Raw genomic sequence first — 61160 nt, 5'->3', positions numbered from 1 at the left:
GGTGAATAGTGACCCGCCAGCGCCAGCCCGCGCACGCCCGCTCGCACGATCGCGCACAACCGCGCGCCTGCCCGCGAGCACCGCGCACCCCCGCGCACGCCCGCGCGCCCAGCCCGCGCACGCCTGCAAGCCATCGCGCCTGCCCGCGCCCCGTGCACGCCGCGCGCCTCCCGTGCATTCCAGCCGCACTCCCCGTGCACCTAGCTCCCCGAACGTGCATCCTTTGCACCCGAGCATCCTTCCAAGCGTTCAACCGAGTCACCCGACTCTCGAACACTTTCCCGACTCTTTCCTCGTATCCCGAGGCTAGGTAAATCACTCTTGACTTAGAGGAGTTAGGGTTTTTTATATTTTGCATGGCTATGGAGTATTATGGTATTTTATGCATACTTAACTTGCAAGACTTAACTTTTATGCAATTTTATGTTATATTATGCATGTGTATTACCTTTATAACTTGCTAGCATGTCGGAAAAAGGTTTGGATTGTTGTTTGGAAGACCATCCCGACCCGGAAATGGCAAGTGAGCTCACGGCCAAGTCTCTAAATGGGATGGCCGAGACTTGAGTTTTTTCGGGTTAAGATTGGTCTCCTTAGCCCGATCCAAGTTATTTCCGAGTTGATTTTGTTGTTCTTGCATGCATGAAGCCGGTATTATTATTTTATCGATTCCTTAAATAACATGTTTGTGAATGTTTGCATGTTTAAATGAGTTAATCAAATCATGGTAATACCGGCTTTGTCAAAAACGTGTTTTTCATTCATGTTTGTGTTGAGCATGCGAAAAATGATTAAACCAAGACAGGAAATGCTTTGTGATTTGAATCGAGCCATGAGAGTATTCGGCCATCTTTGACAAGGTGAAGCCGAGGGCTTCTTGGCCCTTTTGGATCAAGAATGATTTCCTTATTTCGAGTTTATTCATTTCTCGGATTGTATGAAATCATACTTTCGATATTTCCACGATTCCCATGTTAAAACATCGATTACATGTCCTTTTCAAAACAAAACTGCATGGATTCGAGTATCGTTGACTCATTCGGGTCCATTCGGTTATGAGGGTAGTTTCGGTCATTGGACCAAATATCTCGATCCTTACGGATTCGTGTTGGTCGTCAAATCACGAATCGTTTTCACAATTAAAGTATTCGGCAATAACCTTAAGCATTAATTCCACGAACGGGTTAATTCATTCAATTTAAACAATTTTGCACGAATTGGACATTAATTTGTAACTCGCGTCGACGAATTACAAAACGGTGTAATGCCCTTTTCAAAACCCTCATACTTCCAAATCCTTATTGTGTTGTTCTCCTTTTCTGAAAACAAATTTTCAAATCAAGGGCAAGAACATCATTTCGTGATTCGCCGACATCCTAGCGCAGCAGTTTAAGATGTCAGTTGGGTATTCTGTATCAAAATACAGTTATCGGACTAATCATTTCACTCGACTTAACCAAATCCTAGAAAATGGTTAGGCGGAACTCTAGGTTCCAAATCTAGAGTCAAAATACAAGTTTGGATCAATTCAGTGGTATTTCAGTGTCACAACCACCGAATCACTATAAAAGCAATCCACACACATGATATTCGATTCTCTTTTCCAAATTTCCAATAAAAGCAGAATACTAAAACATTGGCACGTGTTTGATTGCTTAGCATATGGCATTTGCTTGCAAAAACACTTTTGGATTAATAAACTTGTTAATCCACGTACATTCGGTAAATACAAAACATTTGTCTGTTATTAACATGTTGCGTGTTATCTTTCCGCACTTGTTTGCCATACGGGTCGAGCTTGATCCCTAGGCCGAGTGAATAATATAGGGTTCAACACCCTAATCATCGAGCACAGGGTTCAACGCCCTAATCAACACTCACAGGGTCCAACGCCCTATTCATGAGAGCGTCCATTGAATTTCAGTTCTTCGGTCTTTTTCCCTAAACTCACGGTGAGTTAGAGTGGAATAATAACCGAACGCGAGTCGACTGGAATTCGGCCATTTGTAATTTGTATTATTGTTTTCGAGAAGCATGTAAGGACTTTTATTTTGTACATTCTTTTCTGTAAGAATTCCAGTCGGATGAGCGAACGGTCCGAGAGTCGAACTAATCGAATCGGTTTAATGCTTGCCCAAAGGAAAGTAAGCCCAAGAACTCGCGGTTTTGGTTCACGCAGGGATTCAACCTCCATGGTTAGATGAACTGTAACGCAAGATTGTGAACCAACTCCCTGACATAAGGGTTTAATTCTCCTTCTCAACCGACCTCGTTTAGTTCAAGAATTTTCGGTGTCAAAACGTGCAAGCCGAGTGCAGCTTAATTCATGCGGTAAATCATAAAACATGCAAGCCTAGCAAACCGAGTACCGAAAGGGCGTGCGGGATATAGGCCCGCACGTAACATGAACCCCCGAACACGGATTTTCCGGTTCCGCACAGACCAATGCCTTAACAATCACTAGGTGTTCCATACCCCTAGACCCGGGTAACTTATCCGCCCTCGACCTACGGGTCGTAAAATGATAAGTGGCACTCCTTCTCTCACGCGTGTCCGTCACGCGTCCCCACGGGAAGGTGGACACTCCCAAGCCGCGCGATCCAAAAGCGCGCAATGCGGGCCCCGACGAGAGTCCACATTCGGGTCGTACAGCTTGGCGACTCCACTGGGGACTACTTAGTGGGTTCAGGCTCGATCCGTTTGCTTTGGTTGCATGTTTATTTATTGCTTTCGCACATTTTATTTTTCGCACATTTACTTTCCTGCACTTGCATTGCATCATTCTAGCGGAATTCTAGTACAAATGCCTGAAATCCCACGGGCACCAATTTAGGAATCTAGGTTAGACAGGGTTCGAAGTAGGGGTACGGCGCGCGGTTCGACTGTCGCTTAGGCCTTGAAAAGAATCTCGCTCGATTTCAAGGAATTGATCCCCTTGAATCGGGAGCCCCCATCCCTAGTTAGTGGTTTTCCCAGTAGAACACTGAAACCATGCATAAACAGGGACCGTCATGCTGGACCAAAACAAACCTCATGCCGTCAACCGACCCAAAGTCCGGTCTTTGAGTCGGCCCCTAGTTTTCTTTTAGGCGGGCCTTTTGTTGTTTTTCTACAATGAGCGATGTACATTGTAATAGATACAGATATACTTTACTTTTCTGCACTGCATGCATGTTTTCAAAACAACCTAGGACATTACATCAGTTTGTTTATAAACATTAAACCAACATCTCTCCATTAGGTAAGGATGGATCGCTCGCATCCCTGTCTTAGGCTCGATGTCATCATCATGCCATCTGCGGACATTACTCGCCTTTGGAACACATTCCGCCCAGTTGACCGTGCATTCCTCCGGCTCATCATAGGAGACTTGCCATTACTCGCTGATTCCCCCATTGACTGGACCCTACTCAGAACTGCTATTAGTTTTTGGGACACTCAGCGGGCCGTATTCAGTTTTCAGGGGTCAGAGCTAGCTCCCACAGTAGAGGAGTACGCGGCACTCATTCAGCGACCCATGCCGACCCTCGACATCGTGGTGCCCAACCAGTTCGCCACGATACAGAGTAGACTCGCCATCCTCTTAGATCTCCGCGACGAAGAAATTCTTCTTGAGCTTCAGCATGGACGGGAGCATAGCGTTAGGACCGCATGGCTCATAGCCTTCATACATGTTCGTTCTCTCAATGCCAGGGGAGAATCGTACCAGCGTGACGCCTGTCACGGGTTCCTCTTGCTCATCTTTGGGACCATCTTATTCCCCCACTCGTCGAACCTCATAGACGGGGCACTTGCCCAAGTCATCCTCCAAGTGGTAGGAGGCCGTAGTTATGTAGAAGCCGTCTTGGCTGAGACCATTCGGTCTCTTGACTATGTACGAGAGGTTCGACGTGGTAGAATGAGAGGAGCTCCGCATCTTCTTCAGATTTGGCTCCTCGCACACATCAGGCCGTTCTGCTCATCACATCCCTTTTCCTACATCACTGACGAGCGTTCGCTCATCGCTCGCCTACTTCAAGTGTTTCGGCCCTCCGATCGCGACTACACCGATTGGATCCAGTTCTTCAAGAGACTCACCCCGGCACAGTTTTTGTGGGCTGCTCGCTGGAATCCCGGTGGACCCATGACCATTGGATGCCCTTCAGTCATAGGACTTCCTCTGATCAGTCACTTAGGGAGCACACTTGTTTTCCCAGCCCGAGTCATCAGACAACTTGGCGGCTTACAGGATATTCCTAGAGAGGCAGATCGCACTCCACACCGCTTCATGTGGACGGATATTATAACTTTACTTCCAGATAGGGTTCTGCGGATTAGAGAAGTTCAACGTTTATGGAACACGCGCACCGTTCAAGAGCTCTATTTCCCGGAGCACCCTACCGACGACGAACGAGCTTTCTCAGCTACCGTAGCATATGTAGCGCAATTCCATCCGCAGGGACTCACACCCGTTCGTCGACGACATTTGCCGCGGATTCCTCACGCACCGCATGCAGACATTCCAGACGCGGAGAGCTCAGTCCAAGGAGTCATGCGCACAGAATTGCAGTCCATCAGAGAAGAGCGAGATCGACTCCGTTGTGAGCTTGTGGATATTCGCGCAGAACTCACTGATCACAGAGAGCTTCAGAGCGAGTTGGCTCAGATTCGCGCACGCATAGCGAACCAAGACAGGGAGATAGCGCGTTTGAGCGCTATGCTGGACCGAGCGCGGGCAAAAGCTCGCAAGGTCTTTCATCCTTAGGTTTAGTTTGTTAACGCTTTTGCCCCGCACCGGACCCACGCAGCGTTCACTCAGCTACGGGTTGTAATAGTTGGCGGTTTAATGTTTATGTTTCCTTTTCAAACAGACTGTCTTTATAAATTATAGAATATGAATCAAACTGATGTAATGGCATTAGTATTTTCAAACTTATGCACCTCATGCATTCATATACTGTCATTTATATTTTGAAGATAGTCAAAGCACTATAAGTACACTCATACACTTACGCATACAGGTACTAACAACTGGCGTCCCATCGATATCCGACTCGTGCACGAGTAAGGATGGCAGAAGACCAACAACCCGCCATTCATGAACAGGATACTCCGCCAACGCCGATACATTCTCAAACACCACTGACGCAAGTTACATCACCTGTAATGCTCACGGACATATCTACAGCGCATTCAGGCGTCCCTATCGGACATCTCCACCAACAGTACAGACGGCGTCCAACCTTGTGGAGTCCGCACGTTTTACTGCGTTAGAAGGAATGGTGAACCACTTGGCGGCCAACATGGCCACCAACATGACTGAGCTCATGGCCATGCTCAGGAATCAGAATCAGGCCTCATCGAGCTTTACTCCGCCTCTAGAGCATAGACCAATTGTCGATCCAAATCCAATGGTCACTCCAACCTTTGTTTCGGAGGCTGAAGACGCATCTTTCTCAGCAATGGCGTTTGCACCAACGGTCCATCCGATCAATGATCCTTTACCCGCCACCACCTGCTCCAACAGCAGTTTCGTTGCCACCAGCAGCTTTCTTATCCACGGACTCTACTATGCATGCGCTGCCACCGCTAACCGTGTCAATGCATCCTCCAATCTATACTGTGCCACCACCGACAGTTCCTCCGGTCACGATCGCACAGGCTCCTGTTTCCACTGCAGACCAATTTCCTTTCCAAACTCCACAAACCCAAATAAGCTTTTCTTACCCTGCTCCACCGCCCCTAAACATTCCTCCCACTGAACCGGGCACGCCTACTCAGGCTTGCCCCTCCAGCTCTACCGACAAACGTTCCTTCCGAAGCGGAGAATGAATAGGAGAGGAGAATAAAGAGAATGGAGGAAACCATTCGAGCCCTCCAAGTAGGCAACCCCCGTTTCGATTTCAGTGACAGTGACTGGAATCTTTTCCAGGCATGTGGCTGCCCCCTAAGATCAAAATTCCAGAGTTCAAAAGATATGACGGGACCAGAGACCCTCGGCATCATCTCCGTCATTATCAAAGCAAAATGCTCTCATACTGGGATTATGAGGAATTCGTCATTCAGACTTTCCAAGATAGTCTTATGGGATCGGCGCTAGATTGGTTTATGACCCTGAAAGCCGGCGATGTCCTTACATGGATAGATCTTTCTCAGAAGTTCCTCGACCAGTATCGATTTTGTGCGGAAACACCTCCTACCCTTCTCGATCTCAGCATGACAGAGATGAAGGAGGGTCAAGCTTTTGAAGCATACGCAACGGAATGGAGAGGAAGAGCAGCAAAGCACATTCCTCCAATCACTGAGCGACAACAAGTTCAGCTGTTCCACTCCACACTTAGAAACGCATATTACTCACATCTCCTGGCTCATACTTCCTCCTTCTCGGACTTGATCGAGGCAGGAAAGAAGCTTGACATGGGTGTTAAGTTAGGAAGAATCGAAGGCCCATCAAAGAAGAAGGATGGAGAGACGTCAAAGAAGCAGACTGCTGGAACCTCCAGGAGAAGCAAAGACATGACTATTGGCGCCGTCAACTCCGGATATCAGGCTTCACAGCCGATTTCGGTGGACTATACTCCTGCATTACAGACTCCCCAGGCATATGCACATCCCGTGCATTATGTGCAGCCCTACCAAACATCGCAGGCTTATTTCCCAACCCCGCCAACTGTTATCCAGTCGCAACTTCCGCAACAGCATATTCCTGCTCAGGCTCAACAAGGTAGACCCCCGGCTTCGAGATCTCCTCAGCCGGTTCAACGTGCTCCAGCCCCCAGAACTTATCAGGACAAAGCTGCACAACCGCGTCCACGCAAGCAGTACACCACTTTACCAGCCTCTCTCTCTCACATATTCAGGTAGCTTCTTGCAGGCAACAAGATCAGAACAGAAGCGCCTGGTCCCAACTTTGACCCCGCAGTGCAGAATCAGAACTTACACTGTGAATTCCATCGGGGTGCTCCTGGTCATACCCTCGACAATTGCTGGACACTCCAGAATAAAATTCAGGAGTTGATCGACACAAGGCAAATCTCCTTTAATGAGGTGAAGCCACCGAATGTCCGCGCAAACCCCCTCCCCGATCATGGATCAGGTTCAGGACCTTCTATCAACATGATCAGCATCGCTTCTATCGAAGAGGAAGAAGACGCGCAGAAGACCTCAATTCCCTTTATCGTCAATTATGCTCCGACAAATGATGCATTTACATCTGACGTCCCATTCGTTATCGAAGTTCTTGCGAAGGAGCCATACCAAGACCGTCGAGTTCCCTAGGATTATGGGAATAAGGTTGCCAACATGGAGCATGAGATGAGTGCGATGGGCATCACGCGCTCAGGACGAGTTTATCAGGGTCTAGAGTCTACAGACAAAGGGAAAGCCCCTGTTATTACATCCTCAGCCTTTTCAGAAGCTGTGCCAGTCTTTACAAAGAAGGTCACCGATCAAGAAGCGGAAGCTTTCATGAAAGTGATCAAGGCAAGTGAGTACAAAGTGGTGGAGCAAATGGGCAAGTCACCCGCCCATATCTCGCTCCTCGCGTTGCTTTTGAGCTCCGAGCCGCATCGGAATGCTTTGTTGAAAGTCCTCACCGCGGCACAAGTCCCAAAAGACACGGCACCGGATAATATCGAGCAGACTGTTAGTTCAATCTTCTCGAATCAGATATCCTTTGCAGATGATGAGCTTCCATCCGAAGGTCAGGAACACTTACGGGCATTGCACATAGTCCGTAAGTGCAACAATCACATTGTTGGTCGAGTCATGATCGACAATGGCTCTGCTCTCAACGTTTGCCCCGTCTCCACACTGAAACAGATGAACGTGGACATGAGCCGCATCCGTGCAAGCAAGACCACTGTTTGAGCCTTTGATGGCTCTAGGAGAGAAGTGAATGGAGAAATCGATCTCCTGATCGATGTGGGTCCTTGCTCATTCACTGTCACCTTTCAGATCCTCGAGATACCCAATGCTTTCAGTCTCTTGCTCGGGAGACCATGGATTCACGCCGCCGGCGCTGTTCCTTCGTTGCTGCACCAGAAACTGAAGTTCTTCGTCGAAGGTAAGCTTATCACTGTCAACGGTGAGGAAGATTACGCAGTCTACAAGGAGACAGCCGTTCCTTACATCAGCATTGGAGAAGATCAGAATCTTCCCTTTCACTCTTTCGACACGATTTCCGTAATCCGAGACTACGGAAAAGTCGGTCCATCACGAACCGATCGTATGATTGGAAAGGTTCTGTTGAAGAACGATTACGTCCCCGGAACTGGACTTGGGGCACGTGCACAGGGAATCCTTCGACTGATTGAAATGGAGGAATACCGCAATAGGAGGGGACTTGGCTTTCGCCCCTCCTGTCATGAGATCGTGCAGTCTCGCCGTGGAAAGCATCTACACCGCCTTGCTGTACATACGAAATGCTCTTCAGGGGCATTCCGGTTCCACCACTCTCACAGTTTTTTGCAGCACCACCGCAGATCATGGGAGGCACCTCCGATAGCCCAATCACTGAAACAGATGACTTCTCTTCGGATGCAGTTGAAGCGTTTTTGGCTTTGCCAGCCATATATGCCGTCACTGAGGAGACATCTTCCAGGGTTCATATCCGCCCTGTACGGGAGGATGAGGAGCTTACCAATTGGACTTCAGTTCCGTTCTACTCGGCCGTAGTTGCCGATGTGTAAGACGGTCTTTATATATAATGCTACCTGTGTGTCGGCAACGCCATGAGCCACACAACAGAAGAGGGGTTTTTGTTATGGCTTGTTAATAAAATCCCTACATGCTTTTTGAATTTTTGTGTCTAGATTCTCTCTCTCGTGCTTACTTCTAGCATCTTTAATTTCTAAAACAATTCGCTTTCGTGTCCAGGCTCCAATCGAATCCAAATCACCGATGCAACGATTCGAATTCGTCCGAAACACACCTCAGAAAGTCCCTACCCATATACTTCAGGGAAGAACTTGACGAGGACGGTCGCGGGCCCGAGATAGAAGAGAGTTTGCATCGTCTTGAAAACCATCAACTCACTTCGATCGAGCCAACCGAAGAGATCAACATAGGCACCACAGAAGAGCAACGCACCCTAAGGATCAAGACGGGTCTCGACCCCGCACAGAGAGCCTGGATGATCGATTTCTTATCAGAGTATCAAGAGGTCTTCGCTTGGTCTTATACCGATATGCCAGGTTTGGACCCCTCGATTGTAAAGCATTTCCTCCCACTCGACACTGAAAGATTTCTGCCCAAACGTCAACACTTACGATGTCAACGAGCTGATCTTCTTCTCCGCATTAAAGAGGAGGTCGTCAAACAGGTAGATGCGGGATTCTTAGAGGTATGCAATTACTCTGAATGGGTAGCTAACGTGGTGCCAGTGGAAAAGAAGAATGGGAAGGTCAAAGTCTGCATCGACTACCGAGACCTTAACAAGGCTAGTCCTAAGGATAACTTCCCGTTGCCCCATATCGACGTCTTGGTGGACAATACAGCACGCCACACACAATTCTCCTTCATGGACGGTTTCTCTAGATACAATCAGATTCAGATGGCCGAGGAGGATAAGATCAAAACGACGTTCATCACGATGTGGGGTACGTTTTGTTACAAGGTCATGCCTTTTGGTCTCAAAAACGCCGGGGCAACCTATCAGCGGGCAATGGTCACTCTATTTCATGACATGATGCATAAAGAGATAGAGGTTTACGTCGATGACATGATTGCAAAGTCCAAAGCAGGTGAAGATCATCTTGTCAACCTCAGGCGGCTATTCGATCGTCTCAAGAAGTACAAGCTCCGACTCAACCCAACGAAATGCACTTTCGGCGTCAAGTCAGGAAAATTGCTAGGGTTTGTAGTCAGCGAAAAGGGCATCGAGGTTGATCCCGACAAAGTCAAGGCGATCATGGAACTGCCCCCTCCATCGACAGTGCGCGAAGTAAGGAGTTTCCTAGGACGGCTGAATTACATCGCACGTTTTATTGCAAATTTAACGGACAAGTGCCAACCACTCTTCCGTTTGCTTCGCAAAAATGCAGCGGTTGAATGGGATGACGAGTGTCAGAAAGCTTTTGATACAGTCAAGGCATACCTAGTTCAGCCACCGATGTTGGTTCCACCTTCACCGGATCGTCCTCTCATTCTGTACCTGACAGTACGCCGACAATCCATCGGATGCATGTTAGGGCAAAAGGACGATTCCTCTCATGCAGAGCGAGCAATTTATTATTTAAGCAAAAAGTTCACTGAAGGGGAGTCCAACGACCCTGAGATAGAGAAGATGTGTTGCGCACTCGTTTGGGTCATGCAAAGGCTCCGGCAATACACTCTCTACCATACTATTTGCCTGCTGTTAAAGACAGATCCTTTGAAGTATCTACTCAGCAGTCCGTCCTCCATGAGGAACATAGCAAAATGGCGTTGCCAACTGACGGAGTATGACATCGAATACGTATCACGCACGTCAATGAAGGGCCAAGCAATTGCAGATCATCTAGCGGAGTTTCCGATCGAGGACGACACACCAATCAACCCTAACTTTCCAGATGAAAGGATCCTCCAAGTGAGTGATGAGGAAGAGACTCTAGGATGGAAGATGTACTTTGACGGTGCAGTCAATTCCACTGGGTCTGGTATCGGCGCGGTGCTGATATCCCCTGAGGGGCGTCATTTCCTTGTTGCAGCGAAGATTGATTTCCCTTGCACCAACAACATAGCCGAATATGAAGCTTGTATCCTCGGTTTGCAGGCAGCAATCTACCTCAAAGTCAAGGAGTTAAAAGTGTTTGGCGATTCTATGCTCACAATCTTCCAGACACTTAAACAATGGAAGACGAAAGATCCAAAGTTGGTGCCATATCATGAGTACCTCGAAGAGTTGACAGAGAACTTCGAAGATATCTCATTTACGTACACCCCACGCATGAAGAACCAGTTCGCAGATGCACTTGCAACGCTCGCATCCATGGCGAGCATTACGAAGGAGAATCTCATAGAACCTCTCGAGTTTGAGATTGCTCAGGGCCCTGCCCATTGCGATGTAATTGATGCTGTTGACGGCAAACCGTGGTACGCAGACATCAAGCACTTGCTGCAAACAGGTCAATTCCCAGCGTTCACCGATCGTCATGACCGGAGGACTCTACGCCGCATTGCGGCACACTTTTTCCCAAGTGGCGAGACTCTCTACCGCCGTTCATTCGATGCTACACTACTTCGGTGTGTCGACGAGAATGAGGCACAACGCCTCATGGAAGAAGTGCACGAAGGAAATTGCGGACCTCATATGAACGGACTCATGCTAGCAAAGAAGCTCATGCGACTCGGGTACTTCTGGTCTACCATGGAGACCGATTGCTTCAAGCATGTCAGACACAGTCACTTGTGTCAAGTCTACGAGAATCAGATCAGAGCACCACCCAACGAGCTCCATCCAATAGCTGCTCCGTGGCCATTTTCAATGTGGGGCATGGACGTGATTGGTCCAGTCAACCCTAAAGCATCCAATGGACATTTGTTCATACTGGTAGCTATCGATTACTTCACCAAGTGGATCGAAGCTATCACCCTTGCGTCAGTCACTGCAAAGGTCGTGGCTCGCTTCCTCAAACGCGACATCATTGCGCGATACGGGGTCCCTGCGACTCTCATCACCGACAATGCCAAGAACCTGAATAATAAGCTCATTGACGAGCTCTGTGCACAGTTCAGAATCCAACATCGTAATTCCTCTCCATATCGTCCACAAATGAATGGTGCGGTAGAGGCAGCGAATAAGAATATAAAGAAAATCATCGAAAAAATGACGGTGAATTACAAGAACTGGCGTGAGATGCTCCCGTTTGCACTCTTGGCATATCGGACTTCTATTCGCTCATCCACCGGGGCAACCCCGTATTCTTTGGTCTACGGCATGGAAGCGGTTCTTCCAATCGAAGTGGAGATTCCCTCCATGAGGGTTCTTGCCGAGTCCAAACTCGAGGAAGCAGAATGGGCGAAGCAACGCTATGAACAGCTTAATCTCATCGACGAGAAGCGGCTAATTGCACTTTGCCACGGTCAATGCTATCAGCAAAGAATGGCTCGAACATTCAACAAAAAAGTTCGTCCTCGCGAGTTCAGCCCCAGCGACCTCGTCTTGCGAAAAGTTTTACACATCGCCCCAGATTCCAGGGGCAAGTTCGCTTACAAGTACGACGGTCCATTCATCGTTAAAGAAGTCTTTGACGGAGGGGCAATCATTCTCAACGATATGGACGGAAACGAGAACGCTCTTCCAGTCAATACTGATGCTCTTAAGAAATACTATCCGTGATGGTGTTTCTCTTATCCCACTGCGGGTGTTTTCTCAAATGCACATTACATTTTATCTTTCTTTGCATGTACAGTTCCCAACACTTTTAATTTCGTTAACTCATGTACTCCCATCTTCTGCTCTTTCCCTTTTCTTTGAATTTTTCCTGAGAGAAAAAGAATGGATTTCCCGCTAGGTTGAAAACCTCTTTGAGGCGGCTTAGGCAAAAATTAGGGAATGAGAGGCACGGTTTAAAATCCCGCAAAGGGGAACCGTGGCAAAAGGAGAGCATGAATCAAAATCCTCGCTAGGCTGAAAACCCGAAAAGGGCGGTCTAGGCAAAAGTTAGAGGAATCGAGAGGTGCGATCAGACCCAATACGGGTGATCGTAGCAAAAGGTGAGATCTAAATGAGAGAAATGTCAAACAAAATACCCCGTTAGGTCGTCACGCATCTTGCGACCTAGGCAAAAATTAGGGGACCTTCGGCAGCTTGACCACGAAATGACAGCTACACTCAGCATGAGGCGGCAACAAATAGTGGTTTGACAGTCTTCGATGCAAGCAAACTCTCTTTTACTCTCAGAGCATGAGACACGTTTCGACATACAGTCGAATCTTTGTATCCTTGATTTGGAGGATCCCAAAGAATCCCCCTATACCCTTATGCAAATTCTACAGGTCATGCCTTTTCTATAAAAAGCCTTTCTTGTCAAATCACAAGTCTAGCGGGATACGACCACCCCTTTAAATGGTCATCAAGTTCAAATCCCCAAAGCATTATTATTCAGATTTCTTTCCACATCTTTATTATGGCTGTAGAGTAGAACTGACAACTACTGTTAGCTCCCATGGTTCTATATGCAGGAACGAAGATGTGAACCTCGGAAGAAGTCTTTCTTTGATGAATGCATGTCTGCCTTATGCCAAGGACCACAGCCAAAATCCAAGGAGAAGTCTTCAGGATAATACTCCGTGCATTCAATCGCATCACAATCAGTTGGCAAACAATGAAATATTCTGCCACTACATCGATTGCAACACGGACAAGCTCAGTGACGGAGGAAGCACAATGATTCCTTCTACACCTCACGCAACTCCCTAGCGTTTGCATTTACTTTCTGCAATGCATCCCATGCAATTTACTTTTCTGCATTTCGGGTACGTCCCGACTACTTTCTTGCACTTCGGGTACGTCCCGACTACTTTCCTGCACTTCGGGTACGTCCCGACTACTTTCCTGCATTTCGGGTACGTCCCGACTACTTTTCTGCACCATGCAAACCGTCGGGCAACACGCCCCGCACCCCGTAAGTCCATTGGGTAGGCGCCTTTGAACCATGTTGTTCATTCGGTATGCGCCCCATGCATATTGCAAACCTTTCGGGTACGTCCCGACTACTTTCCTGCATTTCGGGTACGTCCCGACTACATTCTTGCATTTCGGGTACGTCCCGACTACTTTCCCGCATTTCGGGTACGTCCCGACTACTTTTCTGCATTTCGGGTACGTCCCGACTACTTTTCTGTTTAGGGGTCCATCCCCTCAGGTTCATCCTGACTTTTACATTTCTGCATCAGGTATAACATCCCCACATATCCAAAGTAAGAGGGAGAAGACTGTTATCGGAAATTCCATGTCAATCATTGCTATCAAATCGGGGTGCTTCTGAAGTCTTTGGCTGCATCATCTACTCGAGCATGCAGTCAAAGAGGGGCAAGCTGTCAGCACCCCATTTTGGCTCACCTTTCCCAAACGACAATATCAGCAATGATCCAAGCCACAACCTGAGCAGAATACAGAAAAACGACTTAACAGAGCAGAAAATCATTATTCATCCTCAAGTCGGCAAAATCGGGCAAATGACACATGCATATGACAGAAGGACTCCAGGGGTTACCAAAGGGTAATAGAGTGACTAGCGAGCTCAGCAATATCCAAAACCAGCATGTTTAGTATATCACACGGACAGTTCTATTTTCCGATAGTTCGCTCAATCATCGGAAGATAGCCAATATTGGACTCCAAAAATCCACTCCAATGCCAAACAGATGAAAAGTGTCCCCAAAGGCATTTTGCAAATCATCTGCTCTATACAGAACAACTTTCTGTATACAGACAACTTTTCAGTGGAAGTCCAAAAATGCCGGTTTTTCGGAGAAAAGTTAATTCCAAATATCAGATGCGGCCATGCCCCTCAATCATACAGAGCACGAGCAATGCTTCATATTGTCTTTTAGAAGCCATACAGACACTCTGAATGACTTCCGAACGACAAAACGGGCATACCCTTTTTCGGAAGAGCGTAACCGGAGACTGGTCTGATGGAATTACGACAAACGAAGTTCACACTACATTGCCCTGAAAACTCCAGCGGACATTCGCAATTGGGCAAAACAGACAGCAAAACCCTTCATGGTTTCCCGAGTAACCTCCGAGGGGCACAAAAGGCCATTTTCAGTGAAAATCCATATCCGGAGGTCCTCTTTGGGGAAACTTGACGCTGGATGCTTACCTTACACAATGCTAGCCTTCTCAAGGCTCAATGTGGAATTGTCGGAATGAATCACACAACTCATCTAGACCCCTCGAGCAGTGCTTTAAGGGTCTCGGATGCACTTTTCATATCCTTAGAGGCCCAATCTTAGCAAACAGAGATCGCAGTAATCTCCGGATCGCCCAAGAAAACTCTGAAAGCAATCTGAGAAATCCAGTTTCGGCCTCCTAGGACATCTCCGACTCCATATTTGTATTTACCGGCTTAAGGGACAAGGGCCCACGTAATTTGACAATTTATGTCAAAATGACCGACGTGGGATGCACATACAAGATATGCTGTCAGAAGTGGGTAAACTCGCTCTGAATGCATAAAAGGAGCAAAACCGGCTTCCAAGCCTCATACAGACATTTGGCAATTTCTCACGGAAAATGCCAACCTCGGACTCATTAAATCCATTTCCTCGCGTATATCGATAATTCGACATTCAATTCAAACCACGAACTTCGAATGCGCGATCAATCGAGACCCGAGCTTTTTCCCGGTTTCTCCTCTTTGGTCGTGGGACCCACGAGCTACTCAAGATGAGTCACCCTTTACTCTAGAAGCTTCTTCTTCTTCTTTAATGCAAGAAGCCAACTTGCACTCTTGCTTGAAAATATCCAAGAGTTTGAAGACAACACTCAAGCCTCCATCAATGCTCATCAATGCTCATCAATGTCTTATCTCTTCTTCATTAATGCAATGGAAGAGGATGAGGCTTGATATTTTCTAAGCATGGGGATTAAGAGCACTTGCTTTTGCTAATTGTGTCATTAGCTTTGCCTATAAATGGCCCAAAAGTGATTAAGATAATCACTTCTCCTCTTACACACTCTCTCCAACCTTTCTCTTTCAAGAAATCCTCTCAAACTCCATAGCCAAGAACACTCAAGAACTAGAAAACTTCAGCACTTAGAAGGAAGAGAAAAGAAAACCGAAAAGATCAAAAGAGAGCCTTGAGTTCTTAAGTCGGAAGCCGATGTTCATCATCCCGACTTAAGCTCAAAATTTCTCAAACTTCATATCCCACTCATTTTTGACCCATGGAGTTCATTGGTGAAATTGGTTTTTCCATTTGAAGTCTTTAAATTATTGTTTCAGGTCAAATAGTGCATTTCGGGTGAAATTGCTACTCTCGGGTGAATAGTGACCCGCCAGCGCCAGCCGCGCGCACGCCCGCGCATGCCCGCGCGCACGTGCACCCCCGCGCACACCAGCGCCCAGCGCATGCCCGCGCACCCCGCGCGCACGCCTGCACGCCTGCGCGCTTGCCCGCGCCCTGTGCACGCCGCGCGCCTCCCGTGCATTCCAGCCGCACTCCCCGTGCACCTAGCTCCCCGAACGTGCATCTTTTGCACCCGAGCATCCTTCCAAGCGTTCATCCGAGTCACCCGACTCTCGAACACTTTCTCGACTCTTTCCTCGTATCCCGAGGCTAGGTAAATCACTCTTGACTTAGAGGAGTTAGGGCTTTTTATATTTTTGCATGGCTATGGAGTATTATGGTATTTTATGCATACTTAACTTGCAAGACTTAACTTTTATGCAATTTTATGTTATATTATGCATGTGTATTACCTTATAACTTGCTAGCATGTCGGAAAAAGGTTTGGATTGTTGTTTGGAAGACCATCCCGACCCGGAAATGGCAAGTGAGCTCACGGCCAAGTCTCTAAATGGGATGGCCGAGACTTGAGTTGCTCTTTTCGGGTTAAGATTGGTCTACTTAGCCTGATCCAAGTTATTTTCCGAGTTTATTTTGTTATTCTTGCATGCATGAAGCCGGTATTATTTTATCAATTCCTTAAATAACATGTTTGTGAATGTTTGCATGTTTAAATGAGTTAATCAAATCATGGTAATATCGGCTTTTGTCAAAAACGTGTTTTTCATCATGTTTGATGTTTGAGCATGCGAAAAATGATTAAACCAAGACAAGGAAATTCTTTGTGATTTGAATTGAGCCATGAGAGTATTCGATCATCTTTGACAAGGTGAAGCCGAGGGCTTCTTGGCCCTTTTTGGATCAAGAATGATTTCCTTATTTCGAGTTTAATTATTTCTCGGATTGTATGAAATCATACTTTCGATATTTTCACGATTCCCATGTTAAAATATCGATTACATGTCTTTTCAAAACAAAACATGCATGGATTCGGGTATCGTTGACTCATTTGGGTCCATTCGGTTATGAGGGTAGTTTCGGTCATTGGACCAAATATCCTCGATCCTTACGGATTCGTGTTGGTCGTCGAATCACGAATCGTTTTCACAATTAAAGTATTCGGCAATAACCTTAAGCATTAATTCCACAAACGGGTTAATCGGGACGTTCACACGGTTAATTCATTCAATTTAAACAACTTTGCACGAATTGGACATTAATTTGTAACTCGCATCGACGAATTACAAAACGGTGTTAATGCCCTTTTCAAAACCCTCATACTTCCAAATCCTTATTGTGTTGTTCTCCTTTTCTGAAAACAAATTTTCAAATCAAGGGCAAGAACATCATTTTGTGATTCACCGACATCCTAGCGCAGTTTAAGATGTCAGTTGGGTATTCTGTATCAAAATACAGTTATCGGACTAATCATTTCACTCGACTTAACCAAATCCTAGAAAATGGTTAGGCGGAACTCTAGGTTCCAAATCTAGAGTCAAAATAAAAGTTTGGATCAATTCAGTGGTAATTCAGTGTCACAACACCGAATCACTATAAAAATAATCCACACACATGATATTCGATTCTCTTTTCCAAATTTCCAACAAAAGTAGAATACTAAAACATTGGCACGTGTTTGATTGCTTAGCATATGGCATTTGCTTGCAAAAACACTTTTGGATTAATAAACTTGTTAATCCACGTACATTCGGTAAATACAAAATACCTTGTCTGTTATTAACATGTTGCGTGTTATCTTTCCGCACTTGTTTGCCATACGGGTCGAGCTTGATCCCTAGGCCGAATAATATTAGGGTTCAACACCCTAATCATCGAGCACAGGGTTCAACGCCCTAATCAACACTCACAGGGTCCAACGCCCTATTCAATGAGAGCGTCCATTGAATTTCAGTTCTTCGGTCTTTTTCCCTAAACTCACGGTGAGTTAGAGTGGAATAATAACCGAACGCGAGTCGACTGGAATTCGGCCATTTGTAATTTGTATTTATTGTTTTCGAGAAGCATTGTAAGGACTTTTATTTTGTACATTCTTTTCTGTAAGAATTCCAGTCGGTGAGCGAACGGTCCGAGAGTCGAACTAATCGAATCGGTTTAATGCTTGCCCAAAGGAAAGTAAGCCCAAGAACTCGCAGTTTTGGTTCACGCAGGGATTCAACCTTCATGGTTAGATGAACTGTAACGCAAGATTGTGAACCAACTCCCCGACATAAGGGTTTAATTCTCTCTCGGCTTCTCAACCGACCTCGTTTAGTTCACCGAATTTTCGGTGTCAAAACGTGCAAGCCGAGTACAGCTTAATTCATGCGGTAAATCATAAAACATGCAAGCCTAGCAAACCAGAGTACCGAAAGGGCGTGCGGGATATAGGCCCGCACGTAACATGAACCCCAGAACACGGATTTTCCGGTTCCGCACAGACCAATGCCTTAACAATCACTAGGTGTTCCATACCCCTAGACCCGGGTAACTTATCCGCCCTCGACCTACGGGTCGTAAAATGATAAGTGGCGACTCCTTCTCTCACGCGTGTCCGTCACGAGTCCCCACGGGAAGGTGGACACTCCCAAGCCGCGCGATCCAAAAGAGCGCAATGCGGGCCCCGACGAGAGTCCACATTCGAGTCCGTACAGCGTGTATGTGAATGAGATTTTCTCGAAGTTCTCCGCTAACTCCTCAAGATACTCGTGATATGGCACTAGTTTTGCGTCATTCGTCTTCCATTGCCCCAGTGTCTAGAAGATTGTAAGCATAGAATTTCGAACACTTCCAGCTCCTTCACCTTGAAGTCGATTGCCGCTTGCAGGCCAAGGATGCATGCCTCGTATTCGGCCACGTTGTTGGTGCAGGGAAATTTGACTTTTGCTGCAATCGGATAATAGCGTCCGTCGGGGGATATCAGCACTGCACCAATGCCAGAACCGGTGGAATTCACTGCGCCGTAGAAATACATCTTCCATGCGAATTTGTTCTCCTCACTATCCACTTGGAGAATCCCTTCGTCCGGAAAATTAGAGTTGATTGGCGTATCGTCTTCGATTGGGAACTCCGCTAAGTGATCTGCAATTGCCTACCCTTTAACTAATGTGCGGGGCACATATTCAATGTCGTACTCCGTCAGCTGACATCGCCACTTTGAAATGTTCTTCATGGAAGATGGACTATCGAGCAAGTACTTCAGGGGATCCGCCTTTGACAATAAGCGAATAGTGTGGTAGAGCGTGTATTGTCGAAGTCTCTGCATAACCCATACTAGCGCGCAACATATCTTCTCAATCTCCAAGTAGTTAGTCTCCCCTTCGGTAAACTTCTTGCTCAAATAATAAATGGCGTGTTCTGCGCGCGTGGACTCGTCTTCCTGCCCTAACATGCATCCTAGGGATTGCCGGCGCACTGTCAAGTAAAGGATCAGCGGACGATCTAGTGTCAGCGGAACTAGCACTGGTGGCTGAGCCAAATATGCCTTGATAGTATCGAAGGCCTTCTGACATTCTTCGTCCTACTCAATTGCCGCATTTTTACGAAGTAGACGAAAGAGTGGTTGACATTTGTCTGTCGGGTTTGCGATAAATCTTGCAATGTAGTTCAGCCGTCCCAAGAAACCTCGTACTTCGCGGGTCGTCGATGGCGGACGTAGCTCCCTGATTGCCTTTACCTTGTCCGGATCGACCTCAATGCCTCGCTCACTGACCACAAATCCTAACAGTTTCCCTGACTTAGCGCCAAATGTGCACTTCGTCGGGTTGAGTCTGAGCTTGTTCTTCGTGAGGCGGTCAAAAAGGCCCTTTAAATTAACCAGGTGGTCCTCTCCATCTTTGGATTTGGCAATCATGTCGTCAACGTAGACCTCGATCTCTTTGTGCATCATGTCGTGGAATAGCATGACCATCGCCTTCTGATATGTTGCCTCGGCGTTTTTGAGGCCGAAAGGCATGACTTGGTAACAGAAAGTGCCCCACATTGTGATGAACGTCGTCTTGATCTTGTCCTCTTCGGCCATCCGAATCTGGTTGTACCCGGAGAAGCCATCCATGAAGGAGAACAACGTGTGGCATGCTGTGTTGTCGACTAAGACGTCAATGTGAGGCAGGGGAAAGTTATCTTTGGGGCTGGCTTTGTTGAGGTCTCGGTAGTCGACGCAGACTCTAACTCTTCCATCCTTCTTCTCCACGGGCACAATATTTGCTACCCACTCAGAATAATTGCAAACCTCCAGGAACCCTGCGTTGATCTGTTTGATAATCTCCTCTTTGATGCGGAGGAGAAGGCCGACACGTTGCCGCCGTAAGTGCTGTCGCTTGGGTGGAAACCTCTCTGTATCAAGCGGTAGAAAGTGCTTGACTATCGATGGATCTAAGCCCGGCATGTCAGCGTAGGACCAAGCAAAGACCTCTTGGTAGTCCGTTAGAAATTCGATCATCCTGGCTCGTTGTGTAGGGTCGAGACCCGTCCCAATCTTTAGGATGCGAGGTTCTTCTTCGGTACCCACATTGATCTCCTCTGTCGGCTCCACGGAAGTGAGTTGGCGGTTCTCAAGGCGGCGCAAACTCTCTTCTATCTCGGGCACTCGACCATCCTCGTCGAGTCCTTCCCCGAAGTATATGGGTCGGGACTCTTCAAGGAGTTCCTCGGATGGGTTCGAATCGACGCGTCGAAGACTCAGATTCGAGTGGAGCCTGGCGATTTAAATAAATTGTCTTAGAAAATTTAAAGTGCTGCGAATAAGTGAGAGAGAAAGAAAGAAGACGCGAGAATTCTGAAAAATGCATGTAGGGATTTTATTAATGATGAAGGCGCAATGCCATAACAAGAATCCCTCTTCCGTCATGTGGCTTATGGCTATGCCGACACGTGGGAATATCAAAACATAGATGGCCTTACACATCGGCGATTACAGCCGAGTAACGCGGGACTGAGGTCCAGCTGTTCAGTTCCTCATTTTCCTGCGCGAAGCGGATGTAAGCCCCTGTAGTAGTCTCCTCGATGACGGCGCATATGTTTGGCAGGTCAACAGGCTCGCTGTCTGAATCCGAAGAGAGACCGTCAAGAGTACCTCCGACGATGTGTGGAGGCCCAGGAAAAAAGTAGGAGAGCGGCTGAACCGGGATGCCCCTGTTGATCTTCCCATAGCGTGCGGCGAGACGGTGAAGGTGCTTGCCCCTGCGGGCCTCAATAATCTCGTGACAGGAAGGGCGAAAACCAAGTCCCCTCCTGTTATTGTATTCTTCAACCTCGATGGGGCGGTTGATCCATTGCCCATGTGCTCCAAGCCCGGAACCCGGGATGTAATTGTGGCGCAGCAAAATCTTCCCTACCATGTGGTCAACGCGGGTTGGACCGATCTCTCCGTAGTCTCGAATGACGGAGATTGTTTCAAATGAATGGAAGGGGAGGTTTTGATCGTCCCCGATACTGATGTAGGGGACAGCCGTCTCCTTGTAAATGGCGTAGTCCTCCTCGCCCTTGACCGTGATAAGTCGATCTTCTGTGATGAATTTGATCCTTTGGTGTAGGGACGAAGGAACGGCGCCAGCCGCATGGATTCACGGTCTCCCGAGCAACAAGCTGAAAGAATTCAGAATGTCTAGGGCTTGGAACTTAACAGCGAATGAGCAGGGACCCACCTCGATCACCAAGTCGATCCCTCCATTTACTTCCCTCCGCGAGCCATCGAAGGCTCGAACCGCAGTCTTGCTCGGACGGATGCGGTTAAAGTCCACGTTCATCTGCTTCAGCGTGGAAACCGGGCAAACATTGAGTGCCAAGCCATTGTCGATCATGACCCGACCGATAACAAAGTTATTGCACTTGCATACAATGTGTAGTGCCCGCGAATGTGCCCACCCTTCTGAGGGAAGTTCATTATCTGAGAATGAAATGTTGCTGGAGAAGATCGAACTGATAGTCTTTTCAATCCGCTCTGGAACCCTCTTTTTGGGGATCTGCGCTGCCGTCAAGACCCTTAAAAGGGCTTCTCGGTGTGCCTCCGAGTTTAGGAGGAGAGCGAGTAGCGAAATATGGGCCGGAGACTTGGCCATTTGCTCTACCACCTTATACTCGCTCGCCTTAATTATTTTCATGAAGGCCTCAGCTTCTCCTTCAGTCACCTTCTTCTGGGGGATAGACGAGGCTTCCGGGGCGACTCCGAGCACTGCAAAGGCTTTCCCTTTGTTGGCGGCCTTCGGATTTTCGTAGACTCGACCCGAGCGCGTCACGCCCATGACGCTAAATTAACGCTCGAGGTTCCCAACACTTCCTTCGTAGGTCCCCGGGACCTTGCTATCTTGATATGACTCTCGTGCGAGGACTTCTATCACGAATGGGGCGGGCGTGGCATCGAACCCTGCGTACCCTACACCAGTTTCTGCAGGAACATATTCGATCACGAACGGGGCCGGTGCCTCCTATCCGGTCTCGTACTCCCCTATAGCGTAAACGCCGATCATGTTAATGCTGGGTCCCGAGCTTGACCCGTGATCGGGAAGAGGATTTGAATGCACGTTCGGGGGTTTGACGGCGTTGAACGTGAGTTGCTTATCATCAATCATCTGTTGGATCCTCTCCCGTAGCTTCCAACAATTGTCGGTGGTGTGACCGGGTGCGCTCTGATGGTACTCGCAGTGCCGACTCTGATCCTGGATGGTTGGGTCGAAATCAGGGTTAGGTGCTATTGATCGGATCTTGTTACCCATGAGGAGTTGCCGGTATATGTGGGAGAGTGGAGCCGGCAGAGGTGTGAACTGTTTACGCCGCGTTTGTGTTGCAATGCCCTGTTGGTCCTGCGGAGCCGGAGCCCGTTGCACCGGCTAAGGAGTTCTCGAAGCCGGGGGCCTACTTTGTTGAATCAGAGGAGGAGCAGGGGCATAATTATGGGCGTATTACTGCGGGACCTGCGACGGAAAGGAAGCCGACGGGGCGGAATAGTAAGCTTGCTGTGCCGGGGGTTGTTGTTGATAATGCATCGAAGGTGGGGCATACGCTTGAGTGGCCGGTGGTGCGGGCGTGTAGCTTATGGAATATTGCTGGGGGGCCTGGCGCCCTGAGTTGACAGCGTTGACGGACGTGTCTTTCCCTCTCCTGTTTCCCGCTGTCCCAGTGGCGGCCCTCTTCGAGGACTCTCCTTCCTTTTTCTCGGCCGGACCTTCTATCTTGCCGAGCTTAATGCCGATGTCGACCTTTTTTCCGGCGTCGATAAGGTTGGAGAATGAAGACGTGTGAGCCAACAAGTGCAAGTAGTAGGCCCCTTTAAGAGTGGAGTGGAATAATTGGATCTGCTGTGCCTCACTGATCCGAGGGACGTGCTTCGCCGCTCTAGCCCGCCACTTCACTGCATAGGCCTCGAAGCCCTGGTCATCGGTCATCTCCATCGTGTTTAGCTCCAGTAGGGTCGGGGGCGTCTCCGCACAGTACCTGTACTAGTCGATGAATTTTCTTGAGAGGTCTGCCCACGTAGGGGTATCCGCAGCTTTCAATGACATGTACCAATCCAGAGCCGCTCCTGCCAAACTATCCTGGAACGTATGGATGACGAACTCTTCGTAGTCCCAGTACTGCAACATTTTTCCCCGGTAGTGACGGAGATGGTGACGAGGGTCGGTCGTGCCGTAGTACCTCTAGAATTCAGGCACCTTAATCTTTGGGGGTAGCTGCATACTTGGGAAAAGACTCCAATCGCCGTTGCCGGCATCGAGGCGGGAGCCGCTTGATTGTAGGGCTCGGATATTCTCTTCCAACTTCTTCAATCTCTGTTCCAGTTCAGTCCTCGTTTCCGGGAGAAAATTTGTGGGTAGAGCTCTAGGGGCCTCGTGGTTCGGCGTGCCCGGTTCAGAGTAGGCTATATTTATGGGAGGTGGAGCTTGGTAAGAAAGGCCGATATGGGGTTGTGGAGCTTGGTACGGGGGAGGTTCAGCAGTGTGAGCAGGAGCCTGGGCAGTTGTAGGTAAAAATATGATCGGTGGTGGGATAGCGGAAGCCGGAGCTGGGACCGACGCAGAGACCGGAACCGGGACTGACGTGGAGATCGGTGGAGGTACGAGCATAGGTGGTTCCAACATTGTCGCTAAAGCAGGTGGCGCTGGAAGATTGTTAACCGGATGGGCCGCCGGCGCGTTCACTATCGTTGGGGCAGACGTATCTCCATTGTCAAGAATCAAGGTCGGCTGGGCCCATGGGCTTGGATCGACCGCTGGCCCGTACCCAGGAGGTGGGGTGAAGCTCGAAGAAGCACGATTTGGGCCTTTGAGCAGGGCCATGAGCTCGGCTATATTGGTAGCCATGGTGGCAGCCAGTTGGTTGACCGTGCTCTCAAGTACTGCAATACGTGCACGATCATCAGCTGCAGAAGATGGCTGCCCTCCAGAATATGCCGGGTGTGGGCCCGAGGATGCAGGTGGTGGAAGATGAGTCGGGGAAGCTCCCCGATGTGCTGGTGGCACGCCTGCAGGAGACACGTGTGGTGGTGGCGCATGCATAGTCGGTGCTTGAGAGTGAATTGGGGTGATAGGCGTATCCTCCTCGAAGACAGCTAATTGATTTTCCTCTGCCATTCTTTGCTGGAAACGAGTGGGATATCGATGAGGTGCCGCCAATTGTTAACACCTGGATTCCATAAGTGCGTGAGTAAAGGTTCTCTTTAAAATGGGTAAAACACTTAATAAAAGAGGGAATGCATGAAATGCATGAATTTAAAAACTAATACTGTCATTTGCATTGACTCCGAATGATCCAAAATATAATGCAAATTTTAAAAGAAATAGTCCTAATCGATCTTCCACCGCCCGGGGAGCAAGCGACCCTCACTATGGAAAGCCCTAGTTCGAGGGCCCGGCGGAGGTGTCTATCCTAGGGTGTATATGGACCCCGCGAGCCCTTTTCCTGGACCTCTCCAAAGCGGCATTCGCTCGCACCAATTCCTGATTGCGCCTCTGTAACTCGGCACGGGTCTGGGCGAGCTCTCTTTGTAGTTGGCGCTGATCAACAAGCTGCTCGTCCTTCTCAGCAACTTCCAGACGAAGACGATCTCTTTCTGCTCTGAGATGAGTGAGTTCGGCTTGGATGGCCATATACGGAGTGGGAGTTGTGACGGGTGACCCGCCATCTTCAACTCGCGGAGAGTTGACGAGATCCTCGTGTGCTGCTGGACCCCATCGGTAGAAGCGAATGACGTATTCCTCTGTAGCTTGGAAATCCCGCTCATCAAGGGTTGGATGCTCGGGGAAGTATGGACGCTCGGTAATCACAGTTCGCCACGCATCCAGGACCTGTTTGACGTTACTTTGGCGATCTGCGGGTGTCTGATCCTCCCGCCAAGTATGTTCAAATCTAGTTCGCGTCGTATCCTCGGGGACCGTTTGTAAGCCACTGAGCTGCCTCACTACTCGCGCCGGAAAATAAGTGGTGGACCCCACATGACTCATGAGTGGGACTCCATAAAAATCAGGACACCTAAGGGCCATGGGTCCGGGTGGCATCCACGCGGCACGCCACTTGAAGCCCCTAGGTGCTATTTCACGAAAAATTTTGATCCACTCAGAGACCTTGCGTTCTTCCACACGCAGGAGGGGTAGCAATCGAGAAATAATTGACTCCGGACCATTAAAATACATAATCGAGCGCATCAGACGCAGAGGGTTTGCGTGACTTTGGAGCCAAATTTGTAAAAGCACAGGGGATCCTCTTATCCTTCTGTCGCATGTTCTCAAGACACGGTCGAGGGACCGGATGGTCTCAGCCACAAGGGCTACCTCATAACCACGCCTTCCGACCACTTGGATGACAACGCTGGCCAAGGCCGCATCGATGAGACTATGCGAGCGAGGGAATAAGACGGTCTCAAAAATTAGCAATAGAACAGCATGACATAAATCTTTTCGAAGAAAATCCCCCTGGACCCTATGAGCTCGGGACTCAACAAAAAAGAGGAGTTTCTCGATTGCAATCTCCGTGCTGCCGGAGTATGCGAGTTCAGCATTCAAACGAGTCGTCGGAACCCTGAGTAGGCGTGAGACTAGGGTTGATCGGGCGGTGTGGAAATTGGGTTCTACAATGCCGGGGACAACTGCGGTTCGACCGATGAGTGTTCGGTACTCCTCGATGGTTGGCGTGAGCTCAGTACCCTGTATGTCGAAGACGGTGTGACTTGGGTTCCAGAATGCGACGGCGGCTGCGAGGAAATTCCAATCAACGTACCGGGTAGCCAGCAAAGGGATATCCCCTACGAACGCAGAGATGTAACGGCAGTCGACTGGGCGTAATGCTCTCCATATACGAGTGATCTCCTCGAGCGGTGGTGTGACTCTGTCGAGGCGCGAGCAGGAGATCGGGCGTGACATCCCTTACCAAGATGAAAGGAAAATCGACTTAAGACTAGTCAATACAAATGACACCTAATTTTGAAATTGGATGATGCATGCATGTAGAAAATAAAAATGCCCACGGCTTAATAAATAGTATACATCGCACATTTCTCTCAAGAACAGAAAAGATTCAAATTGGCGCGTAGGCCGACTCAAGGACTGTTGTTGAAGTTGGGTTGGAGGATGGTGCGGAGCTCCTACAGAATGCATGGTTTTGGTACTACAGGGACCGTGCTATGTAAGGATGGGGGCTCCCGACTTAAGGGTGTCAATTCCTTGAAATCGAGCTGGGATTTTTGGGGGCCTAATCGACGGTCCAACCGTGCGACGTACCCTTACTCGGAACCCCTGTCTAACCTGTGTTTCCTAAAATCGGTCGTGGGACGCGACCCGTAGGTACCTGAAGCTACAATGATATGCAATGTGCATGCGGGAAATAAAGGTGCGTAAAGTAAATAAGCGAGAAATTGCGAAAAGCGATAAATAAACAAGCAAACAAAGTAAGCAGGAACCAGCCCGAACCCTCTAAGTGTCCCCAGTGGAGTCGCCAAGCTGTGCGCACCCGAATTTCGTCTCGTCGGGGCACGCATGCGCGCTCCTATGCAACGCGGCTTGGGAGTGTTCACCTTCCAGGGGACGCGCGACGGACGCACGTGAGAAGGAGTCGCCACTTGCCATTTTACGACCCGAAGGTCGAGGGCCGGCAAGTTACCCGGGTCTAGGGGTACGGGGTACACCTAAGATACTAAGGCAATGGTCTGTACGGAACCGAAAATTCCGAATTCGGGGGTTCTATTACGTGTGGGCCTATATCCCACACGCCCTTTCGGAACTCTAGCTTGTCTAGGCTTGCCATTTTAATTTAATTACCGCTTTATTAAGTTTCGCTCATCTTATGCCTTTTGACACCGTAAATTCAAAGAAACACTCTGACCATCCACTCTCCGACTGGGATTTTACATGAATATATGCATAATATAAAACCTGACATTGTTCTCTCAAATAAATAAAAGACAAGCTACAATAACTAAATCCCGGTCGGTTCGCATTCGGCCATAATTTCACTCATGCTCACCGTATAGTTTTTGGAAAAGACCGAAAATTAAATTAAATGCGCACTCGGTGTATGGGGGTATTAGACCCCGTGATCGACGGTTATGGGCGTTGGACCCAGTGTGAATCGAGTCCTAAGGGATCAGGCTCGATCCGCATAACAATCAAGTGCCAAAAGATGTAACAAGTAAGCTCAAATAAACAATCAATGGGGTTTTGTTATCACCGAATTTACGTGAATTAACTAATTACTAACCGAAGTATCTTGACATACAAATCCTACCTTAAACAAACAAAAGGGATGATGAATAAGGTATGTGGCATTCGACATTATTTTAACGGACTCGACAGACATGATGTTTGAAGTCAAGTCTCGAATGTGTGGGTTGTTTTTAAATTATTTTATATCGTGACAATATAATTTTTACAGATTAAGAGTATTTTCACCTAAAACCCAAAAGACATAACCTTCTATTTGACTATTGCCCATATTTGATTTAAGCCGAATTTGAAATTTATCCATTTTCCCATGTTTTAACCCGTTCTAAACACAAACCTATACTAGAATGACGGCAGGATAAGAACCGGTAATCATGCCCTTGAATCGGTAAATATGTGTATGCATGAAAATCAAGATTACGTTATACGTATCTCAGTGCTTTTGAAATTGTGAATTTTGAAAAGGGCCTGATTAACAGTTCTTGAACTGTCGATGCGATTACAGGTTATTAAATCGGTTCGTGCAATTCATTTAAAAGTGTCAAGTGATTTAATTTAATCAAATTTAACGTCCCGATTATCCCGTATGTAGAATTTTTGGGTTAATTAGAAATTTGCCGATTGCTTTAGTCTACGGATTTCGAGCCGTCGAGATAGCCATTAATTGACCGCCCGATAAACTTTAATTTCCGACATGGTCACATATAATTACAAAAATAAAATATTTAAATGGGGCACATACATTGTCGGTGGGTGATCCAAGTAGGAAAGGGTCGGATATTTTAGAAAATGTCCATGGGACTGAATTGAACGATTTTAAAAGAGCAGGGACTGATTTGAAAATTCTAAAAAAAAAATTGGGGACTGATATGAAAATTCTAAAAGATTGGGGACTGATTTGAAAATTCTAAAAAATGGGGACTGTGTAAAAATTTACTAAAAGTGTCCTAGGGCTTATTTGAAATGAATTTGACAATCGGGACTGATCTGAAAAATAAAAAATGGCCCCAGGACTAAACTGAAACAACTTGAAAAGTTCCTAGGGATTCTTGAAAAATTCTGGGAATTCCAGGGCTGATTGGAAAATAATAAAATGACTGGGACTTTACTGAAAAGAATTTTTGAAATTCGGGGCAGATCTGAAAAGGGTGAAAAATGGTCCCAGGACTAAACTGAAACAAATTGAAAAGTTCTTTGGGATTCTTGGAAAAATTCTGAAAAATTCAAGGACTGGTTGGAAAATAGTAAAATGACCGGTACTTGATTAAAAATAATTTTGAAATTCGGGGTAGATTTTAAAAAAATAAAATACGTCCTCTGGACTGAAATGTGACAAAATAGAAAGTTCATAAAATCGAATTCGGGACAAATTCGATCACCCACGCGACCCGAGAACACTCATTTCACATTATATCCATCAAGCAAGCAATAATATTCAGAAAAGGAGCCCTAATCATGCCACTAAGTCGATAATTTACCTAGTTCAGAAAGTTGAGGGGCTTCTCTGTAAAAATAAAAAAAAATCGCCATATGAAATCGGGTCGGACCGGACCGCCCGAAGGAGAAACCGCCCGGAAGAGCGCTGGGCCGGACTGGGCGCGTTGGGCCTGCAAAGAAAGAATTGGGCCGAGGCCCGTTAACTGAAAGGGCGACCGGGATCGGGAGGAGCGGCGGCGACGGCGCCGCGGGCGGCGGTTCTCGCCCCTGGACGCTGCGGTGAGGGCCGAAATGGACGCCGGTGACGGTTTTGGACACCGCCGACGTTTCGCCGAAGTCGATCTGGGCCTCACCGGAGTTAAAACGGTCGGGATCGGGGAGAATTTTGGGTTTTTCCGGCGAGGGTTTCCGAATGCAATCGATCTTCAAATCTGCCCAATCGAGAGCCAATTTCTCATTTCTTTTTTCTGGGTTCTGTTCCTCCCCATCCGAATTTCATTTCTGTTTATTTAATTGCAATTTCTTCCCCGTTTCCGTTGAGATTTCAGCCGATTTGGAGAAAATCGCGGAAAACCGCGATTTGGGGGCAGTTCCGGGCCGGCGGGGATCTCGGGCAGTCGGCGAGCGCTGCCCGGCCTGCCCGATTTTTTTTTTTTTTTAAATTAGGGCCGGCGGGTCCCGGGCAGCCGGTCAACGCTGCCTGGCCTTGCCCGAATCTTTTCTTCTTCTTTTTTTTTTATACATATATAATTTAATTTAATTAAAATTAATTTTAAATTTTTTTTTAAGAAAAGGTGATAAATTGGGAAATGACAATTTTGCCCCCCTCGGAGCCGATGGACCGAAATTAGGTGCTGACATGGGCTGATTGCAGATATCCGAAAGGTCATGTTACCTTTGTACCTATTAATTAGGATGATTTCTATAAGATATATCATGCCCATAGTCCCCCTAGCCACATCATAGACCATGTCCTTATCCTTATTCAATTCATTTTCCTCGTTCCCGACCTCGTAAGGATGTTGATGTTTGATTCTGGCCGTTTCAGATGATCTGGCTCCATAAAAATTCAGGTTCAATAGCAGTCGATCTGGAGGATCTCTTGCTAGGATCAATCTCACCATGATAAGTCCAATAACAATAATCTGACTTGAATCCCTTTCAGTACAAATGCATCATTACTTCATTGGGTACTAACAAGGCTATACACTTGCAATTACGACATGGACATCTGATTTTGCCCTCCTCTTGATAATATTTTCGCTCCATAGCATGAGCAATGAATGTATCTACTCCATCGAAGAACTCTTGCCTAATGTCTCGTCGATTAAGATTATTCCTATTATACATCCATTCTCTATGTAGAGGGATATTCATCTAGGAACATAATGAAAACATATTTATATATGAATGTATAAAAACTAAAAAGTTTATTAATCAATAGCAATAAATATATAGCAAATATCAACTCAATCGGGATTACATATAATAAGGAATTGTAATTCTCCTTATTACTCTACAACAGTCAACAAGCAAAACCAAACATAATGGGAACACTTCACCCTTTCCCCAAAGCCCATCCTCCTTCTCCACATTTCTATCATGGCGACTAAGCTATGGTCATGTATAATCAATTCGACCTAAACATGAATCAATATTCTTAAACAACAAGTACGTGAAGCATATGAATAAGTATACTTCTTTTGATCATAATGCAACACACCTCTGATGAGTTCAACGACGATCAACGATGAGGAAAATCCACTTGTCACCTATAATTGAAACAATAAATCATAGATCACAAATAGTTAGAATTGATGGGCTAAAAATATAGTTGGAATTTCGAGCAAAAAGAAAAAAACTAATTATGTTTTTTTCCCTCAAAATTTCGATTATAAATACTGATATATATTGAAAATTAAATTTATATATTCACATATATATATATATATATATGAATACTTTCATTTATTCTAAATTATTTTATTAAATATATATTTAAAACTTTTAATACATAATAAGCAAATGTATTCAGAAAATATATTTATTTTTTACATGCAACAGAGTAGGGGCCGGAAGGGAATTAAGGTATGCACATCAGCTGGTGGCACACGCGCGCGAAGGTGGTCGCCGGGGGGCTGCTGGGGGCGTCAAGCTGCTGCTGCCTGCCCCATTATGGTGGCAGATCTGTCACTGGGCTGGCCGACTTGGGGAGGCAAGGGGCAGGTCGGAACTGCCTCTGCTTGCACTGTCATTGGGCTGCCCGACTGGGGGAGGCAGGGGGCAGGTCGGAGCTGCCTCTGCTTGCACTGTCACGGCAGGGTGTGCGCTACTGCTTGCATTGGTATTGGGGGCGTCAAGCTCCTATGTTACTCTCTCGCGCGGAGGAGAGACCTTACTGAGCTCAGATCTCAGCTCCGCCGCATGACAGCTAGCCGGGAAGAGAAAGAGAAACAGTGAGGTGGTGAAGGGATCAATCGATCGTCGAAGTTGTAGTGCAGCGCGGAGGAGAGTGGGCTTCGGATCAGTGCGGCGTGAGCGAGGGAGAGATCAATGGAGATGACAGAGCAATGAGGGCGAGCATGAACGAAAAGGAGCAGGCCAAGATGAGGGATAGCAGGTGTGAGAGAGTAATGGGGGAGAGAGACAAACAGTACAGCTAACGGTCAAATAATTTGATCTGATTTTTTTGTTTATCGAGGGAAAATCCCGACCAGTCTAAAATTATTAATTTTTTAAAGTATCGATCGATTTTCCCTCTCAAAGTAGCGGAAAAATTTTCTGGCGACTTTTCGAGGAAAAATCCCTCGATAATGTACTATTTTTTTTTATCAATTTAAACTGTTGACGACTTATCAAGGAAATTTTCATCGGTAAGTTACCTGAAGAAATTTTTGCTGATATACCGCTGGTAAGTCGTGGGAAAATTTTTCCGGCAGCTTATTGCCAGCAGTTGACATAAAATCGAGGGAAAATTATCGATGGAAATCCCTCGATAGATTTCCGTGGGTAATCACCGTAATTTTAGGTCAACTTTAATACTCCGTGAAAGAAGCTATGACACTTTAATTCATTCTCTATATACTAAATGTCCCATTAATAAAATCCTTTAATAATATAAAATTTAGTAGTATTAGTTTAAAAGGTGAGTACAACAATGAATTTTGAGACTACTAGACATTTGAGTAAAAATACTACACCTATAGTAAATTCTAGTACAATGTGAAGGAATCCATATTACTCCTATTCATTTTCCTTGTACTAAGTGTCACATTAACAAGTTATTGTAATTATATAAAATTTAGTAATATCAGTTCAAAAGGTCAGTACAAGAACGAATTTTTTAAGTAACAAGGTTTTGAAAAGAACCACCGCACCTACAATCGATCTAAGTACTACGCAAAAGGATGTATGGTACTCTAATTTCATTCTCTCTGTATTGAATGTCTGTCAAACAAAGTATTGTATATGAATAAAATTTAGTGCTATCAGTTCAAAAGGTCAATACAAGAATGAATTTTCAATGAACTAAGGCTTTGAAAAGAAGTACTCCACCAATTGTGGATTTTAATACTCCATGAAGAAATACCGTGTCTTCCAATTCATTCTCCTTGTACTAAATGCTTGAGTAACAAAGTCCTGTAAATGTATAAAATTTAGTACAATCAATTCAAAAGGTCAGGATATGAGTAAAATTTTAAAGTAAGAGGGCTTTGAATAAAAGTAATGCATGAATAGTCAATTTTAGTATTCCGAGAAGAAATGTGGTACTCTAATTTATTCTTCTTATACATTCTTCTTATACAAAACGATTAACAAATGATTATAATATATAAAAATCAAAAAGCGCGATGTGGCCGATCTATTTAAACTCGATTTTGGATCTCTTAACTCCACAACGAGTGTCCTTATAATTCCATTCAACGGATTTTGCAACATTTTTTTTTAATTGGATCAACTTCAAGGAATCATTTCAATTAGTCTATATTTTTTGTACATATTAATTAATCATTAAAATTCTTTCTTAAATAACGAAAATCTTAATCCGAGAATTGAAAAGGGTATTTCGAGATACCAAATTTTTTTTAGAGTTTTTTATAAAATTAACTTAAGTACGATGCATATTTTAAAGAGATAAACTTCTTTAAACTTGAATTTGTCATTTTTAAAGTAAAATAACATATTATCTTTATAGTTTTAATATTATTAATATTAATATTTTTGACTTTGGAAAATGCATTCGACTTTGTTTTCTATCAAATTTTCCTTGCAATGTACATGTTATCGCCTATTTACTATAAATCTATAAAATTTAATACTATCAGGGGAAAATTTTACTAGGATTTCCGATTTTGAATATAAATACTGCATTGATATAAGAGTTTAGTACTCCGCGAAGGATTGTATGGTTTTCCCTTTTATTTTCCTTGCACTAAATGTTTGAACAACGAAATACTATAAATCTATAAAATGTAGTAGTATCAATTAAAATGGTTAGTACGAACCCTACCACTCTAATTCAGAACGGATTTCAGGCAATAGAGATGTATAACTTGAGTATAGAAACTTCTATACTCGTTTTAGATGACTGCATTTTGTAATGAAGACTTCTATAAGTTTTCATGTATAAACTACTAAAATCGAGCGGGAATTTGGTACTCTGATTCACATTTGTTGAGAGGGTTTGGATGGAAATTGGCATAAAATTTAGGAATAGCTCGTAAAAATTCTGAATCATGACATGATGTTATTATATAAAATCCCTCGAAGAAAATATCAACCCTTCATATTACTTGAAAACATATGTTGACTCTTGGTGAATAAGAATAAGAGACACGGACAACATGCATTATTAGGAAATAGAGGATGCACATTCGTCCTCAAAGGAAAAGTATCTCTTGAGAATATGGCGACACTTGCTCTCCTTCTGCTATATTGCTATAAATAAGCAGAAACACCATTGCTAATAAAATTAATCTTTTAAAGCTCATATCTTTTATCAAAAAAGGGTATAGTGTAATAGCGCACGCTCTCGCTTGATAACTAAAAGGTTTTATGTTTGATACTCAGTGAGACTGGCCGTGCCTATTTATTAGTTATTAAGATTTGTATTATTGTACTATCTTGTAACCGAACGAGGGGGTTTGAAACACCATACACGCAAAAATAGATCACACAAATGCACCTTAAAAATAGTTCACGCAAGTTTACATTATGGAATAAGTAAAACATAGTGAATACGAGTACTCTTCCTACAAAGATCGACCTTGGCTTCTACCAAATACCAAAATTATGTCAGATTATCATTACCTAGACAGTTGAATTCAAGGGATCAAACTAACTAACAATACTAACAGAAAGCAAGTAAGTTAGATGGGATTAAAAATCAACGGTGATGGACCTAGATGTATAATTTTTCTTAAAAAAAATGTTCAAGTCATTTTTCTCTTCTAACACAATTGAATGAGGGGTTTGTTAATATTGGATTCTAACATCTTCTTGTGCCTCTTCTAAGCATTATAGGAACGTATTTTCTAATTAATAATTTCTCGCTTTATTTCTGGGCAAGACAACTAGCGAGAACCTATTACAAACCTATCCTATTTCCTATCCTTTTTGAGAATGATCCCGTCTTCCAGCCAAGACTTAGGCTATTCCTATCACGAGTAAATCTAAAGTTCTCCCGAGTCCATCTAAATTACCAAATGAACTCAAATTGGTGATCATATAATGAAAAGTATTACACACAAATAGAAACAGACAAACGTAATTCATTTAATAAGAGAACGAGAGAGTTCGCAACTATCAATCAACTGCTAACTGCCATTGTAACTGCTCTGATACCAACTGACGCAGCGTACACGCAAGTAACCTGTCACAGACCTGTTGATTCCGCAGAATACCGGAACTACGACCTTCAATCCCTATTGATTCTTCGAATATCTAGTAAATTGGCATCCAACTTGGATCGAATCCAAGAATTGGGCAAAGAGTACGAAAGCTTCAATTTTTATTGATAATCCAAAAGACAACTCCCCTAGCCCTAGGCCTTACATAAAGCTTAAATAGGGTTTAAAAAAAATCTAAATTGCATAAAAAGAAATAAACTTTTTTAAAATTGTAAAAACACCCAAATAACAATAAAATGCCCGTTTGAGGCCCGAACCGATGGAATTCGGCCAAAATCTCTTCTTTTCATAGCCAATGACTATGAGTTTTGCTCCGGAGGCCGTTTTCCTTGAGACAGGGTCGTCAAAACCTATTTTTCTCGAGATACCGATTTGCCATGTCTTCCGCCACATCACCTTAGGAAAAAGAAAATTAGTCTGTGCTAATAAAAAAGCAAACCACCATTCGAAATTGAAAGGACAACATGTAGACAAAGAAAAGTAATTGGAACTCGAAAGAAAGAATGACGACTAGTTTCCCAGTTCGAAGCCCGATTCCATCTTTTTGAACTCCTCTTGCTCGTACCATCTCCCCAAACTCCAGGTGGCTACTTGACAAAGAACCCTAAAAAGAGTCTCAAGCATCCGACTGAGCGGTAATAATATACGTACATATATGTGTATGTCAATAGTACGAAACTTGATAACGTTCACGAGCTTCTCTATCCTAATACCGGAAAGCTCGAGCTTGGCTTGCTTGAGTGGCAAACTCGTTTCCATCTTGATAAAATTGATCCAAAATTTGTTTTTGTTGAGTCAAGTTTGAACTGTTTCTGAATTGACCTAGCTCGGTTACAAACCTATTGCTTGTACTAACTTTCCACTGTAGAAAAATGGTGCATGCATGCATAGCAATGGTAGAATGAAGCACACATGGAGCTCGAGGACTGAAGTTCAACGAAAAATCACATAAATTAATTAGTATAGCTATTTTGCGTAAAGGGTGTCTGGCCTGCCAATTAGCTATCAATCTAGAGTTGTATGGATTATAACAAGAGCCATTCATCTCCCAAATTAATAGACAAAGCTACATGGATACATAATCAATTCACTTAGGCAAATTACATGAATCTTCTTATGCTGTAAACATACTGAGATGCAATTTTGCATAGATCATGGTTGTAATATTGGAGACCTACCAATAGGTCCGGTGGACATGTTAACTTGTGAAAGATGAATTTCCTGTGGCAGGAGATGGTACTTGATGCCCAAGTTCTCGAAAATCTTCTTGAGTTCCAAAATGAGATCGGACATTCTGTTGTTCCTCTCCCCATAGTTCTGATGGTTCATGGTGTGCTGCACGCAAAGAGCCATTTTCATCTTGTCTACATTTTCTATCTCCTTCACGATCAACGAATGCTTCGGACTCCAGTGCTTTGGCTTGCTCTCGATATACCTGCATATATCAAAAGTTGCAGAATATGTTGGTGAAACACTATGGCATTATCTAGGTGTTTATCGGACCAAATGGCGAATAAGCATCAGATTGTGAAAATGGCCCCACAACATCAAATTTGTAGGTTAGACCGACATCCCATTCATCTAGTGACTTGAGGAGAAATAATTCGGACAAATTAACCAAGTTGAAATAGATGTTTCCTCTATGAAAAAACCTAGCAGATCATAAGGTCCCTTTTCGTTTTTCAGGCTAGGAAGTTCCATCAGTTCTTGCAACTCTACGAATTGTAATGCACATGACATTATTGACTGGAATTTTTGTATTCAGTCTATGTATAACTAGGTAGAAGACGAGCGCCTTGCCAATATATGGAGTAGAGGAACATGATGAGAATAACTTACACTTGTATAGCTTTCCTGAGGGCATTAATATCATCAGTGGATGTCGAGGCATCGATGGTGAAATTAATAGTGTCTGCCATGTCAGGGCTTCTCCTAAAGTTGCTTATCGGCTTTGTGAGGAGAACAGAGTTCGGGTAGTAAATCTTCTCCATATCATATCTCAGAAACACTGTTGTCAAAATGTTCATCTCTTCTACAATCATCTGTTTGAGGAAAAAATTATTATTAGGAAAAAAAAAACTACTTAAACTATCCTTTGCACTTTCCCTTGTTTTTTCATGAAATGCGATTCTTGCTGTTGTTTAAATTGAAAAACAAGTCATTGCCGGCAATTTTTAATATTTTTGAATGTCTAGGCACACATATATACATGTGTCTAGTTGTTGATAAAACCTCACCTGAACGTCGTCAATGACACAGCGATCACCGACATCGAAGGGGTGCATCACGAAGACGAAAACGATGGACTCGAAGATAGTTTTGCAGGTGTTTTGGAACATGAAACCCACCAAAAGAAGCTGAGAGGTCACCACGAATATCACCTTTGACGTAGCCAACCCCATTACTAGGAGGGACACCACAAATATGATAATAATTGCAATTGCACTGGCCAGCTTATGTAGTTGTTGCACTGCAGTCTTTGTATCATTCAAGGAGTGCGCCAACGCCTTTCTCTCAAAACATGCGTGTACCTTTCAATTTCCGACACATAAATACAACCACCATATCATTAGTACGAAAACACTTACATGGAAACAATGCTTCAAATTCGAACGTCCCTCGTTTCTGTTTGCTTGCTTCAAGAACATGCATGTATGTACACATATCAAAGTGATTAAGTAACATAATTTTGGAATCCAAGTGCCAATTTTTACATATATATCATTTTGTCCTATATATTGGCATGGAAATTAGCCTAAAATGTGATATTTATTTAGTTTAATATTTATTGGTAGGCTTATTTAGGTTAATATTGATCTTAATTATGAGAGCGATTGAATAGGTCTGGTGACGCTCTATCCTTTCCCAAAATCCCAAGATTCTTTTCTTTTGATGAATAATATTCTAAGATTCTGGGTTTGTTAATAATGGCCCTTGCCCTTGGACCTCATAATTAGAACAACAACAGTAATAACAACAATAACAATAACAGCAATAGTAGTTGTAATAATATAATAAAATATATTATTCTTACCACCCAATTTCTGAAGGATGACTTTCTAATTCTTCCAGTCTCAAGAGCTCCTTCAAAGGTTGGAAATATCGTGTGAACCTCTTCTCTCCTCAAGAAATTGAGCAGATCTTGCTCTTCTATATATCTATTACAAGATCAAGAATGCAAAATATAATCTGTGAACATTCAGGAGGTCATACTCAATGAAGCGAAAACAAGTGACTTGTCTCTTCTTTTCAAGTTCTCTCTAGCTTGAATCACCTTGTAAATTGTATTGAACTAATCACGTAGAACTGTCACATGCTTTTTCAGTGAGACGATTGCTAAAAGTTTTAGAAATATTAAACAAGTCCAATCATAGTTACATCTCACCTCCATTTGAAATAGCAAAGTTCTATATATGTTCAATTCACGCCAATAAGGCTACTTTTATCTCTTTATTTTCATTTCTCCCATCTTCATTAGACACATGAAACTCCTTTATTTAAGAAAATAATTAAAAGGAAAATGATGAAATTGATTGAGAAGAGTACTGAGTATGCTCCTTGCATCAAGATCTCGCGTTCAAACCTCACCCAAATGTTATAGGAATAGTTTCTATTAATGCGCTGGGACCTAAGAGTAGCCTTTTTAAGAAACTGATCAGATTCGGGCTTTGGCTACCTGACTCAAACCCCCCCGGAAAAAAAAAAGAAAGAAAAATCAGATTTAGGCTTAGTTTGGCAGTACTAAGCTAATAATAAGTGCTGAAAGACATATACTTGGAATAAGTGTAGATTCTCATAAATTGTAAAAGTTGTAATTCAAATCCATGCTCAAAGTTTCTGAAATTGTTGGATGTACCTATGAAATACTTGGCAATATCGCATTGAATTACTTTTGGGTGCGAATTAATTTGAATGTAAAAATCATCAATCTATATATAAATTAGACCATAACGTATAATTTATTGTTTATATTATTATAAATCAGAAGAAACAAATTCTAATCTTTTAGTTGTTCTTACATAACAATTGCAAACTGAAAAATAAAACAAAATAAAAATCTTCTTTGATTATATGTTACGCTGTTTTATTTTTATTTTTTATTTTTGCTGAAGATTATATGTTATGCTGTTAGATATAAATAATCGCAGTTTAGTCATTTTACCAATATGACTACAACTATATTAAAACATGAATCTTCTTTTCAATTTCTAAATAGAGCATCCTCTTGAGAACGAACCCTAATATTATAATGAAGAGTCATTATCACCGTTATAATTATTTCGTTTTATTTTAAAAAGATATGAATATTCTTATTATTTTGTTTTTCAACAAGAAAACGTGGTTCCTTGATTATTTTCGTTTGGGAGTATTGTTGTTGAAATATAAGTACTGAATTTATAATTGTTGAAAAATAAGTGCTGATTTTATAATAAACAAAAACATTTGTGAGGTAACAATTGAAAATTGTTGAAAGTAAAAAAAAAACAATTATTAATACTTGAAACAAAATAAGCAGAAGAAGATTTTATAAGCACTTATTAACCTGCTTGAAAAAAATCACGTTTGTAACTGTAATGTCGACGCAAATCATAGTTTCAAAAACTCTCACCAAACACCAAATCTATTTAAGATTATAAGAAAAAGTGATTATGAAACCTTCCACCGCACTCCTAAACGAACTCTTCATCAGATAGTGGATTTCACCACAAATACCACATGTTTCTATTGAAACAATAAAATGCTCAAATAACAAATAAAAGTAATTTTTATTATATATTATTCTATAGTATATCAAATTATACTTAAATATGCATTGACCATTTTTATTCTTAAATAAAATGATAATTTATCCTTCTAAATAAATTTTCACCTATTTTTCATGCTAAGTGTCTATTCGTGGTACTTTCAATTTGTGAATTTTTTTTGGCAAATTCTTTACGAGTTTGGATTGAAAAAGAATGAATAAGTCCATATATGTATATTGGTTAGGCTTGGATTGGAGTTGAATGAAATAATATAATAGGGCATATATGAAAAGCAAATTGTAGCTGGCGGACCAAGAGTTGACTTTGAGAAGACCGTTGTGGCCCCAAAACTAGGGCTGTGCGAATTCCGATAACCGAACCATTCCACAAAATCGTCTCGTACTGAATCGAAAAAAATCGAACTAATTGGTTACTAGAAATATTTGGTTCAGGATTTCAAAACGAAAATCAGTTACGGAATGGTTATGGTTTTCGAAATTAGAAAATCGCGGTTGTCAGTCCCGCCCCGAATATATATATTTATAAAATTATTATATATATATATATATTGTATATGAAATTTGGAAATTTTAATTTAATAGAAGGTCAAGAAGTGAGATAAAGAGTATAAAATTTCTAATTCCAATTTTAGATGGACTCTTTTTAAAATTTTCCTTTATTTATGAATGTTGTTCAACTGATTTTTTTAGTATTTGTGGTAAGTGGATGAATGAAACTCAATGAAATCATAAATTTGGATTTTTTTAAACAGATTTTTCTATATCAGTTCGCTTTAGTTAATCGAACCGTAAAACCAATTATTTTTTGGATGATTTTCTTTCTCTAATTCAGTTTCGATTACGGTTACGGTTAATAAAATTATTGTCAAGCGAGAGTATATTACTATATTGCACTCCTTTCTTCAGAAAAATATGTACTCAATAAGTACCTAATTTTTTTTGTCTTTTTATTTTCTTATTCAGTGGACAATTGTTTTTTTTCTTTTTATCTTATGCAGAATACAGGATCCATTCCCCCGATATGGAAAGCAAGATGACCAATACAGACAAATATGATCAAAGAGAGCATAGCGCAATGGCTCATGTTCTGATTGGATAATTAAGAGGTTTCATGTTTGATATCCTGTGGGATTACTCGTTTCCCTTTACAGTTTTTAAAATTTCTATTTCATCGCACTAAGTTCATAAGCCTCTCTTATATCCGAAAAGAAAAATAACTTCAGGCAGCTGTTGCACCAAATGGTTCACTACTAGGAGAGCTATCTCCTTATCTTTGGGTATTCATTTTCTTTCCTCGGTTCCTAATAGTTTAGGCTCATTGTTGATTCTCTTCGGGTGTTAGCTTCGCATCTATCCGCAAAAAAAAAAAAGAAAAAACAAAAAACAAAAACAAAAACAAAAAGCCTTTATAGTCAGCCAATATAATATATCTATGTGGTTGTTTTTCCTTTTCTTTTGTCCTCGGTGGAAAGTAACATCAATGATCTCAAGGACAACGCAATCCATGCTTCTTGTTAATGGTGGTCCCTTCTCCCAGCTTTGTTTTTTACCCCTTTATTATGCTACAAAAACATATATAATCTAAATAGAAATTTTTAGGTATTACATTAAAAAAGAGAGTACGTGGATTCGATACTTAGTGAGACTATAAATTTCTACTTTGAGTATTAAGAATAGGTGTAATATGTGGGTATGCATCTCTTTCTTATCCCGAATGATATATATCATATCTTTTCCTGAGAAGTCTATATTTTCTTTCAAAGTTGAAATTAGAAAAACAGATCTCCTACCCTACCATACAGCAGAGAGCGAATTAGCATGCACCTTTGAATATTTCAACATTCAACATGCTTGCTATTCTTAGTGCTCTTACTTCCCTCTATTTGGTCTACATGATGCTAATACCTTAACGATAGTGAGCGGGGAAAAAAAATGTGTCAGGTGAGAAGAAGAGAAAATTTTCTACTTTTCTTTGCATTTTCTTGAAAAAACTAAAAAAAAATGAAAAGAAAATTTTATATTAAGAAAAGCGGACTTTTGCATCTTTTTTTTCTCTTGGTATTCTAGTATTTGGAAGCCTAACAGACCCTAACTAATCCAGTTTAAGTTGGATCGGCTCAAAAAGGGGGTGAAATTCTCACAGTATGGATTTTCTCCATTTACAAAATTCGAACTTAAAACCTTATTTGAGGGAAGCAAGAGACAAATAGCTTCAATTAACTCATGTTGGTCGGCTTTTGTACTTTGGAATATAAGAATTTGAGGCTTCCACCGATTCACGGGGCCCTTATTCTCCAAAATTTTATCTTCCTGCTTGTATGCAAATTTAGAAATTAATTTATTCAGCACCCCACCTACATGCATTTTCTTGAATTTTTATTTTAATTATTTAACTATATTTTTGTGACTTTTACTGAGTTTATTCATGTTTTTATACATACCATTATATTTCTGCTCTTACTATACATTGTTATAATTGTGGTAATGTGTACTATATCTCAGTGGGTTAATAATAAAAGAAAAGCACAATTTTTTTTACATTTTACTAATTCTAGCACAAGCTTTTTTTTTAACCTAAAAATGTACAAACTTTCGATTTGATAATAATTATAGCATGGTGTCAAATTTTCCATTAATTTGGACGGAATTGAGGCCACAGAGGGTGCCGACGACCCCAATTGGGGGAGGAAGCCGGCTAACCCAATCAGGGGTGATGGCTGGGGTCGTGATTTCACCCGCTGTAATAGGGAGAATCCCCAACTTGAGGGTTCTCCCGATTTTGTGGGGTGGGGACTTCCATTCCGGCCACCACCCCCACGATTGGGGTCGTCGGCGCCCTCCTTTCTGATTGGGATTGTCGGTGTCCTCTGTGGCCTCGATTCCACCCAAATTAATGGAAAATTTGATGCCGTACTATAATTGTTTGGGTTAGGAACGACGAATCTCTTTATGATAAACACGATAATCGAATGTTTGTGCATTTTTAGATTAACGAAAAAAGTTTGTGCTAGAATTATTAAAACGCGTAAAGTTTGTAAATTTTTTTTTTGTTATTAACTCTACATCAATAGATTAGCTTTTTAAAGGCCCTGTTGTTTGCATGCGTCATAATTCAACTCGTCAAGTGTACTTGTATAGTCTGCGCAATTATACGTAGTTGGTGGTTAGATCATGACTATAATTTCTCCTTTTTTTTTCTCTGGTTAATCTTTCATACTATAGCTTCGATCTTTATTGGTTTGATATTTTTTTATAGTAAGTATAATTAAACAATTTTCTTACTATATTGTTATTCGAAATAGAGTTTTATGATATGCCAGAAGTTAAGAAAACAATAGTGTATTTGTATATAGAAGAACAGATTAATTAGGAAACGATACGAAAAATAAAGATAAAAGAGACAAATAGCTTTCAAACATGCTCAAAGCTTTTATAGATGAAAAGTGGCAAAAAGGCTTCTGAGCAAAAGGGCTTCTAACGTTGATATATAAGAACACGGGAAGTTCTTTGAGATTGAGATAGTTCGGTAACAATTCATTCTGCTGCAAACCCTACAAACAAGTCACATGAAAGGCCGATGATGATTTGCCACTAGAAAAAGTTTATAAAGGGATCAATTATGTTTGTAAATTTGTTGACATGCACGACATGACAGCACATACACACCCGTGCCCGTGCGCGCATTTGATACTTATAAATTATATTGTGATGAATTTCACACCCACATGAATCACAATATTATTTATGTGGTGGTGAAATCCAACACGTGATTTATTTGGATGTCAAATCCATCGCAATATAATTTATAAATATTATATGACATGGGTACCGATGTGTATGGGTTGTCAATTAGTTTGTTTAGTTATATATATATATATATATATATTTGCTTACATTAGAGTTTTGTGAATTCAATATAATAAAATGTAAATTCTTATAATTAATAAGAGGATGCAAATCTTTTCACGATAAATATTAAACTTGAAACCTTTAATTATCAGCTGAGTGTGCACGCCTTTATGCTATGCCTTTTTATTTAACCTCATATCGTTCATTAACTGAAAAACAAGAATTATGTTGATCATCTGACTTCAAATTTTTATTTTATAGGCACAATTATTATACTTCAAATTCCAATTGGTGATTGAGAAAGAGGACATACTTGGCGCCGGGCTTGGCAACGTTCTTGAAAATGCGTTGAGCGCAGCTCCGGGCCTCCCATTCGCTGTTGATCTCTGCCTCTGCCTTGCCGAAGTCGTCCACCGTCCTTGAGATGGTTGACAGCCCCGACTGCCTGATGTAGTTCACAAGCCGCCTCACGCTCCAGGCTGAGGCCCGCCTTTGCTTGCTCAACTTCTTGAGCCTCTCCATGTCAATTCTTTTTGACCCCATCCGCGCCGGCATCGACTTCGACTGCTGCAGGAGGCGACGGTGAGCCTCCTCTGCCCGTTCTCTCTCCGCCTCATCCAGCGGCGGGCCCGAGAGGGTGTCCAGGATGTAGTGGTGGAACACGCTCTCCTTCATTCGGTCGAAGAACGTGGCGACGTGGAACGACGAGGCCAGCACCTAATCATTTGATACACAAACGAAAAAAACAAGCAAATTATCCAACAAAAGAAAAAATGCAAATTCAAGAGCTCTTCCACCATCATTTTGACAATATCAATAATTTTTCTTTTCGATATAAACCATGATATCTGAAAACCCAATTGGATCCCGACTAATCCAATCGAACCGGTACGGCCCACTAAGGGATAAAGTTATCCCAGTTTAGATTTGCTGCATTCACAAAAACTCGAACCCGAGATCTTACTTAATTGGAATAAATGCCGAACCGCTTGAACCAACTAAAAGAAAAATGCAAATTGAAAAGCTCTTCCACCATCATTTTGACAATATCAATAATTTATTTTGGTATATTAAATCTGTAAAGAAAATTTTTCAGTCTAACATGATATCATAAAAAACTCAAAGTGTACTCACTAATTCGATTCGAGTCGGGTTGGTTCACTAAGGGTTAAAACTCTCATAGCATAAATTTCTCTATTTATAAAACTCGAATTTGAGACTTTTAAAATGAACAAATGCCAAATCACTTAAATCATGTCCTGTTTGTAGTTCTATAAAGAAACTTACTCTTGAATATGAAAAATTTACAAAAACAAAAATGTACATATAGCTCACAAATAGTTTCTTTGATAGCATCCTCGAAGTTATCAGGGAAAAAAAATCCTAAACATTAGATAATTTATTTGACCTTGGTAATTTACTTGTACTCCGAAAAATCTAGTGTGCAACTAAATAATGACTTTTATATATTGTGTACCGGAAATTAATCATGTTCAAGATTATTGGGTCCAAACATTCACTAAGTGTATGAAAAACACCGCTAACTATGTTTGCGAAAAAGAAAGAAAGAAAGAAAGAAAGAAATGCAGTTTGAAAATTTAAAACGCCTAGTAAAAATACAATTTAAAGGTTGAATACTTTTATAATTTCTTTCCAAAATGTAAAATATTGAGAGAGTAACTCGTGGTATTTATACTATTTCTCTCTAGAGGATATATATATATATATATATATATACGAACCAGATGCGAGTCGTTGCGGTTTGCTTTCTCCGTTTCAATTTTCTCTCCTACATAAATCTCCTTCTAAACTTAAGTTCCTTCAAATTAGGCAAAGAAAAATATTTAAAATGCCCAGGATTATGAGATTTATAATGTATTTTACACCTAGCTAAGCTAAGAGCTGTAAAGTAATATTTAGTGACGCACTAACCTTGACAAACAAAATCTTGAGGAGCCATATGGTTGCCCCGATAAGCACCGCTATTAAAGCCCTAAAGAGTTTCTGCAAGACTTTGTGGTGCTTGTGAACATTAGGGAACAAGATAACCCAAGATGCTAAGACCAAGCCCAACCACGCACAGTTTTGGAAGCTTTTGCGGAGTCCGTAAACAAAGTACAGGACCTTCTCCCTCAGCATGAAGTTCCTCTCAATGAGAAACACGATTAATGCAACGAGCCACCCCGACACAAGCCGCCCGCAGAACGTCACCATAACCATCAGGCACCACTTCCAAATCTTCATGCCCCAAACAACCTCTCTTTGAAGTGAATCTAGGGTAAGGGAACAAATCAAGCAAGTCATGATTGTGAGGAAGAGAATCCATTCCAAGAGCACTCTTTTGTTCAATTTCTTTTTCCTCCTCCTCCTCTTTCCATGCTTCCCACCTCTGGTGTCCTCGACTATTTCAGCATCTTCATTGTCGTACCTGTCACATGTTTAGATTAAACGTATGAGATATGCATCATGCGCGTTGGCATATATATTAACAACTCATCATAAGACAAAGCTAATGCGAAAAGCTAGCTGACGCTTTTCCGGCGTATCCTCAGCCTACTGTTTGAGGTGACTGATCTAAGCAGTCGAATGTTGGATTCAACTTTGGAGGATGCTAATTAACTATTCTGACTGATTTTCGACGGTATCTTTCCTTGGAAATGAGGTAAACTCCTGTAGTGGGAAGGAGTTCATCACTATTAGAATCTTTCCAAGTACGCTAACAGTCCTTTCCAATATAATATATCCTCACCACGCAGTAACAATTAGCAAAGGGATCAGAAAGCTAAGAACACCAACTGACTATATAAAAATGAAACAAGATTAGAAGTATATACAGATTCGAACTGTACCAGTCATCGTCAGTGTCAGATGATGAAGAAGAGTCATCAAGCAAATGTTGTGATTCTCTTTCCTCAGAGTATTCGGGGATAGAACTCGGATAGTTGACCATAACAGCCTCGTCGAAGCGAGACTTGGGCTTCGAGAAGTTGAGGCGGCGGAGGGTTTTGGTTCTCGATATGGTTGCATTTGTTGGATCAATATAGTTGTTGGATTCTGATGAGGGAATGGATTTAACATTTTTTTGGTCCATGACTAATATCACATGCTCATTGGTGTTAATGCTGTTGCTCTTCTGGTACTCGTGATCATGAGCTCTGTTGTGGGCAAGCTCCATGAGAACTTTAATGTTTTGGAACCTAAGAGATAGAAGAGAGAGAGAGAGAGAGAGAGAGAGAGAGAGGAATTTCAGTGAAGATCAAGAGGGTGAAGCGAAACTTGCTGCGGAGTGGGCAGACTACCATGAATCTTGAATCTATATATATTGGGAAATTTTCGAATTATACATGCATGTGTACTTATATACTATCATCCTTTTTGAGTGTATTTACGTGGGATCCATATTTATGATCCATTTATATTATATCAATAATAAAAAACTTATGGCATGTGATATATCCATGTACAGTAGGACATCCGTCTGTATTGAGAAGATGAAGCTTTAGAAAAAGTGCATATTTTAGCATAGTGGCGTGCACCTTCGCTTAATAATCAAGAGATTCTAGATTCGATTTTTGTAGTGAAACTAACCGTGCTCTTTTATTAGCTATTAGGATTTATAAACTTTTTAATTATAAAGAAGACTCATGGGTCCAAGAATGGAACAAGAATTTTCTTTCAACGATGGCAAAGTAATGAACTGCAAATATTACTTCTTATAGTCAAAATATAGGGGCAAAATTGAGGCAAGGTTGGATGAAAAAAATAGATAGCTTTAAATTTTGGGAGGATAATGTATGGGTAAAGTTTTAAAACTCTAGTTTTGGGGCAAAACATGAGGAGAAGCTTTGCCCTCGCACGGTGATAAATAAAAAAAAGAAAAAAGGATAAGTATATTTTTAGGAGGAGCATTAAGGAAGATTTTTATATACGTACTCAACAGTGAAAAATCTTCTTATCTACGTACTCACAAATGATATCCACTGTAATTCCTGCATCTTGAGACGTTTATTAAATAGGAGCATTAGGAGGATCTTTACGAATGCTTTGCCAGAAGATTAATTTTGGACATGTATGGGAGCTATCAAGGTTGGAGGTTGCATTTCTTGAGGAAATTAGTTGGTACAGAACCTTTCACGGATCTAAGAGCATGATGAAAAAGTTACAACAATAAAAGAAAATCTTTTTTATTTTATAATAATATTATACAAACTGTCAATTTAACGTTAAAATTTTATTGATGTGATCGCCTACTTGTCAAGTTATTGTCAAGTTATGATGAGATCGATTGCAATGACTCTTTTTTCTTTTGACGGAGTTGCAGCTATGGACAGAAAAGTTCAGATTCCATTAGACAAATTAATCTAAGCAAGAGAGAGAGAGTTTTGACGATTCCCTTAAAGCATTTGGAGAGAAAGCTAGGATTCGTTTCCTCCCGTGTATTGTAAGTTATCTTCATCTAATGCACCATTTGAATTTATGTAGTATTCATTTGATTTTCCTTTTTCAGTTTAGATGCCATGAAATATTAGGTTTTATTTCAAAATGCACATTCTGTCTACATGTCTTTAGTTAATGCCTTTTGGGAGTGCAACGCCTCCACCATTTGACGGTAATGATGAGCCTGATGCGCATGTGCCGTTTTGTTGGTAGGAGATGAGTCCGATGAGTTCACCATCGAGTACCATTATGGTGGAAAAGTAAACACATACTGTTTCCATGCAATTCAATGCCTTGAGCATAAATCAAATTCAATAAGTTGATGATAACTATTAAATTTTACTTAAAAATTTTTAAAAAATATTTTATATTTAGCCCATGGAAACCTTTATTGCTAACCTTATATCTACGGTTCATTAGGCACAATTTTTCTTTTCCGACTAAATAGAAGTCCGTGCGTCTAGTGGGATTTACGGGAAGAAGAAATAAATGGTACGGGAAGTTATACTAATGAAAATTAAACCTAGAAAATTTCATTCTCAATAGAGAATGAGGATAGTTGCACTAAATCTCTTTTCTGTTTGTTTGACTGAATTTGAAGAAAAGATAAATTAGAAGTTTTACGTGATTAATGCTATATTAATAATTTAAAGTTTGTGCATAAATACGTCTCGGTCTGTTTTTTGGATAATAATCCAACTTTACCCAACTCAACTCTATTTTTCCTCAAATTCAATAATATAATCATTACTGTTATTTTTTGCCATTTAATAATAATTTATCACTCATATTTTTTCCTAACCATTTTTATAATTAATTTTTAATAATAAATTCACCATCTACTTTCACACACGCACACACACACATATATATATATATATATTCTCACACATCAATATATTTGTCAACACTTACAACCATTGCACAAAATCAAGTTGAGTCGAATCACGATCCCACTCGAAAACCAAATACAAGCTTAACGATTCGGAATTTTATATGTGATCTTATTAGTGGTTCCAAGGACAAGTTTAATGGGGATAATACATCAGGTACCCTAGCATGAATAAAAAGTGATATTTCACAAATAGCAATTTAATCTTATCTTCCATAACATATAAAAGGGAAAAATATATGTCATAGCACAATATTTTACTTTTGTGTCAATTTTATCATACATTTTAAAATTAGACTATATAGCACATCATTTAGGGTGTAGTGTCAATCATAACATAATATTTTATTTTTGTGTCAATTTTCTTATAACTTTTTAAAATTACTTTATATAACACATCGTTTAGGATGTAGTATCAATTATGGCATGATATCAAATTCTCCGTAAAAATTAAATGGAAGGTCGATGTGGCGCATCGATGGATGAATAGTGGGCCTAGAATCTTTCCATATGCGAAGTAACCCATATTCTGACATGCCCAGTGCTTTTTTTTTTCTCCCCCGACTCCTTAATCATCAAAACACGAATTCTTTTCCCGTCTCTTCACACATCTTCCGCATCACTGCAATCCTAAATTTCTCTTCAGTTAAGCACTTTGCCCTTTCTTTCTTCTCTTCACCCACATGTTGGTGAGTCTCTCTCTCCACACTTCTCCCTCTTTTGTTCCTATAGAAGAAAATGAATTAAGGTTTGCATTTCATTTGATAGGTATGAGCTTTCCTTTTTTTTTTCCTAATAAATTTTCATCAATTGTTCACTATATGAATTGTAATAAGTTCAATATGTGATTTCTTTTCATTCTATTGATGGTGTGGTTGTTTCAAAAAGAGCAATCTCGTACACGAATAGGGTAGAATGGGATTTGGGTATTTGATGGTGAAGGAGTCGGTTGGGTACAAGGGCACAAGAAGAATCGAAATATGAGTTATTCCGCATGTGGCTAAAGTGTGGGCTCATTATTCATCCACTTGTGCCACACATTAGCCTTCCATTTAATTTTCACGAAAAATTTAATGTCATACTATAATTGACAAAATACCCTAAATGATGTGCTATATAGTGTAACTTTAAAATATTGTAATAAAATTGACACTAAAGCAAAATGTTGTGTTATGACATATATTTTTCCCCATATAATACATGGAGTCTACCTGCGCCATGTGGCTTGTGAAAGAGTTTCTCTTCCATTTTTTGGTTCATCAAAGAAATTTTTGTAGTAACCAATATAGAGTATAATTGGAATTAATGATAAAACTACATATGTATAAAAATTATGAACTCTCTATTAGTAGTAGATGATTTAGATTTTTCCAAAAAAATGTATTAATTTTTAATTTTCATACAGTATAAAAACGAAAATTTCTCCAAGTTAATGTTAATTTAAAATTTTTAATGTATCTAATTGGGAAATCATGATCACTATATAACAGAACTTAAGTTGCCGACTAATTTTAAATGGACGAAATTTACTTGCAGTTCGATTTCGAATTTCATTAAAACCATCTACTAGTCATAATCATACCCAAGCGAAAATTAATCTTAGTCAATAGGCTAATATAGTTTTGTTTTCATCGAAAATGATAATGATATTTCTAATACCACAAATAAAAATAAACTACTTACATTAATGAAAAATTGAATAGATTTTTTACTAATATGGTTTGATATTAGGTAATTCGGCACTCGTTTCACTCAAGTAAAATCTTAGATGTGAGTCTTGTGATTAGGAGAAATTCACGATCGGGTGAGATTTATCATTTAGTGGATTGACTTCGTTCCAATCAAGGTTTAATCGAATTCATTTAGTGGACAGACTCCGCTCCAATCTAGATTTAATTAAATTCGTTGGACTTTCAGATATGAGATGGTGCATATCAAAAATAATTTATATAATTAGAAATAAATTAAGAAATAAAAATAAAAAAGAAAAATTAAATGAAATAAAAAAAAGAAAAGAAAAGAAAAGAAAGAGAAGGGTGGATCCTTGCAAGTATAGAAAACCACCCTACTCTCCCCAGTTAAAGGACGGACCAGAAATTATGGTTTTATACAATAATAACTTTGAAACTCAAAACTATGGGAAAGTATTCAAGAAATATATTTATCATGCAATAAACAAGGGATAACATAACTCAGCATTCTCAGAATTTTATTAGAAAATATATATATGCATACACACACACATATATATATGATTGTGCTCGAGCGTAATTGGACATTTTAGGTAACGAGTTAAAAGTTTTATTTTTCCTTTTAGGCTTTTTTTTTGTGAAAGGTAAACGTTATTTTGTAAATTGAAAAGGGTAGTGACATTTTAATTATTTTATTCCCCTCAAATGCTCCCACAGAATTGAAAATTGACTTTAATAATTAGAATTGCAATCTCTTCCGTTTCTCCTTGCCTCAAAAATGACAAGCCGAACAACTGATTTTGTTCTCCTTCATTTCATGCAATGTCTTTCAATTTGAGGTGCTAAGCTTGTCGGGCCCTACTAGCTGGGATGTTGCTATGCGGGCCCACTCATCTAAAATCCCGTAGTTTGATCTTTAAAAAACAAAGCGTTAGTCCAAGAAGAGAAAAACATGACCTTTTTGTGTTGTCTTCTATTATATATTTATGCGATCGAAAAGATAAAACGAGTATTCAATGTCACATATAGATGAGGCAACCAGGAGAAAGTTTTACGGCGGAATCAATAAAAATGTTTCTATAATACAATTAAGTTTTTTTTTCAAAATTTAAATACAATTTTTCAAAATTGTGTAATTACTAAAAATCTAAGTAAAACTTTTCTAAATTTGGGTAAATTATTGTAATTGTAGGTAATTTACTAAAAGTTCAAGTAATTCATTCACAAATGATCAACTTAAAATAGTCTACTTTACTTAAAGCGACCGTAATTTACTTAATATATTTGTTGAGGTACTTGCAAGTATGATATATAATGATTTACCTTAAATCTTCCCATCGATTTTTTCTTTTCGATTACCAGGCCTACGAATCCAGTATAATGAAATAGAAATCATAAATAGTTAATAAAGAAATTCAACAGTCTCACAACGAGTATCGAACCTAAAACTCTTGATTAACAAGTGATGGCGTGTGCTACTGCGTTACACTCTCTTTGATCTTACTAATCATTTAGAATACATGGGACAAGGTAAATGAGCAAAGCTACTTGCATCAATAGCCACTTGAACTCGGTCTGATGTTTTCAAGTTCAGTTCAAGCTCAGCAGTTCAACAGGTTGAACTTGAACTTCATGATACTCGACTCGGTAGCAGATGACCTTTCTTTGATTGCTACTAAACATATCATTGATTTTTATTTTATGTATGATTCTTACTGAACATATTGTCTTGCTTTTACAAAATTTAATAATGACTTACTTGATAACTTTTGTACTATTTTATGTCTAAAGGTTTCTTCCCATGACACAACAAACACTATGTTATTATAAACGAGTCTCATGGAACTTCAAATATATATATATATATATATATATAAGGACATGGAGAGTGACACTAGTGAGAATGAAATGCATGAATTTACAGTTTCAAATAGAGAGTGGTATCATTGTGCGGAATTTTCTTTTTATTACAAAGAGGCTCAAGAGTTAGTATAATGAAAAAAAATTCTAAATAACTAATAAAGATGTATTAATAGTTCTACTAGGTATTGAATTTGCGACATGTAGGTTAACAGGCGAGGATTTGCACTACTGCACTACACCCTCTTTTACTTCTTTTTTTTTTCTTTTCTTGTTCGGTAGTAATGTGAGGAATTTTCTTCTGTTCCAGGGCTCCGGAACTAAATTTTACAAACTTTACTTGGAAATGGCTCATATCACATTCTCTTCATCTTCCCTGGCGTGGGTATATGTATGGGCAAAGAAGGATGATGTCATCATGTCATCATCATCATCATCATCATCATCTTACTCTTTGTTTTCCCAGTTGAAAGAAAAAGGATCGGTGGCATGGGAAGAAACGTTAGATAACATTGACATATCAATGTAGCATGAGTAAATTTCAATCAAATGTCTAGGAAAAACAAGAAATAATTGATACTGATTTCATAGTATCATATGTCAATAAAAATTTGCTTACCCAGTCTAGATGCGAGTTTCACCAAACATTTTCTCACATGGAAAGGCTCATACAAGGGCAAACACCCTCCATCAATTTTTAGAGCTGCTCTATGGGCACTTTAATGGACTCAGTTGACCTCTTCTTTTAAGTTTAACCCTATATATAGTAGGAGAAATGAAGAGAAATGAAGGGAAATGGAGAAATTTATATGGACTTTTTTTTATATAAATTCCTCCACTCCCCTTGCTCTCCGTTTTCTCTCCCTTCTCTCAAACGCAAGGAATACCTTTTACTAGCTCGAAGCAGCCCAAAGCATGCTTAACTTATTTATATCACTTATTCGAGTGCAATCTCCATGATTAAAGTGTTATAGAGCTCATCAAAGAGGTATAGCATAGTGGTGTACGTTCTCACTTGACAAATAAAAGTGTAGAGAATTGAGGCCGTTAACCAAATGGGTCATCGATCAGGTATATATAAGTACAGCTAGGTACAATGAAGGTGTCCCGATACAATATAACTATAGAAGATAAGTGTATCACAGATATCCCGAAATATATTCTAATATATCCCCTCAATCTATTGGGAGAGTAGATACTGACATATTACAACGGTGAGACTGAAAGAGGGACACTAATAAGTTTTTGGTGAGAATGTCCGCTAATTGGCTCGAAGTCGAAACATAACGGATAAGTAAATCCCCATGTTGTAGCCTCTCCTGTACAAAATGATAGTCAACCGCAATATACTTCGACTGCTTATGCTAAATCAGATTTGCAGCCAAGTAGGTCATGCTAATGTTGTCACAACAGACAATAATTGGACTTGGCGTGTGACAGTCAGTATCTTGAATGAGCTGTAGAAGCCATAGTGTAGGCAAGCGCACAATATTTGCCCTCAGTAGAGCTCTTGGATATGGTGGGTTGCTTTTTGCAGTGCCATAAAATAAGATTAGGTCCAACAAAGACTGCATAGCTAGTAGTAGAGCGTTGAATATCTTGACAATCGGCCCAATTGGCATCGATGTAAGCCATCGTTTGAAGATCCGAGGAGCGACGGAAGGAGAGACCATTCGAGACAATGCCCCTGAGATACCTCAGGATACATTAGCAGCTTGCAGGTGAGCTGTACATGTTGCATGCATAAATTGACTAACACAATTCACAGCAAGGCAAATGTTAGGCCGAGTGATTGTTATGTTTTGTAAAGTACCAACCATGCTCCTATATTTAGTAGAATCCACTAATAACTCCCAATCAGTCAATGATAAGCTAGTGCGGGATGGCAAAGGAGTTTTACCTGCAGCTGATTTGTCAAGTCCAAACCAAGCCAAGATATCAAAGATGTATTTTTGCTGAGATAGAAAACAGAGTATCAGATGAATGACATACTTGAATGTCAAGGCAATAGTGTAAAGGACTTAAGTCTTACATGGTAAAATCATCAGATAGAATCTGAACAAAACAGTCTAGAAAGGATGTAGAGTTGCCAGTAAGGATTATATCACCAACGTAAAGAAGTAGTAGGATAGTGTGAGATCCATTACGGTAGATAAATACGTAGGAGTCCACTAAACTAGAAGCAAATAAAAGAGAACAGAGAAAGCTACTAAAGAGAGTGAACCATGCCCTTGGAGCCTGCTTAAGACTATACATAGATCTATGTAGATGACAAATATGCTTAGGGAAAGAAGGATGAACGAAAACATGATGTTGTTTCATGTAGACCTCCTCTTTTAAGTGACCATGAAGAAACTCATTTTGAGCATCTAGTTGTCGAATGTCCCAAGAATTAGGGTGAGCAAAGGAAAGAATAAGATGAATGGTGAATGATTTTACAACTGGACTAAAAGTCTCATGATAGTCAATACCTAGCTGCTGCCGGAATCCTTGAGCTGAATGTGGATGAGGTTTGAGATATTCAGAGCCGTGATAATTCCAGCCGGTAGAGCGGCAGGCGAGGAAGAAGTATTGACCGTAGTGCCAGGAGGTGGGACTTCGGAGGGAGTGGTGAGGGTCGGGTTAGGGAGAAGATCACCACTAGTATTAGAGTGATCGAACTCAGTAGCCTAGTGGATCGGCAGAGAGGTGGCAGGGACAGGTAAAGAAACGAAGAGGAGAGGCCGAGAGTTGGGTTTGTGGGGAGAGTTTGTAACCCTATGCTCCGATACCATGTAGAGAATTGAGTTCGTGACTCATTTGAGTCATCGTGTCATGTATATATAGGTACAACTAAGTACAATGAAAGTGTCCCAATACAATATAAACTATCTAAAGTGAGTGTATCTAAGAGATCTCGAAATATATTCAACCCAATTATCTACAGTCAAGTAAGCAGACTGATGTTAATTAATGATGCGTATAATACAACACAAATTGTTTTAAAAGATTTGTATCATCAATTTTATGTTCGTTCTTTTAAGAAAATAAAATAGAACGGATTATTTTCCGCAGAATAAGTTTGTTTGAGCCAAAAACATAATACCTAATGCAAAATGAAAAGGGATCAAATAAGGGGGAGAGTTGGTCTAAATCAGACCCCAACTCCTTATCTTCCGAGGCCGTGCGCGAGGGATCAGATTTTCCACTGGTGGCAAAGTGATTATTTCACTTCTTCGATGATTATGATGTCTTATGTTCACTTTAACAGGTGTACATTTATATAATAGAGCTTCCTCATTTGGTTTAGAGAAGATGTAACAATTGGTAGCAACAATGTGCTTTATTGAAAACAGTCCGCCCCCTTTATATATTGGTTTGAGTTAGAAATGTTATTGTTCTTGCGTGTATATATATATATATATATATATTGGGAAATTAATCTGTCTTCCATATGTTTGTTAGGACCAGCGTAATTATTTTATGTGAAAAATACCGTTCAGAACCATCATAAACATTTTTTGGAATGAATATGTTCATATCTTATTTTTTTCAATTTGTAACATCATAAGAAATTTTCGGAAATAATTTAATTAATTTATAGATGAAGTAAATTGGTAATTCTAACCTTATTTAATAAAATCCATGAATTACTTGTAGTAGGGATTGTGATTTTAATAGTTAATACCTATATCTACACTATTATATATATATTTATAAAAGTCGGAGCCAACCGCTTGACAATGCTAAGTAAGATTTAGGTAATTTATGATTGAATGGCTCTTGAAGTTTTCACCAATTACAATTCGAAAAAGAACATAATTTCATTGTACCTCATCATTCATGGGATTATAAAGGCTTTTGTTTTATTTATAAAAGAAGAAAAACCTCTATTATGGTCTTATGATTAAAACAAAATAAAAGATCATTATTTGTGTATACACATTCTCGACATTTTCATAAAAATAAAGCACAAACTACCATACTCCTACATGCTACTAGAATATAATTTTTTAAAAGCACAAAACTAGACATTCAGCTAACTACCCTATCATAAATCATCAATCATATGAGAACCAAGAAAACATTAACTGAAATAGGATTAATATGAAATTTATTTTTAACTATATATGTGGTCATAAACTCAAGATAAAATAACATAAAATAAAATAACCTACTCTGCTAATTTGGTTAAGGACAAACCTTCATTAAATGCAAACATTTTATATTATCTATAAGCTTCAACCATAATTTCACTATGCCTAGCAATTGGTAGCTTGAGTATACACGCGATATAAAGAGAGAGGTCCCTCTTTGTTCTCAGTTTTTCTTCCCCAGTTTACACGAGAAATATATTTTGATTAATAAGAATCATTAATTTAAGGATAAAATGTAAAATTACTCATAAAAACTACCTAGTTATCTTGCTACTACAACTTTTTCTCTCCTCTTTCCTCTCTCCTATCCTTTCTCCCTTTCTTTATGGTACGTTATTCTTTTGGTCGGTGATACAGCAGAGGTAGCGGCAAATCGGTATCTAGAGAAAAATAAGTTTTGATGACTCTATCTCAAAGGAAACGGCATCCGGAGCAAAACTCATGCTTTGCTGTGATTTTTCGATATTTAAAGCAAATTCTATCGTTTAGGGCCTCAAACATGCATTTAATCATTATTTGGGTATTTTTGTAATTTTAAAAAAGTTTATTTATTTTCATGCAATTTAGATTTTCTTAATCCCTATTTAAGCTTTGTAAGCCCAAGGGCTGAAACAGTTAATTTCGGATTTATCAATAAAGTTGTGGAGCTACTGTGCTCTTTCTCCCAATCTCGGATTTGTTTTCGAGTTTGATGCTTATTCCTGGTATTCGTAAAATCAACAGGTAATAGAAAATCATAGTTCCGGTATTCGTGCGTGAATCAATGGGTCTGTGATAGGTTACTTGCGTGTACGCTGCGTCAGTCGATCCATTCTCCCCCTTTTGAACATTGCTTATCTCTCAAGCTCCAAGATCAAGTTTTCATGCTTTTATATATAATAACAATTTTATTATTTTCATTAATTATAATTGAAATTGTAAATTAATAAGAACTAACCAGAATACCCATTATATTTTCTTTTACCTGAATATAGATAAAACCTATATATTGATTAACATATTTGATTTTCTTTTTTTTACTTTTTTATATGTATTCCCGTGCTAAGCATGGGTGTGTTACCTCTAGTGTGTGTGCATATGTATATATATATATATATATACACAAATGCTAGAAACTTGTGCTCGCTTTACGCGCAAGTGTTACATTTATTTTTAAAATTTTCATTTATAATCATTATAAACAACCATGAAATATTAACTTTTCTCTGGTAATATATAATTTTTCTTTAATTCTTCATTTTGATCGATGTGTATTATGGTATTTGGAAGTCCAAAGGTTTCTGATTAATCCAGTTAGAGCCGGGTTATCCACTAAGATGTAAAGCTCTCTCAACGTGATTTTTTCCATTCACAATACTCGAATCCGAGATATTATTTTAGGGGAACAAGCGCCGAATAATTTAAGCGAACTCATGTTGGTTAATTAGGATAGAGTTTTTTGGTAACTACCAAAAATAACAAATAAAAAAGTTGAAGAAATTTTCTGGTTACATTTAATTGGTGCGTGGTGGTTAATTTATTACTTTATCCTTCAATCTAATGGCCATAGTTTTTTTTTTAGTAAACTCGTGTGAAGGACACTTTAAGAAAAAAGAACAAGTTAGAAGAAAACTTTATTTTCTCCCCATTTTTTTCGACGTGTACACAAATATTCTGAAATTTAATAGGTCACGATTAATTCAGTTTAACACAGGTCGACTTACTCTCTATTTAAATCAACTCACTAGAGGGTAAAGCTCGCTCAGGACACTTTTCTTCTCCGTTTGATAATAGTGTAGGTATGTGGAGACGTATGTATTTATATTATAATATTCATCTAAAACTTTGGTGTGTTTGGTTTTAGAGTTGAGTTGAGTTGAATTTTGATTTTAATTGTGTTGTAATGATTGTGTTGTTGAATTATGAGAAAAAGTATGAAAAAATAATGAATAGTTGAGAGAATTTAGTATTAAAAATTGAATTGAGTATAATGAAATTATATGTAGGTTTATGTATGGAATTCACATTTTTTACTTTGAAGAGTTAATTTTTGTTGTGTAATAAATATAGTTAAAATTAGAGTTAAAATCTTAAAATTCGATTGCGAAACCAAACTGAGTGTTAGTTTTCATGTGGTGCGACTTTAGTTGAGTCCTTTTGTTTTCTGGGTGGGAGGTCACGTGTGTGTGGTGAGTAGAACAAAATTACAAAATGATAATGACAATGTTCTAGCAAGCGGACTCGACCGGCTTTCCGGCCCACGTTTCCCTCCGAAGGACAAAAGGAGTTTTAGTTTGTTTTTTTTTTTTGGGTGAACAGCGCAGGAGAATATATGGATGTTAACATATCGGCAATAGTACTAACTGCAAAATGGCGGGGAGAGAAAAGCATAAGTAAAATTACATCATGTAAATTTGATGAAATATACATTTCGTGCCACTAAAAATATCTTTACTGTCGTTTTTCTTACTTATTATTATTTTATATTTTAATATTAATTTACTCAAGAGTTGTTTAATGAATCCCAGGATTTCAAATCACGGGATGGCGTGAATACTACTACGTTGGGCTTGGTCAAACTCGTTTTTGCATACAATTATATTACAACGTTGCATACTCATCTTGTGGAGAATGTGGCCCATATTATCGTATAATTTAGTCAATACCATACTTGAATAAGATTTTGTTGATTAATTTGGTTTTTTTTTGGGTCAATAATTAGGTTAGTTTGTGTCGTTGTTTTTTTCTAAATTTGATCTTGATAATATTATATTTAGATTTTCATTTTACATATTTTTAGCTTTTTTTTCTAGTGTATATATATGTAATATATTTTTTTAGCTTTCATATTTGCAGCCGGTTATACAACTTATGAATCACTCAAAACAATAAACCTTTTGCAATTTCAATCTTGGCCACTACGTAATTTCATCAAAATTAAAATGACGCTCGAATAAAATTATAACTTCTAAACAATTAGATGAAAATACCCGTTATCTCATAAAAAATTTTAAGGCACAATTCATAACAACATATAAAATCATCAAACTTAATAACTGGGCTTACAGGTAATTTGTCCACATTAAATCAAATAATTTAAACTGATTGATGGTAGAATTCAGTCCTCATATAGCGATGATTATCTCGTTATCTTCCCGACTGTAAATGTCCCTCAGCTCTCGAATAGCCATCCATGAAATAGACCCACACACTTTTCCAACGGGAAATGGTGGCTATGAAATTTGACATGCACAAGTTCGTTCCTGCACCTCTCTCTCTGCGTCTCTATCTCTGTGTGATGATTTGCATGTGTCTAAGCTAAAGGAATGTAGAAAAGTTCGACATCACAGTCAAAGAGGGTGTCATCTTTACGTCATCAACGCCCGTAGTGCCTGAGTCGAACAATGGCCTCCATATATACTCCCATTTATATATAGAGCGTTGCTAGCGTATGGACGCTCCTTAAAAAGTGGGTTTTATGGAGACTCCGAAAAGAAATAAGCTCTTGTCTTTTAATAAGATAATTTATTATTCAACAAGAGTTTTATTATATTGAAAAATAATAAATTTTTGATAAAATAACAAGAATTATTATTAGTAAGTATCTTATTATTTTCAAAATAATGAGTTTTTTGCTAAATAATAAATTTCTTGTTATTTAACAAATTTCTTATTATTTAATTACTGATAATCACCCGACAATATGCAACGTAGCATGCTCCGATTGACCTCCGTAAATACTCCATTTTAAAGAGCCTCCATAGGGAAATTAAATCCTTATACATAACCCTACAAATTTAAAACTACAAAAATAGACTAATAAAAATATTAGTTAAATGGTAAGCAGTTCACTCCTAAAGGAGGAGAACACAATTTCAATATAGGGAAGCACACTTGTTAGAAGGGAGAACAACCTTTATTGTTCAATGTCCATACTAAATTAGTCCGATTCTATTGGGTTTCTGATACCAAGTACGCATCAAAAAAAAACCATAGAAATAGAAAGGACAAATTTATAACAGCCTTTCACATATTGGAGTCTGAACAGGACCATTTTAGACTTGAAAAAAAAAAAAACTCTGCAATAATGTCAGGTGGTGGTTCAGCAGTAGATTAAGCTCCTATTGGAAAAAGAAAATAGCGCAGTGACGTGCACGATCTCGTCTATCAATTGAAAAATTATAGGTTTAACTCATGCCCTTTTATAACTATTATAATTTTTATTTTATTATTTTAAATTCATAAATCTATCTTATATCTATTTTTTTTTAAAAGATATATTAAGCTCCCTTAGATGGATTGTACTTGCAGTCTTGGAGTTGATCCATACTCACTTGAAACATTTTTTCGTTTTTAGAATCAGGCATTTTTCAGTTGTAAGAGAGATTCATGACCCTCTAAGAAATGGAAATTCTAATAACTAATAAATTGGCACGCGTAATTCTACCACGAGAATCGAACTTATAATCTCTTCATTGATCGGTGAGGATTTATACTACTGCACTACACTCTCTTTCTGGTCTAGAATTAGTTTTAATTAATAGATTGAGAGAATATGAGAATCTTAAAAAGAGAAAGC

The 61160-nt window shown here is 40.7% G+C and overlaps 1 protein-coding gene and 1 long non-coding RNA gene across 3 annotated transcripts; both read right to left on the bottom strand.

Annotated features, from left to right (window-relative positions):
* Positions 1 to 30476: 30476 nt before the first annotated feature.
* LOC116205625 lies at positions 30477 to 31699 on the bottom strand. 2 transcript variants are annotated; one of them, XR_004156542.1, is made up of 2 exons: positions 31119 to 31699; positions 30477 to 30835 (listed from the first exon to the last, which is right to left on the bottom strand). It is a non-coding gene; the product is annotated as an uncharacterized LOC116205625 (long non-coding RNA). The 2 variants fall into 2 exon arrangements; XR_004156543.1 differs by having other exon boundaries at positions 31160 to 31699.
* A 4296-nt stretch (positions 31700 to 35995) lies between these two features.
* On the bottom strand, positions 35996 to 46873 carry LOC116202531 (mechanosensitive ion channel protein 10-like). The gene is made up of 7 exons (XM_031534110.1): positions 46436 to 46873; positions 45519 to 46014; positions 43900 to 44303; positions 38007 to 38130; positions 37210 to 37503; positions 36812 to 37014; positions 35996 to 36407 (listed from the first exon to the last, which is right to left on the bottom strand). The coding sequence occupies exons 1-7, from the start codon at positions 46759 to 46761 to the stop codon at positions 36125 to 36127; spliced, it is 2130 nt and encodes a 709-aa protein (XP_031389970.1). The 5' UTR covers positions 46762 to 46873; the 3' UTR covers positions 35996 to 36124.
* Between the last annotated feature and the right edge of the window lie 14287 nt (positions 46874 to 61160).

Source organism: Punica granatum, chromosome 4 (genome assembly GCF_007655135.1).
Source record: "Punica granatum isolate Tunisia-2019 chromosome 4, ASM765513v2, whole genome shotgun sequence".
Lineage (NCBI taxonomy): Eukaryota > Viridiplantae > Streptophyta > Magnoliopsida > Myrtales > Lythraceae > Punica > Punica granatum.
The sequence above is the reverse complement of the archived record's forward strand: the minus strand, read 5'-3'. Positions and strand labels throughout refer to the sequence as shown.

What these genes read in the sequence shown, in the direction of transcription:
- LOC116202531 (XM_031534110.1), bottom strand. Translation starts at nt 46,761, where the DNA reads ATGGAGCTTGCCCACAACAGAGCTCATGATCACGAGTACCAGAAGAGC. An exon ending in GTTGCCAAGCCCGGCGCCAA is followed by an intron (nt 38,131 to 43,899) that starts GTATGTCCTCTT and finishes ATCTTGTAATAG; the next exon opens with ATATATAGAAGAGCAAGATC. An exon ending in CTCAGGAAAGCTATACAAGT is followed by an intron (nt 36,408 to 36,811) that starts GTAAGTTATTCT and finishes TGATATATGCAG; the next exon opens with GTATATCGAGAGCAAGCCAA.